Genomic DNA, 72089 nt, shown 5'->3' with positions numbered 1-72089 from the left:
TTATCCTCCTTTACATCCACTGATCCACCTACTAGACAATTATAAGCTTGAGGTTAAAGTTGCCACCATTTCTAAGACTTCGGGGAGAAGACTTTTGAAGAGTCCACCCTGTAATAATACTAAGAGGGAAATAATCTCTGTATATTTTATGGAATTATAAAATGTACTGTGAACAACCGCTTACCGCTTACTGTAGGCAGTCTTAAGATAACTTAATAAGCAGCGGAAGTGCAAACCATTCGATTTAGTAGTTCAGATGGTTTGCCACCAAGATGCAAAATCCTTCAGAAATATGGCCTTGCATATTTTCCCTAATACTGGCACTGCTTATGAGGATAAATTAATCAAGATAGGGTCCTGTCATCATGTCTTTTGGAAGGCAATGATGGCCTCATTTGAAACAAACTCTATCTATGTTGGCACATCTCGGTTGGATATAAGGTCTGCCAGATTCTGAGATAGAATGTTTGCACTGCTGGTCTTTTGACTGCTTTTTAATGGGTCCAAGGGAATTACTGCTCAATATGAAACGATAAGAAAAACAAAACTATTGTGAATAGATTGTAAGCATTTTTGGCACAGGATTCACTGGGTTGGTGATTGACGTATCAAAATGCATATTAGCTGGACTGATGGCATTTAAGGTTACATTCTTCGAGGTGGAGCCATAATTCTGTTATTGTCTTCCACTGGGGTGGAAACCTCATGGCTATTTTTCAGTGGCAAAGAAGATAGATCCTTTGACCCCCAAACTGCATCACAATTTGAACAACTAACTGTATCCCTCTGATTTTCCCATAAGAGTATGTTAACCTAGGTTTGTGTATTCTGGGGGTGACTCAAAATGAAAGATGTTGGTGCTGGCCATTCAAGTGCCTGGGATGAAAGCGGCTTGAGGGGCATAGCCATATTTCAGCTCACATCCTTTTCAATGTGGGGTCGTTGGAGCTCAAAAGAATAGATGTCACTCCAGGCTCTTAAAGGTTAGTATGATAAAATCACCAATAACAGTCTTCACAATATGACCTACCCAGGGAATTTTTCTGACCATCAACAAAGTAGATGAGTTGATGTTGTGACCTTGAATCCACGGGTTGATCCAATGTGATGATTTGTTTATCAAATGCCTAGTGCCTTCCCAAGCATTTTCCCAGAAGAATGGTGCACCCACTATTACAGACACAACTATTACTATTACACTTTACAGGCAGAAGTGAATAAGCTGCTAGTGGCAGGTCCAGCATGTGATGTTAAACGGGACATCATATCGCGCCTCCTTTATTGTATATATTGGCCTAAGCCCAGTTGCTCTACGAAGAAATCTGTGTTGCAAAGTTCCGATCTCAGATCGATTTAGCCACCATTTTAGGTTCATTCGCCATTTTGATTCTCACTCCAAAGTCACCCTGTGATCTACAATGGTGGACAGTGTTCTTCTGTTTGTAACTTGGCGTCCTGACCTCTACATGTAAGTTAATGCCTAAACTGCCCGCAGGCCAAATGTTAGGGTCATGTAATGAGACCTTGTCCTTCGTTGACCTGTAGATCGAGGATTACCTGTGCCAACGAAACTGATCCGCGAGCATATATTAAGCACAATGTTGTTTAAATACTGAATATGAACACTTGTTTAACTGCATTGTATAACACATGTATGAAGGCTTAATGTTGGATCCAAAGATACACTGTTGCCATTGTGACTTATTTGTGTATAAACTAGGAATAATCCATATGCATATAGGTGAATAAATTAGAAGCGAACGCAGCGCAAACCCCTAGCCCGAGGAATGATTAACCTGTAGATGGGCTGGACATAATCTTAGAAAATTGTATAAAAAGAGTGAGTGTTCTGATGTTCAGCCCCACTCACTTCTCACACCGAAAGGGCTGGTTTCGCTGTGATGTACTGAGGGCCAGATAGCTACCTGATGCTTTGTTCCTTTGAAAACTGTTCAGTTGTAGAATAAAGATCTGTATATCTGTGTAAGCCCATGTTTGGTGTATTTGCTTTTGGGGTACTCAGCCACGATATTCTCTTTTTGCTTTTTACAGATGGCGCCCGAATAGGGACCTCAAGATTGACGCCAGCTCGTTGATGGTTGACACGGTTATTGGAACGGGATCGGACGGTGTAAAGGGGGCCCCTTCCTTGGATGAGACGCGACACCTCAGCAGCGCTGCACGACCCGATCCCTGGGCGGTGAGCATGCAGTCCGAGTCTGCATCTTGACGAGGGTCCATATATATCGAGGTGGGCAGATTTGCCGAAATCACCAGCCACAAGGAAATCTTTGTTAGAAAACTTTGTAATCCATTCGGACCTCCTAGGATTTGATCAGGTGAGTCGTGACCCGATTCTTAAGTATCCCGATAATTTATTTTGGCACATTGCACTCGCGAGTTCAATTATTGACCAGGTAACACCAGTATTCTGATATGCCTGGGAAATTGTCTGCCTGCTTTAGGGCATTATTCCGCAAGGACAGACAATCTTTGGAATTTGGCCGACTGGCACCAATGGAGGGGTCATCAGCATGTACTATGTACTGTAAGCACACATTGGTAGTATAGTATTTAATGATATTTGGCACAGACAAACTAGACATGCTTCCGAACTTCAGTGGCCAATCAATGGTAGTTGTGAAATCCCTCGTATTGAATACTTAGAATCTATTTTATTGAAGAAAAAGGCTAGACCTGCAGCATTTGATGTATTACAGAATTGGAAGAAAGAAGCTTTGCAGCAGCTTAAGAGTAGAAAAAAGCATACGCGCTGTCATAAGACGAACACCAAAAAAGGGTTGTTGTACGACCAAAATAAACAGTCTCAGTCAGTTAGGAATATGGATAGGGCTTTCTCATTTGGTATCCAGAAAATCTATTCTTCTAAAGACTTTCATGTTTCTGATGAACTTATCGATAAACTATTAAACGAACGAAGGTCTGGTACCACTGTGCCACCTCCGTATGTTCCTCTGTCTGCTGTTATTCCTCCTCCCATAGTTCCTCCGGCTCCTCCTATCGTTCCTCCTGCTGTTCCTCTGCTTCCAGTCGGTGTTCCTCCTCTTGTCGTTGCTCCTCCACTTGTTCCTCCACCTTTGCCTGCTGTACCAGTAATAGCACATCTGTTCCCTTATGTTCAAAACTTGCCTACTCTCCCTCTTCCAAGTGATTCTACACTCCTTGTAGTAGATCGGGTTGCGGGATCGAGAGTTGTAACTCGTAATACTGTGTCCTCAGAGAAAAAACGTGAGTTAACTTGCTGGGCTAAGCATTGCATGGAGAAGGGTGAACAAGCTGATGTTTTTGCCACACTTTCTAATATAGACAATCTTCCTGAGAGAAACGTTTTTATTGAAGGATTAGGAATTCATTAATGTGTAATGTGAAACAGGCGGAATGATATAGACCTCCCACAAGGACTGAGGGATCTGAATACTTTAGCATTCTCTAGAGATACTGCGGAGAAGGTGCTAGAGCATGTTGAGAGGATTCTTGAGTATAGAAGGGAGCTGGAAAGGTTACGGAATAAAGATGAAGAAGGTGATAGCTTGGACGTTATGTTCGTACAGAAACAGTTCCTTCCTTGTCGGAAATCGATAACTGAGGAAACACAAATTTGTACGAAAGATGCGATTAGATGGATCTCAGATATGTCGATAACTCCCATAGAAGTATATGACACTTATAGTCAGTATACGCCAGAAATGCAGAGGAAAGTGATACAGGTAATGGTAGAGTACCTACAGGATGAGTGTGTAAAGAAGAAGATTTGTTGTCCCGCAGAGTTATTGAGTATTTATAAGAGGGCTTTTTCATTTGACACTTCTTCAGCTGCTTTAGCGCTCGATTTGGCTCTGTTGCTTAGTAAGCGTTCGGAGTTGCCTACTTCTCAGTTGCCTATGAGAGAGGTCCCTCTGACATTTGTCCCAAAAGTCGAGGTTCCAGCGGATGCCGGAACGGGTGCGCAGGCTTATGATATTCCTGCACATTATGTGTTACAGTTCGCTCACGTCCCGTTCTCAAGACAGGAAGTGAACACCATTAAACAATCTATTCCCGACATTAGGAAGAATCCGACACGGTTCTACAATGAAATAGAATCTGTCTTGCAATCATCGGTATTCACCTTAAGTGATATCGATTTGTTAATTCCTGTACTCCTGCCTGTCGACTTGTGGAACCAGATTAGAACTGTAGATGATGTACCAGGGCTAGGAGATACATGGACTAACATGGTTAGACTCGATGAAGAAAGGCCAGCTGGCGAAAGACTGCGTCAGGTAATACTAACTTTGCCTGACAGAATAGTTACGAAATTGAAAACTATAATTCCTGAAAAGAAAATTATTTGGGGCAAGCTTACTGCCTGTGTCCAAGGGAAGTTGAGGGTGCTACCGAGTTCTTTAATCGGTTCAAACAGGTATATACAGATTTCAGTTTACAAGACTTAGGCACAGAGTCTGGGAAAAGATTATTTGTGGACAAATTTGTGTGTGGATTCCTGCCTGACATCCAGTCGCAAATTATGCCCTCTGAGAGCGCTTGGCAAGCAAAGTCTCAGTCAGAAGTATTGCACATGGCTCAGTACTATGAGAATCGTGTCAACAATGAAAAAGAAAGAGTTGAAAAGAGAAAAGGAGACTTAAAGACGAAAGTACTATTGCAGCAAGTTGTTAAGGGCGCTCGAGGAGGTAATTCTCAATTTAGAGGTCAGTACGTTCCGCAGGGAAATGCGCCCTACGGTCCTGTAAACATTAACCAGTGTGCTTATTGTAGACAAGAGGGTCATTGGCGTGCACAATGCCAGAACCTCAAAGCAGGGGTCAAATAACACATTTGGAAATATGGGTAGACAATCCAGAGGTCGCCCAGGTGTAGGGGGTCCTGGTAGAAGTCGGTTTTCACAGGATTCACAGCAACCCTTTTCACAGGACAATCAGGCATTGAGTGTGGATAATAGAAACATCCTTCTGCTGCTTACCTCTCTGAAGAACTTCCTTTTGACGACTTTCTGTTTCGCTAGGATTGCCCGAAACAGGGTTTGGAACCAACGCCTATTCCCGTTAATTAGAAAGGTCCCTACGTTGAGATGTTAGTGGGAAATAGGAAACATCTATTTTTGATAGATACAGGGGCACAGAAGAGTTCCATTGACCATTTTGGGTTCCAAACATTCCACTGTCAGGGCAAACCAATTTTTCTGTAGGGTTTTCTGGCACACCAGTTGTCTGTCCGGTTTCTTCGCCGGTACCGATTACCCTGGGTCCATTTTCAGACCATTGTCCATTCATTTTGACTACGAATTGTGGAATTTGTTGGGGTTGAATCTGTTGAAGGAATTAAATGTGGTAATTCATTGTTCTTCTGATGGAGTGCGTTTGACGATTTCACCACAGCAACTTTCTGTCTCTCAATTCTTGACCAGACCTTTGCCACCGGAATTTAGTGATGTCCCGGAGTGTTTGTGGGCTATTGATGATAATGACGTCGGTGTCTTGCAAATTGAACCTGTTAAGATGGTCTTGAAACATGGAGTAAAGCTGCCACATATTCCCCAGTATAAGATCTCGGTCGATGGCGAGCAAGCCTTGAAATGCATTGTCTCTGATTTTGTGCACCGAGGGGTGATTGAGGAAATTGCAGGTAGTTTGTGCAATAGTCCGATTTTACCCGTGTACAAGAAAGGCGATAATGCAATTCCTTTTCATTTCATAATTGACCTACTTGACATCAATAAGCTCGTTGCTCCACAATTTCCAATTGTACCTGATGTGACGACAATATTAACTATGATCCCGGCTTCAGCTACTCATTTTAGTGTCGTGGATCTAAAGAACGCTTTCTTTAGTATTCCTATACACAAAGACAGTAGATACTTGTTTGCGTTCACCTTAGGGGGACGTTCGTTTAACTTTACCCATGCACCGCAAGGTTACACGGAAAGTCCTAGTATATATAGTAGGGCTTTGAAAGAGCAGCTCAATACCCTTGAGTTGCCCTCTACTTGTACACTGCTTCAATATGTTGATTACTTGCTTTTAGCTGCTGACTCAGAGAGTGCTTGTAAGGAGGGCACTGTGTTGTTGCTTATTCATTTGGCTAAATATGGACATAAAGCTTTGCTTAAAAAATATCAATACTGTTGTCAGGAGGTCTCCTATTTAGGCTATCTCCTGTCAAAGGAGGGAAGAAGGTTGACGTCTGAACGGATAAAACTAATTTCTAACATGTCCTTCCCAAATATGCAGAAGGAAGTTAGAGCCTTGATAGGTATGGCATCTTACTGTAGGCAGTTGATCCCCAATTTCTCACTAGTGATTAAAACAATGTTGGCTTTGACGAAGAAGGGCATTTCTTTGCCATTGCCGTGGAACTTGGAACACCAGCAAGCATTTGATCCGCTCAAGACTGCATTGTGCTCGGACCAGTTTTGGGCACACCAAACTATGAAAAGGCCTTTGTGTTGTATGTGCGTGAATGTGATGGATGTGCTTTGGCTGTATTAACGCAGGAACTTGGAGGGAAGAATAGGCCGTGCGGCTACTTTTCTTCTGCCCTTAATCCTGTAGCATGCGCTTTGCCAAGATGTTTGCAAGCTGTCGCTGCTGCTGCTGCATTCGTAAAACAGAGCGAGGGAATGGTTCTAGGCCATGCTTTAACCCTGATGGTACCTCAGATGTAGATGTTCTACTGAATAGAACACAAACGCAACACCTCACCTCTGCATGATTAACGAGATATGAATTGATTTTGTTTTCACCACACATACAAATTAAGAGGTGTTGTGTTCTTAATCCGGCTAAACTTTTACCTTTCCCGCAAGGTACTGCTTGTAGTGACGAAGAGTCACATGCCTGCCTTTACACTACCAAACAAGAGACTAAAAGCAGAATTGACCTACAGGACACCCCTTTGAATAAACTGCTAGGGGAGCTGTTTTGCGATGGCTCCTGCTTCAAACTTCCGGATGGTACATCCACAGCTGCTTATGCAATCACAACATTGAGCACGGTCGTGGAAACCAAGAGAATCACGCATAACTCTGCGCAGGCTGTAGTGATTATAGCATTGACCCGAGCTTGTGAACTTTCTGAAGGGCTTACAGTAAACATATATACTGACAGTCAGTACGCCTTTGTGGTGTGGTTCACAACTTCGGTAGACTTTGGGCAGAAAGAGGTTTCCTGACTTCACATGGTACAAAAATTCAACACAGCTCCTTGATAGTACGGTTGCTCTCAGCGCTTGCACTCCCTACTCAGCTAGCTATCATAAAATGCGCACAGCATCAGAAGATTGTAGATCATAGAGGAAATGGGAACGCTTTTGCTGACCAGATAGCCAGACTGCCACTGATCTCTCTTCAGAAATGTATACTTCAAGGGAAGCCACAAATGCCTGTACTTTGGATGAGGGTATTGATTCTGTAAGGGATATCCAAGCCGATGCCACATTAGAAGAAGCTAAAAAATGGGCTGACAGTTTGGGGAAACTGGATGATGATGGGTGTTGGGTGGACAAAGTTGAAAAGAAGTGGTTACTGCCAGACGCATATATTATGATGATGGTTGTTATGGCTCATGGTCCCACTCATATATGTGCTCACAAAATCACTAAAATTTTGCAAAATGTGTGGGTAAATGACAAAATCCCTAAAGTAGCTGAACGCTTCATTCAGGGGTGCATGATTTGTTTGCAGCATAATGTGGGAAAGGACACATCAACTCCTAGGGGTAGTTTTGCTCCACCTTCTGTCCCCATCAAGGTTATTCATTTTGATTTTATTGACATGGAGCGTTGCAATAATTTCAAGTATGTATTATTCATCATCTGTGCTTTTAGCAAATGGGTTGAAGCCTATACTGTCAAAGATGCCACAGCTATGACCACAGCATAGACTATGTTAAAGGAATATTTTCCAAGATTTGGGCTGCCGAGAGTCATCTGGTCGGACAATGGTCCACACTTTATCGCTGCTGTAATTCTGCAGATATGCGCGGGATTACAGATCAATAAGCGGTTCCATTCGGTTAGATGCGCTCAGAGTGCTGGACTAGTAGAAAGACACAACGGCATCATTAAGAATAAGCTCGCTAAGACGTGTGCCGGCACCAAACTAAAATGGCCGGACGCCTTACCGATCGTGTTGTTATCAATGAGAACGACCCCTCAAACTAAGACTGGGCTCTCTCCCTTTGAGGTGGTTATGGGTAGGCCAGCTAATATTTGGAATGTTCCGAAGTCTCGTTCTTTACGAGAGGACAAAAATGTACTTCTCTCTGACTATTGTGGCCAGTCAACTAAAAATCTGTATTTGAATTAACACCAGGTGCGAGAGGTTTTACCTGTACGGTATGAGGGTCCCGGTCACAGCATACGACCAGGGGACTGGATCCTCACGAAATCGTTTGAGCGATCTTCTTGCCTTGCATCTCGCTTGCGGGGCCTCTTCCAAGTTTTGCTGGTCACAAAGACTGCTGTGCAGGTAGCAGGCCGGAATCATTGGATACACGCGTCGCACACCAAGAGAATTCCACACCCAGTGCCACACGATACAGAAGACACAGAACCCCTCACCAATGCTGTAGCCAATGAGCACGAAGCAGCAACCAGCATCGAGAGTGCATCAGAGACTCTCCCTGAGCCCGTGAGGTCTGGGGAAACAGCCATTTTGTTAAAACTGATATAATATTGTTTTGTCCTCATTGTATATGTTTGCCTATGCCCAGTCGCTTTGCGAGGAAATCCACATCGCAAGGTCGTGACCTTAAGTTATTCAAGCCTCCATTTTAGGTTAAAGCCGCCATTTTAGTTTGTTGTGCAAAGTCACCCTGTGGCCAAAAATGGCCGACCTGTGTTCTCTTGTTCTTACTTAACCTCTTCAACCTCTGTAGGCGAGTTAATGTCCAACCTGCCTGCAGGCTACATGTTAGGGTCATGTAGACCTTGTCCTTTGTTGACCTCGGGATCAGGGGATTACTTGAATCAGCGATGTTAACCTACAAGTATACAAGAACAATAACGCTATTTAAACATGACATGCAAAACATCTGTTTGACCTGCATTGAAGCAAATGTGTAAAGAGTGTAAAGTTAAACCCAGAGAATAATAGTGCTTGTTAGTAAATGTATTAAGAAGTAAACCGCATGCACAAGATATGTAAATTAGGAACGAACCTGGCGTGAACCCTAGCCAAGTATATGATTAACTTGTAGGAGGCTGGACAACGTTATGAAGAAACTGTATAAATATGCTGATGTCCAGCTAGCAATTCCTGTTCACTGCCCACATTGAGCCTGCTGGTGGTCTCTGTGAAGTATTGACGGCCAAATAGCTATTTGTGTACTTTGTTTTGTAAACTGTTCAGTATTGCAATAAAGATTCTGGGAATCTTTACAAGCCCGTGTTGGTGTATGTCTCTTTGCATGGTGTAAAAGCCTTAATATTGTATTTTCTTATTCAACAGATGGCGCCCGAATAGGGATCCTCAAGATTGACTTTGTCTCGTTGAAGGTTGGCTCGGCTATCAGACCAGGATCGGACGGTGCCAACAAAACAGCCCCTCTGGACGAGAAGCAAATTCCTCGACAGAACAGCACAATCCGATCCCTGAACGGTGAGCTGTAGCCCGAGACGACGTCTTGACGAGGGTCCATATATCGAGGTGGGTAAATTTGCCGAAATCACCAGACACGTGGGTCCTTAGAATTGTTCTTAGTAACCCGATCGGGCCTCCCAGTCCTTTGGTCAGGTGAATCGTGACCCCATTCTTAATTTAACCCTGACAATTTGAATTTGGCGCATTGTACTCGCGAGCACAATTATTTGACCAGGTAACACCAGAATTCTGATATGCCTGGGAAATTGTCTGCCTGCTTCAGAGCATTATTCCGCAGCGACAGACAATCTTTGGAAGATAGCTGTCCCGCACCACAGGAGGGGTCGCCGGCATGTACTACGTACTGTAAGAAAGGCTTTGGTAGTATAGCATTTAATGATATTTGGCACAGACAGACCAGACATAACTCTAATCTTCAGTGGCCAACCAATGGTAGCTTTGAAATCCCTCGTATAGAATATCTAGAGTCTGTATTGGTAAAGAAAAAGGCTAGAACTGCAGCATTTGGCGGATTGCACAGTTGGAAAACAGAAGCTTTGCATCAACAAAAGAGTAGAGAGAAACATATGCGTCGACATATGACGAATGCCAAAAAGGCACTGTTATATGATCAAAATAAATAATTGAAATCAGTTAGAAACACGGACAGAGCGTTTCAATTAGGCATTCAGAAAATGTACCCTTCAAAAGATTTTCATTTGTCCGATGAATTGATGAACACACTTTTGCATGAGCGAAGGCCCGATGCCTCTGTGCCACCCCCGTATGTCCCTCCTCCTGGTGCTTTGCCCCTTCCTGTCGTTATTCCTCCTCCTATAGTTCCTCCGGTCCTTCCTATTGTTCTTCCTGTTGTTCCTCCTGCCGGTCGCTCCTTTGCCTGCCCCCTTGCCTCCACCTATTGACATTCAGAATGTGCCTACTCTTCCTCTTCCAAGTGATTCCGCATCGCTTGTAGTGGACCAGGGAACGGGATCAAGGGTTGTGACTCGTAATACTGTGTCCCCAGATAAAAAGAATTAATTAATTGCTTGGGTCAAACATTGTATGGAGAAGGGTGAACAAGCTGATGTTTTTTCCACACTCGAAAATCTGAAAAGTATTCCTGAGAAAAATGTTTTTATTGAAGGGTTAGGAATTCATTTGAGCATAATGTGGAATAGATTAAACAATGTAGATCTTCCACAAGGGTTACAGGATTTGAATACCTTAGCATTGTCTAGGGATCCTGCAGAGAAAGTACATGAGCATGTCAAGAAGATTTTTGTGTATAGGAAGGCGTTGGAAGATTACAGAATGAAGAAACTAATGGTGATAGTTTAAGTACTATATTTTTACAGAAACGGTTTTCTCCTCGCTGTGAATTGGTAGGTGAGGAAGCGCAAATTTGTACAAAGGATGTGATAAGATGGATTTCGGATATGTCGATAACTCCAGATGAAGTATATGACACGCATGGTCAGTATACGTTAGAAATGCAAAAGAAAGTGATACAGGTTATGGTAGAATACCTGCAGAATGAGTGTGTAAAAAGAAAGATTTGTTGTCCCGCAGAATTGTTGGGTGTTTATAAGAGAGCCTTTTTGATTGATACCTCTTCGACTGCCTTAGCGCTTGATTTGGCTCTGTTGCTTAGTAAGCGTTTGGAGCTACCTACTTCTCAGTTGCCCATGAGAGAGGTCCCTCCGACATTTGTCCCAAAAGTTGAGATTGCGGCCGATGCTGCACGAGGTATAGTCGCTGTGGACATTCCTGCACATTATGTATCGCAGTTTGTTCACGTCCCGTTCTCGAGACAGGAAGTGAACACCATAAAGCAATCTATTCCTGATATAAGAAAGAATCCGACGGGGTTCTATAAAGAAATAGAGTCGGTCTTACAATCATCGGTATTCACCTTAAGTGATATTGATTTATTATTTCCTGTACTCCTGCCAGTTGATTTGTGGAAACAGATTAGGACTGTAGATGATGTACCTGGGTTAGGAGATACATGGGATAACATGGTTAGTCTCGACAGAGAAAGATCAGCTGGCGAGCGACCGCCTCAAGTGATATTAACTTTGCCTGATAGGATTATTGTAAAATTAAAAACCATAGTTCCTGAAAAAAGAATTATTTGGGACAAGCTTACGGCCTGTGTCTGAGGAAAGTCTGAGGGTGCTACCGAGTTCTTCAATCGATTAGAACAGGTATTTTCAGATTTCAGTGGACAAGACTTAGGCACAGAGTCAGGGAAAAGGCTGTTTGTCGACAAATTTGTACGTGGATTGCTGCCTGATATCCAGTTACAGATTATGTCCTCCGAAAGCGCTTGGCAGGCGAAGTCTCAATCAGAAGTACTGCACATGGCTCAGTACTATGAAAATCGTGTGAATAATGAAAAGGAAAAACTTGAGAAAAGAAAGGGTGACCTAAAAACAAAACTACTATTACAACAGATCGTTAGAAGCCCTAGAGGGGGTAATCAATTTAGAGGTCAATACGTTCCACAGGGAAGTACGCCCCTGGCTCCGGTAACCATTAACCAGTGTGCCTATTGTCGACAGGAAGGTCACTGGTGCGCACGATGTCCAACCTTGCAGCAAAGGTCATTTGGGAACATGGATAGATGATCCAGAGGTCGCCCAGGTGTAGGGGGCCCTGGCAGAGGTCAGTTTGCACCAGAATCACAGCAACCTTCTTCACAGGATAAACAAATTTCGAATTTGGATAATAGAAACATTTTTGATCATCCTTCTGCCGTGTACCTCTCTGAAGAACTTCCTTTTGACGACATTCTGTTTCGTTAGGATTGCCCGAAGCAGGATTTGGAACCAACGCCTATTCCCGTTCATCAGAAAGGTCCTTACCGTTGAGATGGCGGTGAGAAATAGGAAGCATCTATTTTTAGTAGATACGGGAGCACAAAAGTGTTCCATTGACCATTCACGGGTTCCAAACATTCCCCTGTCAGGGCAGTCCAACGTTTCCGTAGGGTTTTCAGGCACAGCTGTAGTTTGTCCAGTCTCTTTGCTGGTACCGATAACAGTGGGTCCCTTCACGGAGCAGTGTCCATTTCTACTTACTACAAACTGTGGGGAGAATTTGCTGGGGTTAAATTTGTTGAAGGAATTGAATGCAGTAATACATTGCTCCTCGGACGGAGTTCGGTTAACAATTTCACCTCAGCAATCACTCGCCTCTCAGTTTTTGACTCGACCTTTACCGCCAGAATTCAGTAACATTCCGGAATGCTTATGGGCAATTGATGATAATGATGTGGGCATTCTTCAAATTGAACCTGTTACAATTATTCTGAAACATGGAGTAAAACTGCCTCACATTCCACAATATAAAATCTCAGTTGAAGGCGAACAGGCTTTGATATGCATAGTATCTGATTTTGTACATCGTGGAGTAATTGAGGAAATTACAGGTAGTTTGTGTAACAGCCCGATTTTGCTGGTGTACAAAAAAGGTGATAATGCAATTCCTTTTCGGTTTATAATTGATTTGCGTGCTATTAACAAAATTGTGGCTCTTCAATTTCCCATTGTACCTGATGTTACAACAATACTAACTATGATTCCGGCTTCTGCCACTCACTTTAGCGTTGTTGACCTCAAAAACACGTTTTTCAGTATTCCTATACATAAGGATAGTAGGTATTTGTTCGCGTTCACCCTAGGTGGATGCTCGTTCACATTCACTCGTGCACCACAAGGGTACACTGAGAGTCCAAGTATTTATAGTAGAGCATTAAAAGAGCAACTTGATACTCTCGAGTTGCCTACTACTTGCACGTTACTAGAGTATGTAGATGTCTCCTCTTGGCTGCTGATTCTGAGAATGCCTGTAAAGAAGGGACCATGTTGTTGCTTTGTCATCTAGTAAAACATGGCCACAAAGCTTCACTCAAAAAATTCCAATATTGTTGTCAGGAGGTCGCCTATTTAGGCTATCTCCTGTCAAAGGAGGGAAGAAGGTTGACACCTGAACGAATAAAAACTATTTCTGGCATGTCTGTCCCAAATACGCAGAAGGAAGTTAGAGCCCTGATAGGTATGGCTTCTTACTGTAGATTGTGGATCCCTAACTTTTCGTTAACGATTAAACCAATGCTGGCTTTGACAAAAAAGGGCATTTCTTTGCCATTGCCATGGACTTTGGAACACCAGACAGCATTTGATTTACTCAAAATCATGCTGTGTTCGGCACCGGTTTTAGGAACTCCAAATTATGAAAAGGCCTTCGTGTTGTATGTGCATGAATATGATGGATGTGCTTTGGCTGTGTTAACGCAGGAACATGGAGGGAAGAATAGGCCGTGCGGCTATTTCTCATCGTTCTTGATCCTGTTGCATGCGCTTTGCCGAGATGTTTGAGAGCTGTCGCTGCTGCTGCTGTGTCTGTAAAACAGAGCAAGGGAATGGTCCTGGGTCATGCGTTAACCCTAATGGTACCTCAATCTGTAGATGTTCTATTAAATAGAACTCAAACGCAACACCTTACTTCTGCATGATTGACAAGATACGAATTGATCTTATTTGCTCCCCACATTCAAATTCAGAGGTGTTGTATATTAAATCCGGCTGAACTTTTACCTGTCCTGCAAGATACTGTTGATGGTGACGATCACACGATTGCCTTTACACTACAGAACAAGAGACTAAAGGTAGAATCGATTTGAAAGACACGCCTTTGAATAGCCCACAAGGAGAGCTATTTTGTGATGGCTCCTGTTTCAAACTTCTGAATGGTACATCCACGGCTGCTTATGCCATCACTACCTTAAGCACGATTGTGGAAACCAAAAGAATTACGCAGAATTCCGCGCAGGCCGCAGAAATTATAGCATTAACTCGAGCTTGTGAACTTTCTGAAGGGCTTACAGTAAATATATATACCGACAGTCAGTATGTCTTTGGGGTACTTCACAACTTCGGTAGACTTTGGAAAGAATGAGGTTTCTTGACCTCACATGGCACAAAAATAAAGCACGGCACTTTAATAGTGCGATTACTTTCAGCGCTCGCACTCCCTGTTCAGTTAGCCGTTGTAAAATGTACAGCACATCAAAAGGTTACAGATGATATAGGAAAAGGGAATGCTTTCGCTGATCAGATAGCTAAACAAACTGCCACTGGTTTTAGTTCAGAAATGTATGCTGTAAGGGAAACTGTAAATGACTGCACCTTTGGTGAAAGTATTGATTCTGTAAAAGACATTCAAGCAGAAGCTACTGTAGAGGAGACCAAGAAATGGGTCGAGGGTGCAGGGAGATTGGCTGGTGATGGGTGTTGGGTGGAAAATGTTGAAGGAAAATGGTTACTCCCTGACGCCTATATTACACTGATGGTCATTATGGCTCATGGGCCGACCCATGTCTGTGCGCGTAAATTGACTAAAATGTTACACAGAGTATGGGCCAATGATAACATTTTCAAAATTGCAGAGCGCTTTGTCCAAGGGTACATGGTCTGCTTGCAGCACAATGTAGGAAAAGGTACCTCGACTCCTAGAGGAAGTTTTGCTCCACCTTCTGTTCCGTTTGAGGTCATCCACTTTGATTTTATTGAGATGGAACGTTGCAACAATCTTAAATGCGTGTTGGTTGTCATTTGTGCATTTGGCAAGTGGGTTGAGTCCTTCCCTGTTAGAGATGCAACGGCCATAACCACGGTAAAAACTCTGTTGAAAGAGTTCTTTCCTAGGTTCGGGCTGCCGAGAGTCATCTGGTCGGATAATGGCTCACACTTTATCGCTGCTGTAATACTACAAATATGCGAAGGATTGCAGATTGATAAACGGTTCCATTCGGCCAGACATGCCCAAAGTGCCGGAATAGTGGAAAGGCATAACGGCATTATAAAGAACAAGCTTGCTAAGACGTGTGCTGGCACCAAGCTAAAATGGCCGGACGCCTTACCGATCGTGTTGCTGTCGATGAGAACAACCCCTCAAACTAGGACTGGGCTCTCTCCATTTGAGGTGGTAATGGGGAGGCCTGCTAATATTTGGGGTATGCCAAAGAGTCGCTCATTGCGGGATATAGAGAATGTGCTTCTTTCAGATTACTGTAACCAGTTGACTAAAAATCTATTTTCAATTTATCACCACGTGCGAGAGGCATTACCTGTACGGTACGAGGGTCCCGGTCACAGTCTACGACCGGGGGACTGGATCCTCATGAAGGTTTTTTTGAAAGGTCTTCTTGCCTTGCACCTCGGTCTAGGGGTCCCTACCAGGTCCTGCTAGTCACCCAGACTGCGGTGTGGGTAGCAGGGCGGAAGAAACAGATACACGCAACACACACCAAACGGATCCCGCAGCCTGTGCCATACGATACAGAAGGCACAGAATCCCTTTCCAATGCTGTAACCAACGTGCCCGAAACAGCAACAACCGACAAGAGAGTATCGGAGACCGTTCCAGAGTTTGAAGGCCAGACAAAACGGCCATCTTGTCTCCGCACTCTCCAACAGTGGTACTTCCGGATCATCCATTTTCTGATCACATTTCCGTTCACTCGCCACCTCCAGTGGGAAGTGACGACATACTGTTTTCTGATCCTTCAGCACCGAAAATTGGGAAATATAATTTATGTCCTATAAGATAGACGTATGGCACGGTCTGACTGTGCGATTGAGGAAATCATTTGAGGGCTTGCCTTTTCGGCCCGACTGTACAAAAGGATTCTGTTGGCTAAGGGTTGTGGGAAAGACATTAAGAAGACGTGCGACTGGAGTCGCCAGCAAACGAACAATTGGTGTTTTTTCGATTGAAGACTACGATGCCTGCACCCGCTACCGCTCGTACCGAACTTTTAGATAAATATGTGACTAGCAGAGACAATGATCAAGCGTGTAAGGGGACCCCGAAAATGTATTGTTGCCTTTTTGTAATAATAACTGGGTTTTTAGTAACTATTGGTTTTGGGTTATGGTACCTGGAGGAAGCATATCCGCTAGAGGACTTTTTACCTGTTGAAAATGTATCTGTTATACCCACTCCTTCCGTGCAATTGCATACCTTGTCGCCTAGAGATTCTTCGCATAGATGGAACTATCAGAATAATACTCTTTTGTTAATAATGAATGCCACTCATGCAATTTTTAATAGGACCAACTGCTGGATCGGCTCGCATTTACCGCAACATGGGGATAAGGGGCTAGGTTGGTACATTCATCCTTTACCTTTGACAACTGCTTGTTATGCTTCTCTTAGAGCACTATTCTTTGGCTGTTGGAATGACAGCATCTCAGGGAACTTAGATGGTACAAATTTGAATAGTTTTGAAAAAAGTGTTTTGATGCCCCTGGGATGCTCGCTTTTTGCAAATAGGAGTAAGCCAAACGTTGCTTCTGTTAGACCCTCTGATAGATTGTCTCGTCCTTTTCAGTCTTTGATCTCTTTCAAAATGGCTCCTATAGGCAATAAGGATGCCACGCCTCCATCTTATTCTGTTAACCATAGCCCTGATTCACTTTCCTTCGGAATACAGAGGAATGGAACACGGTCTATCAGTGATTTTAGAAGATGAGCCAATGTTGCAAATTTGACTAGTGAGAACAGACCTCTGTATGTAGGTGAACCTGTCTATTTCGTTTGCGGTAATGTGGCATTTCCATAGTTGCCTAGGGATTGGCAAGGAACTTGCTATTTAGGGATTCTATTACCTGGGGTATTTATTGCCAGTACTGCAGAAATTTCAAAGACTCGTCCACAACGAGATGTGAAGGGGGATACTCCAGCACAAACTCTAGGAGACATCATGAAATCCTTTGTGCCATTTTTTGGGCAAATTATGAATTCAGAAGATATCAGGGGACTAGCGAGAGTACTGGAGAGAACCATCAACCGGTCCACTGACATACTCTATAATATGACGTTAGAACAGAAAGCGATAAGATTAGTAGCTCTTCAGAACCGGATGGCATTAGATGTCATTCTGGCAGAGCGTGGAGGAGTATGTAAATTAGTGGGGTCCGCTTGCTGCGTTTATGGCCAGACTCCTCTCCAACGATCTTTAGGGCGATCCAAAATATACATGTTCTTAGTTCGGAAGTAGATGTTCCTGAGGGAAACTGGGAACTTAGCGCCTGGTTTTGGGACCTCCTACGGTCGTGGGGATGGAAGATGTTTTCGGCCCTGCTGATTATCTTGGGTAGTTTTCTATTCCTTTGTTGTTGTATACAGTGTCTCCCTGGTATATGTTCGGTATTAGGGGGGTGTTGCGCGCAAGCAACAAGTGTATTAGGGCATAAAATATACACCCCATATAAGGTTTCCAAGGAGTACGTGTTGAAAGAAACTCTAGTGTCTGATATAATGGCAATAGATATGTCTGATAATGTTTTGGGGTGTATGGACGTTGAAATGTGGAGTTAGTCGTAAAGTGATTGGAAGTAGTTTAGCGCTTGGCATAGGCCAAAAGGAGGGTTTGTTAAAACTGATATAATATTTTTTCGTCCTCATTGTATATGTTGGCCTTTACCCAGTCGCTTTGCGAGGAAATCCGCATCGCAAGGTGTGACCTTAAGTTAATCAAGCCTCCATTTTAGGTTAAAGCCGCCATTTTAGTTTGTCGTGCAAAGTCACCCTGTGGCCTAAAATGGCTGACCTGCGTTCTCTTGTTCTTACTTAACCTCTTCAACCTCTGTAGGCGAGTTAATGTCCAACCTGCCTGCAGGCTACATGTTAGGGTCATGTAGACCTTGTCCTTTGTTGACCTCAGGATCAGGGGATTACTTGAATCGGCGATGTTAACCTACAAGTATACAAGAACAATAACGCTATTTAAACATGACATGCGAAACATCTGTTTGACCTGCATTGAAGCAAATGTGTAAAGAGTGTAAAGTTAAACCCAGAGAATAATAGTGCTTGTTGGTAAATGTATAAAGAAGTAAACCGCATGCACAAGATATGTAAATTAGGAATAAACCTGGCGCGAACCCTAGCCCAGTACATGATTAACTTGTAGGAGGCTGGACATCGTTATGAAGAAACTGTATAAATATGCTGATGTCCAGCTAGCAATTCCTGTTCACTGCTCTCTTTGAACCTGCTGGTGGTCTCTGTGAAGTACTGACGGCCAAATAGCTATTTGTGTACTTTGTTTTGTAAACTGTTCAGTATTGCAATAAAGATTCTGGGAATCTTTACAAGCCTGTGTTGGTGTATTTCTCTTTGCATGGTGTAAAAGCCTTAATATTGTATTTTCTGATTCCACAATTTCATCTCCACACTCTCCAACAGTTTTGTTTCCGGAAGTAGTTCTGGATTTTGTTTCTGATCTTGCTTCTGTTCATTCGCCACTTCCAGTGGGAAGTGACGACACGTTATTCACAGATCACTCAGTACCAGGTACCACAAAGTACGATCTGCGTCCAAGGAAATATACTTACTGCACGGTTCGGCTGTGCCATCAAGGAAAATCATCGAAGGGCTTGTCTTTTTGGCCCGATCATTTGTACATAAGGGGATTCTGTTGGCTAGGGTTTCTGGAGGGACTAAGAAAACGCTCTGCCTGGAGGTCGCCAGCAAATAACATTGGTGTTCTCATTTGAAGAATACAATGCCTGCAACTGCTCCCGCACGCACAGAACAGGTAAGAAAATGTGTGACCAGCTGCAGAAATGGACCATCCAATATTTGGGCCCCGAAAACGTATTGCTGATAATGTTAATTGTTTTCACAATAATCATTGTCTTAGGTTTCTGGTATCTAGAAGAAGTACATCCGTTTGAGAATTTGTTACCTACTGAAAATGTACCTATTGTTCCCACTCCTTTCGTGCATCTGCATACTCTTATCTCCTAGAGACTCTCAGCACAGACAGAGTTATCACAACAATACACTATTACTCATCATGAATGCTACACATGGCATTTTTAACAAATCTAATTGTTGGGTCTGTTCACATCTTAGAGCACTATTCTTTAGCCGATGGAACGATAGCATCTCAGAGAACTTCGATGGGACTAACTTGAACGAGTTCGAAAAACGTGTTCTGATGCCACTGGGATGCTCGCTTTTCGCAAATAGGAGTAAGCTTAATGTTGATTCTATTAGGCCTTCTGATAGACTGTCCCGTCCTTTTCAATCTTTGATCTCTTTCAAGATGGCTCCTATAGGCAATAGGGATGCCACGCCACCTTCTTATACTGTTAACCATAGCCCCAATTCAGTTTCTTTCTGCACACAAATGAATGGTACTCAGTTAATGGGTGATTTTAAAGGTTGTGCCAACGTTGCGAATTTGACTGGCGAGGACAGACCTTTGTATGTAGGCGAACCTGTCTACTTTGTTTGCGGTAATATAGCATTTCCATGGTTACCCAGGGATTGGCAGGGAACTTGTTATTTAGTGATTCTGTTACCCGGGGTATTCATTGCAAGTACTTTAGGGATTTCAAAAGGCCCGTCCGTGCTGAGACGAGAATGGTGACACTTCAGCACAAGTTCTGGGTAATGTAGCTAAATTCTTTGTGCCATTTTGGGGGCAAATAATGAACTCTGAGGATATCAGGAGACTTGAGAGAGTACTGGAGAGGACCATCAACCGGACCACTGACATACTCTATAATATGACGTTAGAACAGAAAGCGATAAGATTAGTAGCTCTTCAGAACCAGATGGTATTAGATGTCATTCTGACAGAGCCTGGCGGGGTATGTAAATTGGTGGGGTCCGCTTGCTGTGTTTTCGCACCAGATTCCTCCCCAACTATCTTTAAGGCAATACAGAATCTGCATGTCCTGAGTTCAGAAGTGCATGGTCCTGAGGGAAACTGGGATCTTAGCGCTTGTTTCTGGGACTTCTTGCGATCTTGGGGATGGAAATTACTTTCGGTCTTGCTGATTATTTTAGGTATTCTGTTGTTTCTTTGTTGTTGTGTACAATGTCTTCCTGGTATGTTTTCGATGTTATGAGGATGTTGTGCACAAGCGATGGGTACATTAGGGCATAAGGTATACGCCTCAGAGGAGATTTCCAACGAATATGTGCTGAAAGAAATCTTAGTATCTGATCTTATGGCAATTGATATCTCCGATAGTGATTCAGGATGTATGGACATTGAGACGTGGAGTTACTCGTAAAGTCACAAGAAGTGGTTTAGTGCTTGGCTTAGGCCAAAAGGAGGGTTTGTTAAAAGGGATATCATATCGCGCCTCCTTTATTGTATATATTGGCCTAAGCCCAGTCGCTCTGAGAAGAAATCCACGTTGCAAAGTTCCGATCTCAGATCGATTTAGCTGCCATTTTAGGTTCATTCGCCATTTTGATTCTCACTCCAAAGTCACCCTGTGTTCTAAAATGGTGGACATGTTCTTCTGTTTGTAACTTGGCCGTCCTAACCTGTACATGTAAGTTAATGTCTAAACTGGCCGCAGGCCAAATGTTAGGGTCATGTAATGAGACCTTGTCCTTCGTTGACCTGTAGATTGAGGATTACCTGTGCCAACGAAACTGATCCGCGAGCATATATTAAGCACAATTTTGTTTAAATACTGAATGTGAACACTTGTTGAACTGCATTGTATAAAACATGTACGAAGGCTTAATGTTGGATCCAAAGATACGCTGTTGCCATTGTGACTTATTTGTGTATAAACTAGGAATAATCCATATGCATATAGGTGAATAAATTAGAAGCGAACGCGGCACAAACCCCTAGCTGGAGAAATGATTAACCTGTAGATGGGCTGGACATCATGTTAGAAAATTGTATAAAAAGAGTGAGTGTTCTGATGTACAGCCCCACTCACTTCTCACACTGAAAGGGCTGGTATTCGCTGTGATGTACTGAGGGCCAGATAGCTATCTGATACTTTGTTCCTTTGAAAACTGTTCAGTTGTAGAATAAAGATCTTTGTAAGCCCTTGTTTGGTGTATTTTCTTTTGGGATACTCAGCCTTGATATTCTCTTTTTGCTTTTTACAGTGAGATCCCGGATTAAGCGAGGAAGATCAGCTACGGTTTTATGATTATTATTATCTTTGACTGGTTCAGCCAATGAATTTTGGGCACATGGCTACATAGTGCAACCGATGTACACCTGAATATTTCTTAATGGCAGGAAGATAAGTGATCATTTCAGTTGGTGGAATCAATGTAGATATTATAGTAATATGAAAGTCAGCACTTAAATGCTTTAATCAATCTGGTTTTTTTTTAGAGCTAGTTATGGTGATAGTGTCCGATTTTATTGTGCACATTCTATTGCCATTAGAAATGACTTGTTCTAAAGCAAAATCTGTTCTGATAACATAATGAATAAAACTGGATTCATTTTAGTGTTTTGAAAATCATTATATCAGCCAATAAATCCACTTTAAATATTGTTTAGATAGTTTGTGACCTAATAACTTGCAAGACCTACGTGTGTTATTGTTATTGGTGTACTTATTGAGCACAGACCTAGCTTCAGACAGCAAAAGATTGCTTGACAAGTCATAAGGAGAAGGACATGCTGTGTTATGTGATGTTATGTTATGTTATGTTAACGGATATTTATACCATGCACTATCAACACCAGAGTTGTCCCCTGGTGCTCTAGCGGATCTGAAAGGGAAAGAATGTGGGGTTGGCTAGTAGGACTGAGCGGGATAAGATCAAGAGAGCTCTGATATGCTGTTGAAAGCATCAGTTCGGTTAACACTGTTCGCTGAGCTTAAGTGTGCTTGTAGGTTAGTTGCTGTCATGTGCTGTTGTGGAAGACGATGTGTGGTTTGTTTTCTTGTTGCAGCGTATTGAAGTGTATGCAGTTTGTTGTGCTTGGAGGAATGGTTGTGTTTGGTTTGCATATGAGAGGTGTATGCAGAAGGGTAACATTTTTAGTAGGGTTGGTTAATGGCATCATTATCAAGATGTGGTGCATGCTGAACTTCCAAATTCTATCTAGATGCTACTCATGCTAATCTTCACAGTTATATCCAGATCTGATGCATGCCAATTTCCAAAATTCTATCTAGATGTGATGCATGCTAATCTCCAAAATGTTATCTAGATGCGAGTCATGCGAATGTCCACAATTCTATGTAGATGTGGCGCATGCTAAACTTCCCAATTATATCTAGATGCGACTCATGCTAATCTTCATAATTCTATCTAGATTTGACACATGCTAATTTCCAAAATTCTATCTAGATGTGACACATGCTAATTTCCAAAATGTTATCTAGATGCAAATCATGCTAATCTCCACAATTCTATCTATATGTTACACATGCTAATCTCCGAACTTCTATCTAGATGTGACACACGCTTATCTCCAAAATTCTATCTAGATCTGAGAAACGGTTATCTTCACAGTTCCATCTAGATGTGACATAAGATTATCTTCACAGTTCTATCTGAATGTGACATATGTTAATCTTCACAGTTCTATCTAGATGTGATGCATGATTATCTTCACAGTTCTATAAGCATGGTTTTCTTCACACTTCTATCTAGACGTGGTGCATGCTAGTCTCCAAAGTTCTGTCTACATATGATGCCTGCTGACGCAAGCTAATCTTCACAATTCTGTCTAAATGTAACACAAGCTAATCTTCACAATTCTGTCTAGATGTGACGCATTGCTAATCTTCACAATTCTGTCTAGGTGTGGTGCAAGGTGACATTTACAATTCTGTCTAGGTGCGGCTCAAGCTAATCTTTACAGCTCCTTCTTCTCTAGCAACGGTCTCTGTCACTTGGTTTTAGCCTAGCGAGGGGGTTTGTCTTTGGAGGTGCATGATTCATTCCATTTCTGTGGCAAAGAGCTAGGTTCTGAGTAGTTTCCTGAATTTTGGGTGGTCCTTTGTATTTCGTATGTCTTTTGGGAGGGTGTCCCAAGTTTTTGCTACAAGGTGAGAGAAGGAGGATCCCCCTGGTGTTTTCCTTGTGTACAGTTTTGGTTCTAAGCTATTGTTGTTGCTTGATCTGAATGTTCTTGTCGTTTGGTAAATCGTTATTTACTTTTGTAGGAATTCTGCTCCTTAGCTGTGGTTTTCTCTGTGCACGATGCACATTGTTTTGAACATGATTTGGTGTTTGATTGGAAGCCGGTTTAACATTTTGTAGCACTGGGGTAATAATAGTTTGAAAAGGAGTATGGCTGCTGTATTTTTGATGCGTTGCAGTTTCTTCAGTAGGTGTTCTGGCATTCCAAGGTAGAGGCTATTGGCATAGTCAATCTTGACATGATGAGGGCAATGATTGGCAGTGTCTTATGGGTGAAGGATAGGGTAGGAGTCTTTTTTACTGAGTTTAGGATAAACAAACATTCCTTCATTATTGCATTTACTTGTGGTTCTAATGTTAGCACGTTGTCTATTAGGATTCCTAGGTTTTTTACTATATTTTTGATGGTGTGGGTGTACCCCTGCAAAAGAAAGATGCGAGCCATGTCTGGAGCTATCTTCTTAAATAGTGGAGAGGTTGTGTCCCATCTAATAGAGGTGATCAGTTGTGATTTATGAAAGCAGGAATCCAAGCCCAAAGGTCCTCGCTCACACAAGCAAAAAGTTTAAAGATTTCCATAAAGTGCAAAGTGCATTTTGTAAAGGGCTATATTCCACAGCCTCACATTAAGCACACCAAGTTAATCTCCATTCTACTCTCCCCTCCATCTTATCATCACTGCAGGAAGCAGAGCTGTGGCTATTTTATTTTGCCTGGCACTTCATGCTTTTCTATTGTGTGTTATTCCCCCAGCTCATCAGTGGAGGCAATCTGCACCTCTCCACTTCTGGTCTAGAGCTAGTCAACTGAACCTCCGTCTCCTACAATTGAAACACCTGAACATGCTCCATTAGCTCTGATGCAGCTGGTGCTGTGGAATGTGAAATTAATGCTTTCAGTTTACAACACACTATCCTGGCCTACGTGGTGTCCACAACAGATGCTGTTGCTGACGTAAAAATCCCTCTGGCTGCATGTCCCCACGCCACATGATAGGTTTTGGTGTTAAAGGAATGATGGCACTTAAGATGATTGTTTCTCTTCTGACAGACCATTAGATGATGGCAGGTGTGTTGCACTCTCAGTTACAGCCACTGAATGTACTTGCCCGCCTTTGAACAATCCAGAGGAGAACATTTTTTGTCTCTGCACAAAAAGATAGCCTGCTCAGTTATATACACTGCAAATACCCTACACCTGCTTCCAAAGAATTCTAATACGTTTTATTGGAAACTAGTCGATTACAAAACGATGGCGCACTCAACTAAGAGCACAGTTTCCTTCCAGCAAGTGTTTTCTCTTTCCAGAAGGTGACAAACTCAGTCACAGGCACTGACTGTCATCTCTGCCTGCCCCCAAATAATGCCACTGACCCGGAGGCTTAAGGGCGCCAACAGGACAAACAGGAATCCTCTCCCAGAACCAAAGCCTTTTTCTTCAATGGCTCTAGCATCTTCCCACCAAAGCCTCTGCCCTCAAGACTGATCCCGAACTTGAACCGTGCATATCCCTTTTGTATTATTTTAGCCTGAAGCACCTGTCAGAACACTGGGTAAAGTCCTGGGAATTTCAATTCCACTGAAATGTCAAAGGTTCTGGTGATTCAGAATGTTGCTAAATATGTTTGCCCGTGACATCACAAATGTCATTATCGTTGGCATTGTTGAAGCAAAAGCTTCACTCTGCAATTTTGGTTGTCCAACAGGTAACAAAGTAAGGGTATTTTCATTGCAATGCAAGGAAACAACCAGACAAAGTATTCCCATCAGAAAAAGTTAACCCCAAACAAGTAATGGAGAACCTTCGTATAGCTTTTTCATTATATTACCAAACAAGGAATACTTCCTTACTTCAATGGTTCTCATGACCTTGTAAAAGTAAGATTTTATCAACAGAGTATCATTTCTAGTTTATGAGCCCCTCTAAACAACCGTCTCACCTGCTGCTTTCTAATCGCAATGCCTTGCGGTCCTTCTCAATGCCCAGTGCCAGTAGACATGTCTTCCCTTATAGCAGCTTTATTACAAGTCCCACCTTTTGTGCTTCATTCATAACCATTGATCAGAATGCATGACGTCTTTATTTCCAATATTCATTGAGTGAACTTAATTTTACTGACCCTGCCTACACGTAGTCTGCTTATATAGATGCAAGGATTTCCATCTTCAATAGTTTGAAAAATGTCTTTATTTCCATGGACCATTTTTTCCATGTCTTTCAGGCAGGCTATGAATATGTACTATTGGCAGCACATATGCCTCAAAAATATAGAAGAAGCGTTGGAATTATTATTATTAGAATGGGCCAGGGGAAATGTTGATGCTGACTTGTTGCCTTTGCATTGAAACACAGGTTATCACTTGGGACGCATAAGAAGGCGATGCTAAATACTGCCTGAAAAGCTTGTTTCTCTGTGTCATATGTTATCCATTGCATACATGGCTTCTTCAATGCATCTAAAATCTTCTCTAACTGTGGTAGAAGTACAAATACATTTTGGTAACTCTGGGGTGCAGGGGTGGTCCAATTGAAAGGCATGCCATACTTTATACTTCATTATCTGACCCTTTCTGCTGGCCAATGAACAATGTACTTTGTATCAGGTGTTTATTGTTAAGTGGATAGTGTGTGTAATTGCACCATTCACCCATATACAGCTATTTGATGCCTCAAATAGTTCATCTAGGTAAAGCCTTTACCAACTCCTTCCCAAAAACATTTTGTTACCAACTGTTACTATCTGCCCTGGACTAGGGTTACTGAGACAATGCAGCTGTGGAAGTTCCATTGCCCAGAATTCCCACTGGTTTCCTCCTCCTACTTAGACATTCAGAGCTATCTGTGAGGCATGTATGATAAACTTGATTGGTTCTTCAGAGGTCTTTATTTCCTAGACATCATGGTCTTAGGCATGGTCGTACACAATAACTTAGGCATTATGACTTGGGTCCTGGCTACGTTGGATAGGTTCTGGCCCACATTGTTTGAATGGGTCCATATGTTTGAAATTAGCATTGTGAGCACTTGCACTAATACCCAGAGTACCTCCAGAGCAGTAGCTATGGTCACAGATGAGTTGGTATTTCATAGCCATTTCTGAGAGCCTTGCCCCAAACTTGGTGACTGATGTCATTACAGATTTTCTGCAGCTGGTTATCTCAGTTCATGCTGCGTCCCACTTGATCTGTTCATCTGCAGATTTGATATTGAAAGCCAGGTTCATGAGAAGGTTCTTTGTTATCATGATCAGTGTGAATAATTGAAATCTGCTCCTCAGGAGTACAAGGATGAGTAGGGGTAGACTGGCCCTCTCAGCCCTCACACGGCTACAGCTCACAACAAAATGCAATTATAAAGTTAATACAGGGTCAGTTAAGAGATATTCCTCTGTCAACTTTTGCAGTAATGTTCGTCGAAGGAAGGCTGTGCTCTTAAGAGGCGTCTGATGGTGAACCAGTGGTGACCCAAACAACACAGCATCACAGTCCAAAATAAAGGGAATGTCCTACAAAGGTTATATAAAAACATGACCACACTATCTGCATGTAAAACAATTCGAAAATACTGTACAAAAACCCACCGCAAAGGCAGAATAGAGAAGATGCGACAGACTGGAGAAAATACCACGCATAATTCCAAGAATGGTAGGTAAATCACTAGTTACAAAAAGGATATATTGATTGAAAACAGGGGCAATTGTGACCTAACCAGTCTCTTAAGTCCAAGTGGACAGAGAGGGCAGTTTGAGTCAGCAATACCTGCTTCCAGTTCTTGGTGGACTGATGCAGTCAGACCCGGTGTTGAACATAGATGCGAGCAGATCAACCTTAGTTCGTGCACATTGGATCATTTGGGCCCTAGCAGCAAGCGAGTGTTGACTAGGGGCGAAGCCAGGTCCTCTGTGCGGTAGAAAGGCAGCTCTGAATGATGAAGGTCAGGTGGTCCCAGGTCCCAGGAATGCTTTGCAGTTTGCCAGGTGGAGTCAGGCTTTAGCTGCCGGGAGGGTTATATATCATATTTCTGCATTTAAAACCTGAACACAAAACAAAAAAAAAACAGATTTATTTGGGCTGTTTTTGTGTTGGCTTTAAAATGCAGACATATTACATGCTGCCCTCACCCTTCCCCACTCCTACCCTCTCCCACTCATTCTCTCATTTATTAGGGGGTTTAATCCCCCCGAACCACCCATTTCACGAACCACACCTCCCTCCCGGCCCAAAACATGCATCCTCCCCACACATACGCACACAATCACATGCACGCACACACACATACATACAGAAACTCACCTCTTCCTCCCGCGATGACTCCACAGGGGCTCACAGAGCCTGACAGCCCCTGCATGCACCCGTGTGTGGCAGTGGCCTGACAGTTCGATTTAGAAAGACCGCTCAGTGCGGTCACAGATTGGTCTTTCTAAATCGGTCTTTTTTCCTTTTGGAAAAAGGTCATTTGACCTTAAACGGCCGGGAGGGGTCAATGTGTGACGCTCCAGCAGTTCAAGTCTGCAGGTGAAGGTTGTTGAAGAGGTGATCTTGGTTTCTGTAAGGGCCACTCAGGGGAACTCGAGGATAGGATGGTTCTGTTCAGGGTCTGCTCTCCCAGCGCAGGAGATTCTGGTGGAGAGGGGTAGGTCCTGATCCACAGCAGAGGTCACTCCCGATGTGCCCTAGGAGAGGATAGGGAACAGATCCTTCTTCTGTGTTGGGGCTTTCTTGAATGTGCAACTTTCCTAAAGGAAGTCCAGAGAGATCTTTAGAACAACTCTGCAGCCTTAAAGGACCCGAGAGGATCTGAGTGAATCTGCTGAAGGGGTGAGGGACCTCTTCTTTTTGAGGCAAAAGCCCTCCGAGATTGGACTAAAGTTAGCCTGCTTTAATGTTCCAATCCAGGCTCTTGGTTGGAGTGGACTTTTCCCTTTTGATATCAGACCCAAACCGCTACAGAGGAAGTGGAGTGGACAGGAAACAGAGAGAGGGACAGTGATAATCAAGATGCTGGAAGTTTTCTGCCATCTACCAGAGCCTCCTGCCTATCATAATCCCGCCCCCTTCCCTTCTCTCTGAGAACAAAGACCTGTAGAGATGCAGAACCCTGGCGTGAGGCTTCTCCTTTTGAATGGGTGTGCTCCCTTGATGCCTGGGCCCAGGAAAGCTGCCTGATGTGGGGCTGTCGTGGGCGTAGGGTATTACCTGCTTTCACAAAGAGATCAAAGAGGAGCCCACCCGCCCTTCCTGGTTCCTCTCCTTCCAATTGGCGGGCTACATCCGGCTAATCAGAACACACATCGCCTTACACAGCAGAGACTGGAATGTGGCGGCCGTGATCATAAGTAATACCACGTACTGGGCCTCATTACTAGTTGGGCAGTGTGGGTTAAATACTGTGCTGTTACCGTATTCTGCTGCTAAGAGCTGGAGGTAAATCCCCCAACTTTCTCCCCAATTTCTCCAAATAGATGGGGACTTGCATCTCAACTGCCACTTGTAATCTGGAAGTAATACCACCAGAACAAGTAGCAGTAACAGTAATTCCTATTGGTAGTATCTGCCAAGATATCACCAAACTTATAATGAAGCCCATGCCTAAACTCAGGCATATATTTATTTTGGAGTTGATCCTACCACCATCATGGGCTACTTATGATCATCGTCGTTTGGGTAAAGTGGTGCATATCTTAAATGCCGCCCTGGTGTGACAGCTACTTTTCTGTCACTGACGCTGTCACATGGGCATCTGAGACCTCTGGACCTGCTCAGTACCACGGGTAGAGCCGGCGCTGCAACTCAGGATACTGATGTAGCAAGACACAGATGCAGACTATGCTTTTGGCATGGAGTTGGCGAGACAGGAATCTGATCAACAGATTACCCTTTCTGAGATGGAACTACCGGCATCGTTTTATTAATCAATATACAGTTTAGAAAAGGGGATTTGCACCCTTGCCAGATGGCAGTTCCTGAGGAGAAAAGGGGGGAAAACAGGTACACACCTAAAATGTAGAATTACTTTTGGACTTAATTTAGTAGACCAGGCAAGCTGGTTTTTAGAAAATCGAGGAGCAAGGGAGATGGCAGTCCCTCACAGTCATATCAGAGATAATATGCAATTTGGCAAGCTTCACTTCAACAAAAATAAATTGTGCCCCAGTAATGCAGCCTGTTGTCCTAATGTTCCATCATGTAGTTGGCCTTTATAGACATTCTGCACTGCAATAGAACAGTTAGCACCATCCTGTCTATGCCTGTCTTAATTTCTCCTCCTTCTTGTGAAGACTACAGCTCTCTGTAGAGCTAGACAAATAGCAGCACCATATTAACAATGGCAGCACTGGGAAAGTATCTGGAATACTGAGGGTAGGGACAATGTGACTGTACCTATTGAAGATTCAATATGGTCCATCAATGCCCCATGATATTTCCTTTGGTCGGTGGTACATAACCCAATTGCTGGGCTGCTAAAGTAGAAAGACACAAGACATTTTTTACATTCAGAATATAGGAGAGGGAGTACCAGTGCAAGTCATACCTGAAACCGACAATATTTCAAAACAGGGAGATTCTCGGGCAATTGGAACACGCGCTTTCAGTAGACATGACATTCTGCATAAGGTGGCTTTTCAGAAATAAATAAGCTCCCTATTCATCATCAGGCTCTCCATAACCAGTAATAGTTACAATGCATACTCCTCCAGAGAGAGTAGAATGAAAACCCAAACTTGCCAAGGTCAACTCTCATTTGTTAGGTCACGTACTTTTGCTCCTACATTCCCATCTGTGTGCCACTTGATCAATCACTATCAGAAGATGTTGTTTGCAACTGCCTACCTGACTCAGTCCACCATACAATTGGTACTTCTGGTGCCCTTCATACTTCTATTGTATTTCAAAAAGAAATCAAATGGCCTAGGTTCTATTACTTGAGTGATTTGATGCTATATTATACGAATACCTTACATTTTACAGACAAGAGAAGACCATCAGTTTGGGAGAGTTTAATATGCTGGGTAACTTGCCCAATAGTACATTCAGCTGCACCATGTAGAAACCCTGAAAAATACTGGACTCCACAAAAGCAGGCAACCCTGAAGGCACACCCTTACCACACAACCCTTTGCTTTCTCCGTCATGGCTAGTTCCTTGCATCCAGTGTGGTATTTGTGGTTCTGGTTTTAATAGTTCACCAAGGTCTGTTATGGTGAGTCTTTGTAACATGCACCATTGTTTGAAAGCATTTGCATGCATCAGTGATCCTCACCTGCTCCAGTTATGACTAATAATTCAAACAGAAAATTATTGCTCTGTAGGAATTATAGCATCTTTAGGGGTTTGTCTTTATTTCATTGGGCACTTGACAGACATGTTTGCTGTTAGTGAAACCTGGCTTCTAGTGTGGTACAAGTACAGCCTTCTGCTGATGTACTTTGATGTACATCTATTGTACAGGCACCAGGGAATGACAAACTTGCTTTGGTTCCTTTGGTGGTGGCTCCTTGGCCTATGGGTCGATAGAGCTTGAACATTTCTTTATTTTATTTTATTTATGGGGGGGGGGAAGGGAGGATAAAACAAAAGCGATCCTACTAGGTTTTGTGACATCTGGAACATGCAAGTGCAGTAAGAGAAATGCAACACAGAGGGGAGAGGGGGGGGTTTCTGGTCAGGGCGGAAGGGCCTGTGCCAGGGGAGACCAGGTGGACAGAGCCAGGGGAAAGCAGAGAGTGCAAGGGAAGGATGGTCCATGTGCTAAGTGTGAGGAAAGGGCTGGAAGGGCTACAAGGGTGCAAGCCCAGCCAGCTATGTGCAGAGGAAGGGTCCCAAGAAGGGCAAGTGTAGGTTGCGGAGGGGACCCGGGGAGACAAAGTGCAGGAATAGACTGGAATTAGGGGCCTGGCGCCCTGAAGACTCTGAAGGAACCAGGCAGCCAGTCAAGAAGCAAGCAGGGACATTAGCAGGGGAGGGGGAGAGGGAAGGAAGAAGAGAAAGGCAAGGTCTTGAGAAGCTTCTGGAACTTAATGAGATCTGGCTCAAGTCTGAGAGGGCCAGGGATGTAATCCCAGAGGAAGGCACCTGTGGAGAGAGCTCTACACCCCACTCTCTGCTTGGAAAAGCATCTGATCTGCATAAAGTTAGAGCTAGAAGGCCAAAGGGCTCTAGCAGGGAGGTATTCAGGGAGAGAGAGTTGGATGTAGAGGGGTCCCAAGCCGCAGACAGCCTTGTGGATGATGCAGATGGTTTTGAACTTGATCCTTACGGCAACCGGGAGCCAGTGTAGAGATTTTAGGGCTGGAGAGATGTGGTCCCTGGGCTTGAGACCAAGAATATGTCTTGCAGTCCTATTCTGGATTAGTTGAAGGGGGCGAAAGGAGGAGTTAGGCAGATTAAGGAAGAGCTATTGCCGTAGTCCAGCCTGGAGAGGACCAGAGCTCTGGAGACATTGAGTTTCTGGGTGAAGTTGAGGAAAGGGACAATGCATCTGAGGAGGTTTCGCTGAATGTGGGCCTTCTTGGCAAGGCCTGTGATTTGAGGAGAGAAGGAGAGAGAATAGTTGAAGATGAGACCAAGGTTTTTTGCCTCAAAGGACAGTGAGGGTGATGGGGTCCATGCAGGGCGGTCAGAATGTGGGAGGGAAAGAGGGAGCGCGGGTCCCGGTGAGAAGGATCTCCATTTTACTGCTGGCATAAACGCAGAGATCCTTAGCACAGCACAATGACTGAATAGCAGACAGGCAGTCAGGAATGAGAGAGGAAGTGGAGGAAGCAGAGGAGGGAAGCTTGAGGGAGAGTTGCGTGTCATCTGCATAACACTGGAAGTTAGGAGAGAAGGTGGAGATCAAGTGGGCTAGAGGAGCCAAGTAGATGTTGGACAGCCAAGGCGAGAGGATAGAGCCCTGAGGGACTCCACAGGTGAAGAGTGATATGGAGGAGAGAAAAGGGCCCAGTTGAATCGGGGAAGGTCGGTCCAAGAGGAAGGAGGTCAAGCAGTCCAGAGCCAGGTCCATGATGCCAAGGGTATCCCGGAGCCGAGTTGTCAGGGTGGATTGATTGACCATATCAAAGGCAGAGGAAAGGTCAAGAAGGATGAGAATGGAAGGAGAGCTGGACTCGAGATTAGAGAGCAGGTCTTCACAGGTGTTTGGAAGAGCAGTTTCCATGCCTCTGGTAGCTCTAAAGCCAGACTGTGGTCGTGGAGACAACCAACAAATTCAGTATGGTGGATAAGCTGGGAAATGGCCAGATTCACCAAGAGTTTGCCCTGGGAGGGGTCATTTCATTTGTGCCTTGCAATAATATTGATTCTTCAGCAAAATAAATGTTAATGTGCATTAATGTTAGCTGTGTCAGTCAGTCAGTGCAGGAAGGTGCATTGGATGAACCGTGAGTATTCTTGTGGGGTTAGACCAGTTTTCCAGTTACCATGCTTTATATGCTCAAGAGGGCTAATGGGTGGAGTGCAACTATGTGCTTTTATGTGCAAATGTTGCGGTGATGATGAGGGTGGGGATGGTGAGGATACTCACAGAGAGGCAAGGAGGAGCCAGAGTTGGCAGCACAGCCAATACGATAGGGGTCAGGGGAGAGACAATACCATAGGGGTCAAGAGGAGAACAAATTCCACAGTGATCAGGAGTGGCAAAAGAATTTAAGGAAGGCCCAGTAGTTCCTCTAAAAGGCCTGGGAACACAGTAAGTTGCCTGATGGGGTTTCCACATCAGTAGGTGAATCTGTTTAGTTTACTATGTAACCAGATTCAAAGAGTGTTAGCAGGAGGAAGATCTCTGCTATCCATTCATTAGATACCACGTCCCCTCTGAACCACCTGTAGTGCTTGCACTAGGATGTCTATGACAAGTTCACCCACCCTAAACCCATACCCATTGCGATGCTACTGCAGGAGGGACCTCCCAGAATGGCACAGGGGAATGGTGACACATTAGTCAGAAGCACAGTCGTCTCCCAGCAGTGAGAGGGGCATTATCATGCATTGACGGACTGGTACCTACACAATGAAGGGCTAGGTACATTCCATATTGCCATTCATGGGAATATGGAAGTAATTGTTAATGTACTGGGTGCCAGGTTCCTCCATGATCAGTCTCACCTGCACTGCATCTGGGCCTACTATGCACTTAGGGGCTGTACTGTTACCTACAGTCTCCTGCCTCCTTGCACTTCCCCCGAGCTGGGCTACACTGGCTGCACTTACTCATAGCAACGCTACCCTGATTGCACTTCCCCCTTCCCTCTCCCTCGGACTTCTCCCTTCCCCCTGGACTTTACGTCAGCACACTTGCACGATCTGAATGACACAAGGCCTAGCAAGATTGTTTGTCTTGTCATCCCTCTGTCTTCCCTCCCTTGTCTTGTCGCACCTAGAAACACTTGTGTACAGGCACATTATAAATGACATATCATATCATATTAGTGCCATGGACAACATTGCCCAGAAGATATTGATATTGTGCCTAGCAAGCAGGCAGAATTTCAGCTAGGAGGAATTGATGCATGAGGCAGGAATGGCCAGTGCAGAGCACAATTTTGAGAGGACCAACCCAAAGTGCATTTAAACATGCTAGGAATTTTTATATGATGGCGTAGCACAGGGACATTTTATAAATAGTTTTTGTTTTGTTTCTGGATTGGGGCTGTTTATGTTTCAGCAAATAGCAGAACATTACAAAATATCAACTTGAGAAGAATACTTTGCTCAATTTACTTTGATGTTACGTTTTTTGTGTTTAAGAATAAACATTCAATTGAGGGCAGACATTTGAAAAGTAGGTGTCCTACTTCAGGATTCAAGATGGAATTCATTTTCCTAGGATTGGGATTGTATGGCCTTTACAAAACCCTGATCTCAGCTATTTTGTATGTGGTTTATGGCACCATGGCACTCGAGGTATATGGGTTTCTGGCTATGCTTTGTTTTCCATTCAAATTGTAATAGGAAGTGCACAACTTTCTAATGTGTTCTCAGATATCTGTATTTGCCGTTTTAGCGTGATGTTGTAGTATAGCAAACATGCAAGCTGTTTCTAAATATAGTGACACTGGCAATGCCTTTGGAGTTGTACATGATCATGGTCAATTATGGAAACATTAGAGATTATTAACCCTAGCAGAATCAACCATAAATAATGTTGTTTAAGTTTCCACCCTTCTTGCTGCTCTTATGTTGCCCAAAGAAATTGCTATTGTAAAGTGTGCTGCTCCTAATCTCTTAATGTGAGGTTCAAAAGGAAATGCCTTAGTTAATACAGCAGCTAAGGAAGGGGGTCTTTTGTGCTCCAAAGCTGCACATACATTTTTACAAATTGACTAATTGTAGCAGCCACCATTTGCATCCCCGGAGGACCTTGATAAAATACATAACAATGCACCATGCATTGAGAAATGGTAATGAAATGATGCACGTTGACATTTACAACCAAATTACCTCTAGAATTCCTCAGATGGTCACTTGCTTGATTTTTCCCACATCCACCATGGGCTAGCAGACATGACAAAAGTAGGAATGGTTGCTGCTTTTAACCAAGATTAGTTAGCCCAACAGTATTGAGAACAGTGTATTATATTGGAAAAACAATTAAAGTGCATCCCATTCTGCGGGGGATGCTTTGAAAATGTTGAGATTGATTTCATACAGATGATGAATAGCTGCGAGTATGAATATGTATTAGCTCCCTGGACACTTTTCTGATAATGGATAGAATCTTACGTATTCAGGAAAGCACATAAAAAAGCAGTCGTAAAGATTCTTATTAAGGATTTTGTTGCAAGTTTTGGAATCCCTATGAGCATGAGCAGTGAAAGAGGAACGCATTTTACAGGACAGGTTATGAGTTAAAGTCAAAGCAGCATTACAAATTCAACAAAAGCTCCAATGGCCACATAATCCTTAATCAGTAAGAGTAGTGCAACAGCAGAATGGGATCTTGAAGAATATGTTGGAAATGTAAGTACTAAGCACAATCTTAAATAGCCAGATTGGCTGTGCACCTCATCCCGAGAATGCTCATAAACAGTGCCTCCCTCTCTTTTGATTTCAAGTAGGAGGACAATTGATCCATGTCCGCGGGCGCCAGATCACTATGCTCCTCCTGCACAGACTTCGCCACATCTTATTCTTCTTCCTGCATCCCTGCCATTTTTCCGAACATACAAAACGAGGTTCTCCAAAACAAAATAAAAATACATGTTATTTTTCTCTAAAAAATGAACGTTTCTCAGCTGAAATATCAAACCTTTCCCCCACAAAAACACTAGCTTCCCAAATAAACTGGCTTCAAATGAAAGAAATAACGTTTTCACAAACTTAAGTAACAAAGCTTTCAAATTCAAATCACAACAGAAAAGAAAAGATTTTCAAAACACACAAAGAAAATGGTTTGCCAAATAACCTGACACAGTGCCTGGCTCATAAAACAGGAAAACAAAAATAAAGATTCCTCAGTTTTCAAATCAGAAATAACACCCCCAATCCCCAAAGAAAAAATAAATCCGGCCTAACCCTATAAAAAATCTCTCTTTCTCCAACTTCTTGTGTGAATCAGCCCTACCTTGCCTTCCTGCATCTAAACTAAATCCACACAGGAAACAGGAAACTGATGGTTCTTTATACCTAATGCTGAACTTGTTTTCTGCCTAAGAAATCACCCAAATTCACAAGCGAATACCTGAATCAGGCGTCACTATGACAATGGGGCCAAATACAAACATGATGCCCAAATCTGCTACGGTCATAAGTTCAGGAAGCGTCTGTGTCTGCCAACCAACACAGAGGACCTTCAACTATTGTTGCAGCTTAGGCTGCAAATTGTGGGCGAAGGTGCAGCTATTGGTTCTTGCAGTGTCTCTGGGTTTATTAATGAGGTATGTTGAGCATGTGTGATGTTTATTCTGCTTAAGAGGTGGACAGGAGATTCTCCCTAATTCTATTTGCAGTTATTTATTTTCACCCTATCGGTTTTCTTGAGGCAAACCTCAGCGAATGCAGTCAGTAAATTGCTTCTCACAGTATTTGGTTGTCCACATATACCTGGGTCTGTTGCTGGCCAGATACTTCACTCAGTTAAACACTGTCCTACTTCAACTAGCAAATATACTCTCATACGCTTATTCATATCTGTCAATGATGAGTTGTAACATTGGCAAGCAGTCTGCAATTCATCTATGAATCTCTCTGGTTCTTCCCCTGCATTTGGAAAGTCTTTTTCTAAATGTATATAGTCCCCTGGGGTCCATGGGGCACACACAGTAGCTAATTTGCCCCCACCAGTCCCTGGTAAGTGTCTTCAAGGTGTTTGGCATTTGGGGCAATGCTCCATCTAGTGGATGGTGCAAATGACGGGGAGCCAGAGACTGTGGCCCCCTCTATCCCACATGGGAAATAAGCCAGAGGACTCTACGGCAGGTGCTGCTGGGAAAGCATTTACACAGACAGAGCAGGGTGGTGAAATATGGCTTTTGTGCGCAGAATGGACTGTTGGGATGGAGCGGCTTGCTGAACACTGTAAAAAAAAGTCAATGATTGACCAAGAAGGATGAGAATGGAAGGAGAGCTGGAGGTTAATCTTCCAACTTTCCTCCAAACTCAGAATTTAGTATTGCAGTAAAAGTGGCAGTACATTTGTTTAGCATCAGTAGAATTAACCCCACTTTTTTACTGCACTGCAGAAAACAAAATGAGGCCCATACTCTCCACAATGGGAATGTACCTTCTCAAAACTCTCAGGCTACTGCCAAACATGTCAAATTCTGAATGCTTAAATCCAGACTCTAAAAGTCCCTAAGGGATAATACATTTGAAGGTGGGTGTTTTGGTTAATGGCTTGTAATTGATAAAAAAGTTATATTGGAATATAAACTAAATTAAGATCTGATTTTGAAAATTCAGAACTAGACTTGATTATTTTTCCAGCTGAAGATCTAACCCTTCATCATTATTTTTGTATACTATGTTAGTGCCAAACATTGGAGAATATGATCTAAAGTTCCAACCTAGAAGCTGGCATAGCATCCAGTCAAGCCACTTTAGATTACCCACCAGTCAAGTCAGGATTTCCAGATCATCAACAACATGTGCCTGGATTCATAACAAAACTGAAATAATTATTTTTGGTTCACCAACAACAGCTAATTTCCCATTCAAATTGCGTGACTAACCATGCTGTGCCCAAACCTTCAAAGAAGGACATTATTTTTAACTGTATTTGTGGATCATGCCCTAAAAGCACAATGCACACATTATTATGACATTAATACACAAACAATAAATACAACTTTTTAAATATGTACATCCAACAATATCCGTAAATCACTTCATTTATAAATTTCATCTCAGTATCCATGCTTTGAAAAAATAAAACAGCAAAAGTCACATCTGCGGCCACAGTCCCTTTACAAAATGTGAAGGTCTCAAGCCATGTGCACACCAAGAATTTATAAAAGATTGACCTGAACCACATTTTCCTTAGATCAGCATTCGTGGACAACATTTCAAAAAATGTTTGTCGGCTTCCACCACCTGGAAGCAGACGTGGCAGAACCTAGAAATGTAAGAGTGGCCAACTACTGGTCAATTCAGCATCAGGGAAGAGAGTGAAATTAAATGTAATATATAATGTCCTCTGGAAACTTAACATTCATATCTGACACAGAGCAAAAAGTCTTTGAAGAACAAATGCCCTGGTAATCTTCTCAGGTTCCCAGTTTTGACAAGCAGCACCTTTAATGTCTCTTTGACCATACAAACTGCTGAATCCGAAATAGGTACAGTTTCATAGAGTAAGAGTGGTAAACCAATCCTACTAAGTAACATTTGATATGCCTATAACGTCTCCAGGAAGTATCTACATGAGAACGAATAACATCACACATTGCAGAATAACTCCACATTTCGCTTCCATGCAATGAAGCGGCAGCTGCTTGCGCTTTATAAGCTTTAAGGGTGGCCATAGGGGTTATCTTTCCTAATTGAACTGAGAGTTGGTGCAGCAACCCAGCATGCCACTGTAAAACCAGTTCAGGTTTTTCTTTTCTTTTTTTAATACATTTTCATTAAAGTTTTCATGAGAGGAAAATTGCATAACATCAGGAAAACAATAGACCCGGAAAAGTTACATAACTGTTCGTGTCCAATACTCTGACCCCTTTAGAACCTTGCAATCTGGAAATACCAAACAATTGTCAAAACAAAAATCGACATTGCTACCATTCCAGTCATTCTGTGCAGCTGTTCCTCACTCTTCCCGTACCTCACCCCACCCACCCTCAACTGCATGGGATGATAGATTTAAGGGGATTAACAAATTTGAGGACACAGGGATTCTACACCTGTCACCGATGGGGCCTCGGAATTTCGGTATCAATGATTACATATTTAGGTGGGCAAGTCGGCTTCCCATCCCTCAGTAGTTAGATTTGTACAAAGATGTTTGGATTACATAGTTGAAGTAAACCAAAGGGAAGGCCCCATGTATTGGGAAGGTCAGGTTAAGGGCATCAAAAATGCTGTTATACAAACAAGGAGCTGACCTCATCCCGTTAAAAATATTCTTCTTATTATAACACACACTATTTTGTCCCATGTGGTACTCTGCGAGCAGAAGGCTTAAGACTAATTCACCTATAAACCAATGAATGTTGAACCCAAATACTCTGGATATCTGATTAATTTGATATCCCAGGCTACCCCGAAGCACCCAGTGTTGCTGCCTTGGAGCGAAAGACAATACATAAAGGAAAATACTGTAATAGCTCAGTGGCTATTTATTAGTTTTACAGTTGTTGTCTAACAAATGAACATGATCAAACACAAACCATCCACAAGGTGTATAGCTGAACGAACAGTCTATCTAATGAAAAATAAAGCAAAACAAAAGACCTAGGATTGATCTCTTTGTAAACTCCCATCAGCTGATCCTCCAAGTCACCAGGAGGACCTGACCGCTGGCACTGGTTTGGAACCACGTATGCCCTGGGCTCCAAACCTTAGTACTTGACATTTGGTTTTTTGGCCATGGCCACAAACACACCAGACTCTGGTGGGGGTCGCATTTGGTTGCTTTGCCCTATCATACACAACCAGGACGTGTTGGGGTTTTTGCTTTGTTTTTCCTTTCTTTTGTTTTGCTTTATTTTTCATTAGATAGACTTTTCGTTCAGCTATACACCTTGTGGATGGTTTGTGTTTGAAAATGTTTATTTCGTGCCAACATCAGAGTATATGGTCTATACTATCTGATGTAATTTATTGTGCATTTTAATGACCACTGCTTCTTTTGGAAAGTATCATCTTTGTAAATGCTCCTTTGGGAGATCATGTTCATTTGTTAGACAACAACTGTAAAACTAATAAATAGCCATTGAGCTATTATAGTATTTTCCTTTATGTACTGTCTTTCTCTCCAAGGCAGCAACACTGGATGCTTCGGGGTAGTCTGGGATATCAAATTAATCAGATATCCAGAGTATTTGGGTTCAACATTCATTGGTTTATAGGTGAATTAGTCTTAAACCTTCTGCTCGCAGAGTACCACACGGGAAGAAATAGTGTGTGTTATAATAACAAGAATATTTTTACCGGGATGAGGTCAGCTCCTTGTTTGTATAACTGGATTACATAGTTGGCCCCGTTCGTTCCTCCTCAATCGCCTTGTGAGACCTGTAGTATTTGATCAAAGGTAACCTTTCCATGCTGTGGGCGTGTGATTCTACCAATACTGCAGTCAATCGTTCCATGTCGTACAACTTATGTGCGTTATTCAGGCTTTCTGTAACAGTCGGGGGTATGTCCTCTTCCAATAGAGAGTAAGACCCACCTTTGCAGCCAAAAGCAAGTTCCTTTGCATATAGGGCAGCAAAGAACACTCCTGCACCACAATGCTGAATATCACCAGCAGTGGAGATAGTGCTCTCTCTATGCTGTCGATGTCCCTGATACATCCCAGAACCTCCTTCCAGTAGGCCTGAGCTAGGGGGATAGTCCCACCCTGTGGGCAAGTACGTACAAATTGTGCCACCGTTTCTCCAGCAGAGGGGGCTGATGTTAGGGTACATTTTTTGAGACTCTGTATGGGTTCAAATTTCATCTAAATAAGAGCCTGGGCATTGTGTATTTTTTATTTGACTGCTATGGCTGAGGATCAGACAACCTTATAGATCTTTGTTCATACATCTATATCATCACCAAGCTGGGGGCCGTCGGTCCAGTGTTTCTGAGTGTTAGGCACATCTCTGTGACCCCTCAACAGTAATGTGGAGTATAGTTCAGAGATGAGGCCCTTTGTATATGTATTAGTGTCTAGGATCTGCTCACATTGTGTCAGGGGGTACCGAACCTCAATCGCACAGCAAGGTTTAGTCAGGACCCCTTTTAGTTGAAGATACTTTAATGGTGGTGTTTTTGTTACCCCAAGGGTGGCCTCTAGCTCAATTGCATTCTCCAAGGCTGGCCTGCCCTTCTCAGTCCCACCTCATAGTAAGGCTGAAACCGTAAGAGGTCTATTAATTTGTCACTCAATGGCGGGACTCAAATACAACTCAGTGACGATGGCCTGGATGTGATACCTTCTGTTTCTTTCGACCTCCTCCATAGAGGCCGTAATACTGACAGCACCAGAGGTGAACCAATCCTATGTGGGATGTGTCAATAAGGGACCCAGAGACTCCAGTGTAACAGGAGCGAAAAGAAGGTTTTTGTTTTCCCTGAAATGGTCGACCAGGACCCAGGGTGGGGCCACTCTATAATATTCATACAGATATGGGAATTTCGGGGTTGGGGTACTACATGCTATCCGTGGTTGCTTCCCAGTACAAAGGAAGGTAAGGAGCATTTTTCTAATCTCAGCAGGGAGCGCGGCCGGCAAGATAATGGGGAAGGCTTGATACAGAAATAATAGACATGGTAACACATTCATTTTGATGGCTATGAGGCAGGCCACCCAGGATAACATTATTTCGGACCAGGAAAAGAGGTCTTTCATAATTTTGTTTCATATCGGTGGGTAATTTGTGTCATACATGCCCTCTGGCTGCGCCGTGATGCACACCCCTAAATACTTCATGCTGTCATTTCGAAGCTGTATCCCATGGGTGGCCAAGGTCCCAGTTAATGAAGAGGTGCAGACCATCAGAGGCAGTGGCACCGTTTTAGTCAAATACATTTTGAAACCTGCCAGTCTGCCGATTCTAAGATAGATGTAATGAATGCAGCGAGAGACACATCAGGATGGGTTATGTATGCCAGGATATCATCAGCATATGGTTCCAGTTTAAATTCCCTTCTCCCTCTTGTAGACTCTGAATCTGACTATTGGATCGAATAGACACAGCCAACGGTTCTAACGTAAGGGCAAAAAGCAAGGGAGATTATGGGCACCCCTGGCAGGCTCCCTGAGATAGTTGAGACTCTGATGATGCTACACTGTTAACTACAACCCTAGCTCTCGTATTTTGGTAGAGCACCAGGGCTCCTGCGAGCCATCTGGGACCCATCCCAAATTGCCTGAAATTGAAGGATTTCTCTGTGTTGACTGTCAGAAGAAGAGTGCCTTGATCTCCATCTTCAATCCCTGCAATGATATCCAAAGTCTTGCTGTTGTCCACTGCCTGTCTGCCCCTAATGTATCCAACTTGATCATTGTGTATAAGATGCGGCAGGACTTCATACAGATGCTCCGCCAGGGTGCTTGCGTATATTTTGACATCTATGTTTAATAATGATATGGGTCTATATGACCCACAATTCAACCTTTCCCGACCTTCCTGTGAAAGGACAATGATCCACGCGTACATGAATGTTTCTGCTGCTCTCGCCCCATCTAATATGTTGTTAAACAGCCTAGTTAAATACAGCACCAATAACGGACCACGTCTCTTATAAAAAACTGGGGTCTATCCATCTTGTGCCAGTGCGGATCCTGCTTTCAATTTTGATATGGCCTTGAGGTACTCCTCACCCGTAACTGGAGCATCCAGTGCCGCCACCTCCTCAGGTGTTAAATTACTGAGGGGGAGTGTCTGGAACTAGTTGAATGCCTCTATTGCGTCACTCCTGCTTTCGGCAGTACATAGTCATGTATAGAACAAACTAAAGCGCAAGGCGATCTCCAACGGATCACTAAGAGTAAGCCCCTCCCATCTCTGATTTTATATACCAATCGTTCAGCTCTCTGAGTGCGCAGGTGAGCTGGCAATAACGTGTGGGCCTTATCTGCCTTCTCATGATATTTCTGTTTTATAAAACGCAATTGGGCAATTGTATCCCCTTTCCATATATCCCCCAGTTCCTGCCGTAGGCCCCTGATCTTGAATAATAGATCTTCGGATATCTTTTTTTTAACATGTGTTTATTAATTTTTACAATATATACATATCAGTAATACATATATCATATCAGTAATACATATGTATTACAAATACATTTTTGGGCTGCAGATTATAAACCATATTAACATGCCATAGTATCATAATATCCATACCAGTTTTGAATACATCATATAGTCTTGAACAGTGAACCCACAGCCAATAACATTATTCTCATACATAATCCAATCTAAAGATGAATATGATGAAATAACACATAGTCAATACAACACAGCGAAATCAAGACAGAGAGAAAAATAAAAATACATTTAAAAAACGATTCATACAAACTATTGAAAGTACTCCATAATGAAAGATAGACTTGTGTACAATCATTATTTTCCAATGCCACTTTCTCATATTTGGACAGCATTTGCATTTCTACTAACCAATGTTCCACCACAGGCTTTTTCCTACTTTTCCAGACTCTAAGAAACAACTTAACAGCAACCATCAAAGCTTTACTTTATCAACCCATGCATCAAACTCTCTCGCAATTGGACATCTTCCTCTACGTATTGGCAGAATCATGTTCGCAGCTGACCTAGCGATAGCTATATTCAGAGTGATATCTATTCTGTCTAAAACTTCCTTACAAAAGGTTTGCACCCTCGGACAATCCCAGAGTAAATTCAATAATGTTCATCTGTTCCTTTCACAACTCCAACACATATCATTATCCAGTAATTTAAGCTTATGCATTCTTTCTGTGGTCCAGTATAATCTTCCATTAATCTTTTGCCTCTTGAGCCTCAAGTTCATGTCCATTTTTGCTTTGGATCCCACTCTAAGTAGATCCTCCCATTCCTTTTTATATATCTGCAGATTAACATCATTCGACCATACTTCTTTCAATCTTAACCATGAATCTGCATAATCTAGTCCCATACTCAGAAATTGCATACAAGTAGACACCCCATGTTCCAATCCATCAATCAACTTGCAAATCTCTGGTCTCTCCTCTATATCTCTGTCAGTCATTTTAATTGCCTGTTTAAACTTGGTTTCGCAGTGTACTCTCTATTTTCTTTGCTGCCCCTTCGATGTTAAAAGGACCCAAAAAGTGGCTTTGGTGGCATTTCAAATAGTGTGAAGTGTTTTTTTTCCCCAGTATCATTGCATCGATAGAAATCTTTAATTTCATTATGGATGGATTTCCTGAAGACCCGGTCGCTAAATACATTTTCATTACAGATCTATCTGCTGTGTATTGGAACTCAAGGTCTCTATGTTGATACTACACATATCGTGGTCTGACCATCTGATGATCTGGATTTGCTGATTCCGAACCATATATTCCTGAGTGGCATCTACTAAGATGTAGTCAATTCTGGAAAAAATGTTGTGTGGTGTTGAGTAAAACGTGGATGCTTGGGTCTGTGGGTGGGCAGCTCTCCTTGTATTTAACAGGAAGTGCTCTTGTAAGGGAGCCCCCACTGCGTCACCATCTTGTGTGGATGGTGGGACAGCACCTACTCTGAGTGATGACCAATGTTTTAAGTGGTCAATTACTAAACTCAGATCACCTCCACATAGGCGAAGACCTGCCTTTCAAGAATTCAGAAAAGGAAGGGCTTCAGTGCAAATTGTGAGCTGTTGCTGATTAGGAGCATAACATTTCTATAACGTAATTGTTGTGTGACCTGTAGTGCCATTTACCAACAGGAAATGCCCCTCCTTGCCTCTCTTAGTCTGTGCAATTTCAAGACCCAGTGTTTTCCGTACTAATATGCCTACCCTAGACTTTTTGGATGGGCCCGGTGCCCATGGAGCCCCTCCTAACTCTCTCCTTCTTATCATGTGTTCCTCGCATGTCTTGAACTTGGTCACTTGGATAAATAGCAGATACAGCCTAGATTGCCAAAATTCATGTAACAACATTGAACGTTTCTGTGGAGAATGTAGATATTTTACATTAAATGAGCCAAATTTGATGCCACTACTCTGCATTATGATATGGTCATGCAAGTGTCATGCCCACAATCCGTCAGCTTGCTGCCCTTATCCACATTTTCCTGAACTTGGTCCAAAGGTTGCTGCATGACAATCCCTTTAACCTCTTCCCCAAGACCCCCTATCCCCAACAAAGAAATATTTCCATGTTTCCATCATTCCCCCTGTACCCTGAATTACTCTGAAGCTCCCACCATACGAACAAGTGTGTCAGTGGGGCACCCAAAACAGATGCTCTTAAATTTGAGGCGACCGATTAGACCCCTCGCCCCGTAGCAGTTGAAACATAATGATAAGAAAACCAAGAACATGCACAATAATACTTAGGAACAACAACTCAAACTTTAACTTATAAGATACAAGTGGGGCCCAGTGGCCATGATGACACTCTGTGGCTTGATCATTGTCTGCTATTGGCTTGATGGTGTTCTATTCCTCATAAGGTCTCTTGGTCATGGTGTATTGAATCGACAAAATGTTGTAGTGCCTGTGGGCTGACCCCTTCTTGGATGGGATATTGTCTTCCCAGCATTCAGGTTAGGTGCTCTATTTACGTCCCACAGTTCCGAGATATGATCTGTGGAAGATATTTGCTTCAGGACTTCTTTTGCTTCCCGAAGAGACGTGACTCTGTAGTCCTCGCTGGTACTCAAATGATAATCCAAACGGGTAGCCCCAGCGGTATCAAATGTCTCATTCCTGGAGCCATTGCGTCAGTGGATGGCATTCCCTCCTCTTAGAGTCATGGCTGAAAAGTCTTGGAAAATTCTGATCTGCAAGCCTTCAAAGAGCAGTTGCCCTTTCTGCCGCACCTTTTGCATTATGTCAGATTTTTCGTGAAGAAATTGCACTTTGCCAGTACCAAATGCAGGCCTTTGGGGGGGTCTCCTTGATGAATCCTGTCAAACGATATATCTGGACTGGAGTGATTATCAAAAAGACTGTTAATTAAGTCTTTTACACAATGTTCTTTCAGCCCCATGAATCGAATGTTGGAGCGTCACTCCCAATTCTCTGTGTCCTCGATTTTCAGCGCAATGTCCCTTTCACACTGCTCTAGGTCCATAACACTCCATCAATTTTCGTTTCCAGTAGATCTACTGAGAGTTGATTACTCTCAAAGACTTCCACTTTCTCCTCAACCTTTTCGACCCACCCAATCAGGTCCAGGAAAGCCAATCTTAAGCCATTCTTTATGCATCTTATATCGTTCAAAAGTAGGCAAATATCCACTTTCGTGGACAGCTCTTGATCAGCCCCTGCAGCAGACAGAGAATGCTCCATTTATGTTACTGTAGAGCTATCTGACTCTCTATGGAAGCTATTGGGGGCTGAAATCGTGCTGGGTCCAACTGAGGGTGTGGGCAGGTGTTCATATGGGTTTTCGGTGGCGGCACTTTGCATTGTATGGTGAGACTATTACACACAGTCTTCCACTCCTCAGGGACGCCACTCAGTGTAGGTGCAGCAATGTCATAGTTCCCACACATGAGGGGGATATTTGCTCACTTCTAGGCAAGGTGCACTTAGGTGGAGGGCCTGAGCCATGACCCTGGCAATCTATTCTGGGGCGAGAGTTGTGTTACAAAAGAGGTCTGTGAGGAGATGTCCGGTTGAGGCTCATTCTGAGTATCTGGGTACTGTCACATAGGTTATGAAAAGATTGGAGGGGCCAAGTAGTACCAGCCGAGCTTACTGGCCACAAAAATATCATGCAATTGACACAGCACGCAACACCTATGGTCAGACCTGAATCCTGCTGCCACGTTAGTAAGAAAGGCTGTGGTCTAACGTGATGATCGCCATGCTGTAGACCCACCCAGCCCATGGTTCAGCATATAGCCCGGCCCTCCGTTGCTGAATGCCTACAGTATGAGGGGAAAGTCCAGAAGCATATCTTTTTATGGAATCGTATTCCTAAGTGATCAAATACATTAACTTCCATCATATTGTGTCTGTCAATGGGGAAATGTATTTAAACAAATGCTGTAGAATGACAGGCCATGGCCATTGCTTTAGAGACATTGGGCCTCATTACAAGTTTGCTGGTCCGGGCACTACGGTACCGGTGAGCTTGCTGGTACCGTCGTTCCCGGACGGTAAACTGCGAGTTGTGCTTGCGGGTGCCTTTCTGCCCTCCATGTCAAACCTACCCCATGTAGATCCATTGTAAATGCTGCCTGCCACGCTTGCATGGCAGGCAGCGTTTACAATTACAAATGAACACTGTCTGACATGTATTTTTCATTGTGAACACTTCTTACCGCGCGCGTATGGTAAGCAATGTTCAAAACTGAAAATGAAACACAATCGTTTAATTGAAATTGGAAGCACCACTTGCAATGAAAACATGGCAAGCAGTGCTCACAATCAAAAGTAAACAGTGCCCTTCATGCCAGTCAGTGTTTACTTCCTTTAAACTGCACAGTGCAAAAGTGACGGGCAAAAGGCAGTGTACATTCTTGTACACTGGCTTTTGCCCTTCACATTTTCAAGCTGTAGTGCAAATTACCAAAATTTGGCAGCAGGGACTCGCTTATGTTACAGTGTAAACGTAATGGGTCCCGCCAATGGGGAACTCAAAATGCGCCCCTCTCTGTTTCATGCTTGGTACACATGAATACCCTCGGTCTGTACTGTGATTGTTTTTTGCCCAACCCCTGGCCATACCATCCTCCACTGTTCTTTGCCTGCCCCCATCCCCCTCATTTCCTATGACGGGTGTTTTGAAGTGGCAGTGCTGCAATAAGGCACCTCACAAAACAAAATAAATTTATAAATAATCTTTTATTGAGCATGGACCACATCTTCACGTCATCTTTCATTTGTGAAAAAAGGCGGCCCGCCGCATATTCTTTTCTCTAAATACAGCATATAGCAAGCAACGGCAAAGAACAAGAGTCACATAAAATTCTTCAATTTGAAGAGACATAGGGCCTCATTACGAGTAAAACCGCCTGGTTACCGCCGGACTCGTATTATCATTCGCCTCTGTGATTCCCGGAATTACCAGGGCATCACAACCCCGGTGACCCGGAAATTCCGGAGGCGGAATGGTGGTAATCCCCATTCCCATTGAGTCCTAACGGACTCAATGGGAACGGGGATCATGGAAACACCGGCACCATCTCGGGTTTGACGCCTCCGCCTGCAGGAGTTGTAATCACCCGGCATGGAAACAACGGTGGCAGGGGGTTTAACGCCACCGTTGTTTCCATACCGGGTCAGTTGTAATGAGGCCCATTAACTGGTAAGTGACGCGCGCAAAGGGGCAGCTTTGAAGTTGGACTCTGAATTTGAAAAGGCGGTGCTTGCGAGAAAAGCAGTGGGGGACTGCGGCTCAAAGGAAAGAGACTGCTTAATGTGAAGACAGGAAGGTAATGGCCGACGGGCTCCAGGGACTTCCAGGGGGGCGGTGGGGGACTGCGTAGGTGGCTGGTGTCGGATAAACGAATGCAGCACTAGCCTAGCTGTGAGCTGTGATCTCGGGCCCTTGGACATGGAGGAAGGAGTCGAATCACATCCCTGTTTTTCTCTGCCAGAGAGCGCTATAATGCATGATTGCGTGCACATACAAACACCCGTGTTTACCTTTCAACACTTCCGATGTGAAGGGCAGCTGCACCCTAAATCATCTTTTTTTCAGGCAGTGATGAAGACTAGGTGATTTTCGTTTTACACAACCAATTTTAGGAAGTGCAATGGAATAGCATGTTTTTTTGTATAGAATCACTCAAATTAAGTGCATTTCAAACAAATGTTATTGCACCTTCGGCAGTATATCCTCGTTTTTTATTAAATTTTGCTAACTCAAAAACATGATTTAAGACTTGTTTCACTATACCCTTTTTGCAGGTCATACAGGAATTGCATAAGATTGCCCCACCAACCATTAGAATAAATGGTTTACTGACAGCACTACTTATGTTTTTTTGACAAGTATGTGCTATTGTTCCTTGATGGGAAATACCTTCTGCCTTGCAATGTATTTCTTAGAGTGTGGAGGTCTGTTTCTTGACTGGGTGCTGGGAATAAGGGCAGCGATCCGCAGAAGCACAATATCTATCAACTGTGTAATTGCAGCGCGGCTGCCCACGGTGTGAACGCTCTGTTTTCCAGTCAGCATGGTTTATCCTGGCAGTCAGTACCATTAGCATGCTGGGTGTTCTGATGCATGCTTTAACTCGGCGGAAATCATTGCTAATGCCCTGCGTTAGAAACAGCACAATCCGATTATCAACTGGCACCAACCCAGAGTAGAGTGTTGGGCAGAGGAGAGAGAGATATAGAAGGGAACACAACATTTCGGGTACGATTCTAAAGAATCGCAGAAGTAAAATAAATGCAGAGGACACTGTGACGATTTAGATTCTGCCTCGGAGGAGTACAAGTATGAGTAGGGGTAAAATGGGCCACACAGCCCTCTCACTCCTACCCACTAAAACACAACACAATCATAAAGGGAAAACAGGGACGAACAAGAGATATACCTCCGACTTTTGTGGTAACGCGAACCAAGGGAAAGCTATACTCTTAAGAGGGGTGCGAAGGTGAATCAGTAGTGACCCAAACAACAGGGGATCACAGTCCAAAATAAAGGGAATGTCCTACCAAGGGTTCTACAAAAATATGAATACTTTAATAAAACACACCATCTGCACATTGAACAGAAATAGATTTCTATATCTATACAAACTCCCACCCCAAACGAAAGAACAGAGAAGGTGCAACAGACTCGAGAAAGTAGCACTCTGAGTGTAGTTCCAGGGGTGGTAGGTAAGGCACTACCATAAAAAGGACTTGAAAAAGTTTTGCGTTTTTTGTTACCAACCCAGATTTAACCATGCGCCTGATTTAAACTTGAGTTCTCAAAATGGTGTCGCTGGTGCATGAAGCAGAAAGAGGCAAAGACCCCAACCTCTTAACATAACCAAGTGAAGTGTTTGGCCACACACATTAAAAGACTGTGCCACACTTGATAGGTGAAAAATTATCCTTTTTCGTTTTTAGGGTCATGTTCAATAGAAAATAATGAATGAAAACAAACAATGCCCTATCAGATTACACGTGTTTCAACACATCAGTGTCTTTTTCAAATCAGAGCAAATTAAATCTAAATTTCACAAATGAGTTCAAATCCAAAGAGCAAAGTATTCACGGGACAAATCCCTCCTTCAAAGTGTGCGTTCTCTCTCCACGCGTCGTGTTTGTTTTCATTCCTTATTTTCTATTGAACATGACCCTAAAAACTAAAAAGGATCATTTTTCACCTATCAAGTATGGTGCAGTCTTTTAATGTGTGTGGCCAATCACTTTACCATAAAAAGGATATAGGTTTGAAAATATGGGCGATCATGACCTATCAATTATCTAGGGTCCCAATTGACCAAGAGGGCAGTTCAGTGTCACAGTACATGGATTCCGTTTTTGGTGGGCTGACACATCAAACCCAGTGTCGAACGATGATGCAAGCTGATCAGGCTCAGTTTGGGCGTGTAGGATCGGTAGGCCCTGGCATGAAGCATGTGTCAAGTAGGGTCAAATGCGGGTGCTCTGTGCAGTCGAACGGCAGCGGTTCAATGATGCATGTCAGTGCATTCCGAAGAACACTTCACAGTTGACCAAGCTGAGTCTGGTTTTGGCCACAGGGATCGGTCGGTGAGTGACACTCCAGTGGTTCGAGTCAGTGGATAATGGTCCTTCAAGTGATGATCAAGGGTGCAACGATATGCACTTAATGAGGCAGCTGTTTTGGGGCTAGCTGGGCCGAGCCATGGTTGCAACCCTGGGTTAGAGTCGGCCAGTGACCCTACAGAGATTCAGGCTGGTGTCCAGTGTTGAGCAGTCGTGCCGGGCCTAACAAGTGACGTGCTTCGCTAGGACATGATACAGTGTTGAGCTGGTTTAGATGCAGTCAAATAGTTCACCTGGTTGGAGGAAAGCAGACACCAGCACCTTCCCTACTTTTCAGGATGTGGGGAACATGGAGCAACCAGTTCGGTGTAGTAGAACAGGGAGCTTTGGTTGGTCTGGGTTGCTGTAAGGCCTTCACAAAGGACTCAATGGCAGGATACCCCAATTCAGGGTCTGCTCTTCTGGCACAGACGATTGTTGCAGAATGGTTGTGGTCCACAGTCGGGTCACTCCCAAAGTTCCCTGGCAATGTCTTGAAGGGCTCCTTCACCTCCAGCAGAGGGCTTTGGACAGTGCAACTGTCCCAAAAGAAGTCCAGGTGAGAATGTTCAGAGTGTCTCTTCTGCCTTCAGGGATCCCCGAGGATCGCATTTCTGTTGAGAATATTTGTGATTTATTTGAAGTGTGATGCTGACAAGTGCTGATAATGTGAATGTTAATATTGAGGAAGATTACATATTTTGTCTAGAATAGTTATTCAGACTTGCTTTTACACAAATGAGTGTTTGCGTGGATTGTTAACATCAAATATTAGTGCAATAACAGAAGGCAGGTTGTGTTTCTTTTCAGTAAGCAAGCTACCTGTATGGAAAATGGTAGTGTCCTGCCCAGAACTCAAAGTTAGGGGATCACCATTTATTATTTTGATTTATTATTTTAAATAAAACAGGATATTCTGATTAAAAACTCCTTCTTTAACGTCCCAGAATTTTGAGGTGTGGTTGTATGGGGGGTGTTAAGTCAGGAGACATTTCTCCATAAAACAAATCTTCAAAACTGAGATATATTCTATAGAGTCATTAAAGAAATGGTGGCTCTTTGCTGGGGTGTGGAAATTATGATGTCACAGAGGACAATGCATGAATGAATTGTGCAACATAGATTGTGACCAAGATCACAGATATATGTGAAGTTTAATTGCTGTGTTGCATTGGATGGTCACTGCTAGACAATCTCATAATGCATCCAGGCTGTTTTTGGAATAAAACAGAGATAACCGAAAAGAAACAAAATTGAGTTATATTTTCGGGCATTTGTGCTTTCATAAAATATTGAATTTGAAAAGTGAAAAACATTATTCAGGTGGATAATTTATTTGATTACAGATTAATATTCAATATTGATTGTGAATTGTGATCATAAATCCAGTCGAAAGATGCCATGAGAATTCAAGGATTTGAAAGCCGCCCAGGATTATTCTCTGTTAAGATATTTACTGAATTGGCTGTCAGTGTTTCAAGCTCTAAAGACATAGAAAGAGAAAATGAGGGCAAGAGTGGGTAAAGTAGGAGTAAACATTTGGTAAGATGTAGTGCCCACTAGACCCTCCCTTGCAGAAGCTGTACATGACTTCCACTAAGAGAGAAGAAAGGCATATGCTTATCAATCATTAATCTCATCTCTGTTATCACCTCAAGTTGATGAAGGACAGATTAGCTGAAAGGGAAACTTTCATAACACAATCATGAAAACTGCTCAATAGAAATCCTCAGAATTAACACTCATTCAACACGTTAGTGATCTTCAAGATCAGGAAATAAAACAAATGAATGAGACCCTGGATAACAATCAGGTGTCACTACCGAAACAGCACAGTCTCTTCGTGGCAATACAAGACAAAGTGAAAGTGTGCAGAAACCAAACAGTAATTAGAAAGAGGAAGTTCTAATATTGATAACACTCATATCCAAGGTTTACAGACATGCAGTAAATTAAAGAATGAATTCACTGATCATATCATGTACAGCAAGGCATTACTAGATGGCATTGTGGACATAAAAATGTAACTCAATGAAAGTCAGGAAACAGCTGCAAGACTCATCATAAATGATGTGGCTTCACAAGTTGAAATGTATCAATAAAAACAGAATATAACAATAATAAAATAGCAAAGAACCCAGTCATCCTAAGACAGAGATGCTGCTGTTCAACAAATATACCAACTCACCTTACAAATAACACAAGCACATGCACAAAATGATCAGAATCAGGTGCCTTCGCAAGAGCGAGTGAGAAGTGGAGCAGAGAATGCACACTGTGAGAGACGTCAAAAATGGAATGAAGGATCGTGGTACTGCACTGTTGCAGATTGAACAATTGAAGAATGAGTTGGCTAGCCGGCAGTGTATGAAGCAAGAATCTGTCATTTAAATACCTGCCTGTCAGCAAGAACAAGAACCCTTAGGGAAGAAGTTACAAAACACAAGAAATGCTGGCCTCCAAAACTACTGCATTCAAGTCTAGTCAAGCCACTCTGATTGAATCGAGGGAACAAATAGTGCAATATGAACTAAAAATGATAATTAAAGTGGACAATAATGCTAACTAAAGACAAAGCATTAAAGGGAATACATTGGATTCCGAATCAGTAGCTATATATCAAAGAAAAATAAGTTTCATGGAAGAAGGGAGATTCTCTCCTATTCCCGAGACTACCTCCCAGATTCCCAGATCGTCCCAGAAAAACTGCTAGTGGATCTGCTATAGTCAAGACTACAGTCAAGGCTATAGTCAAGACAAAGGGGTTGCCAGATAGTCCCCTTCCCGAACAAACCCAGGTAGACAAGAAGATCGTAGCTCCCTACGAGGTACAGAGTAACCTCTAGAACGTCTGGTGTGAGGAGTGGGAGCAGCGCATGTAGTATGTCAGGAGTGCACAGGAGAGGAAATGAGATTTCTCCCAAACAGAGAATCACTGAAGTAATGTATCAAACTCAGTTAAGAGTACAAGAACTACAATGTATCATCCAACAGATAGACCACTTAGCCCGTCTACGTAGCCTTGAGAAACAAGGAATGCAACAAATAAAGGGCATTCTAAAAACCCATTTCTACATCAGGGCTATGAGGACATCTCAGAACTCCTAGATAGATGGGTAAACACTTATTCTAAGCTGCGTTGGGAAGAAATACCATATTCTACAGGCTCTCAGAAAAGATTTCAGGCCCATAGCCCAGAAGATCAATGGAGGCAAGTGAAAAAAGAGGGCCCCATGTACCATGCACATATGGCACATTCCTACAATCATTAAGACAGGGAAAGTAAAGACGACATCTGTGCCTAGAAACACTTGTGTACAGGCACGTTATAAATAACTTATCTTCTCATATCATATCATGCAATCAGAGAGGGGGGTTCAAATAGTGACTCTGATTCTGATGAGGGATGTTGAACCCAAGTAAGTAGAAATAAGAGAAGAAAACCACAATTAGATTTCATGAAAAACTCAGTGAAACAGAAGAAAGCCATAAAAAGCTGTTTGGCCCCTTATCATAAAAATGCACCGTATTCTGTTTGAGGACAACTAGAATTTTAAGAACAGATGATGGCCACATTTGGATTGAAAAGAGAAAAAACAACATTTAATATATAAAACAGACTTGTCCTCCAGAGTTTTCTAGTTTCTTTGAATTACTGGAAGACCAAAATCATTGGACATGGTCCACTTAAAGGGCGCCCATTTTGAAATATTTTTCAACTCATAGAAACCCAAATGAAGCCTGCAAAGCAGCGTATTATTTTATGTGTGCTACGTATGACTCTCCTAGGGAGTTTTTTCAAGAACTCAAGGGTGCATTGTCTCAAATTTCTCAACATGCAATATTGAAAGTCAGGAATTTAAAGCTTCTTTTTCCAAATATATTGTGACCCATTTAGTCCATGATTTTAATGATTCAAGGTCGCTTGAATGGAATATCATCCAAGCTACAAGGATGTATGAAGTACACAGACCAAAAACTCCCAAAGATAAAGAAAAGACCCCAAACAGATACCTGCACCAGCCGCCATGAAGGTATCTGAGGAGACAAGCACTCTTCTCTCTCTGTTGAACTTAGAGACTGTGGGGACAAAGGCTTCTTTCTCTGCTGTCAAATCTACTAACTGGTAAATAAGACCCTCTGTTCGAAGCCAACTTATTAGTCCTCCATCTTGCTGAGAAAATACTGATCTGACAAAACCAGAGACTTACATTAGTCCTAGGTGCTTAGGTTCAAGGTCTATCCTGGGCTATAAATATATTTTCCATTAGAGAGAAATAATCAGAAACTAGAATCAGGTTCCCATGAAAGTCCAAATCAGAATTTCTCCAAGGAAATAAAACAATCACCTCTTCCTAAAACCAATCACTAAGTCAACAATTTCTTTTGATTGATCACTAAAGGCTCAGTCCCGTGTCTTGTTGTTTTGGTGCTGGCCCTGTCATCGTCTCCTAGTAGCTGTTTGGTTTCAGACTTGATGTATGCCAAAAGGACGGCTGCTGCTCCGTCTCTCGGCCCCAGCATACAATCTGGTGGTACAGAGGCGAATCGGACAGGTACGGGTGGCTCCAATAGTGCCTCTAGGAGCAAAGTGCTCACGTCCCCTCGTCCAAACATAGCAAGTCCTTCTCAGATCTTCCCGGGAAAAATCACAGGTTAGGAGAAAACTCAATTCTTGCAGTGAGGGGTGATCTAACCCTGCCTGGACTCTGATCTTGGGGGGCCGACCTTGTGGGGGCTCATGGGGCCATGAATGACAATGAATCAAAGCTTTCTGCTTCTAATCCTTCAGTCGAGGGGGGATTTGGTGAGTCCTCTTTACGCCTGAGTTCCAGCCCTACCTTGTATGAGCTTGACATTTTATTTACAAGGTCACCCTCCTGTTTATACATTTTGGAACATTTGAAGCCTTTGAACCCTCGCATTTTTCCTGTCAGCCGTCTCCAGCACCTATCGACTCAACCTCATACCATCGAGCCTTCCACTATGTTTGCGCTGAATTTTGTACTAAACTCATTGGTAAAGCGATACGAAATATCAGCAACAACTTAGAAGAGCATAAACGTATTCTAAACTCTGTGAATTTGCTTAAGAGGACTTTCGCTATTGGTCAGTAGATAGGGAGGCCTTAATGTGACTTTGTCATCGAAAGCCAAAGGTGGATTGTTTTTTTACGAAAAACGCCATTATTCACGTGTCATTATGATGAGACAAAACCATAATAAAAGCAGTGCTTCACAGAGCTCACAATAGCGGCTGGTTTAGGAAATTATGCTAAAAAGATGTAACCTGATTAAACAGAGTGAACTTTTACCCTTTCTCTAGCAGTGCCGCAGGTTGCTCTGTTGATTGACGGGCCCAAATTGACATAGGTAGTTAGGTGTTTCTGCCCTTTTAAACTCTGGTCTTCTTTGCCATTGAAAGTGCTAATTACTGCTAATTAGAGCCAATTGCGATGGAGCAATTGTGTCTTTTGTGTGATTTAAACTGCTAAGGGGCTGTGAGAGTAATTTAATAAAGCTCACTAAATAGTCACAGGATGCTAATGGCTTTGGACCCTGCTCACCCGGCCCCTATTTTGCATGGCACGGAGGCAGTTCGGCAGAGAAGCGCTCTGCGCTCGCGTGCCAATTCACTGAGCCGCAATATCCCCCCATCCCCCCACCCCCCTTGAGCCATGCGCGGATGGGCCCCGTTAAGCCTCCTGCCAATCTGCTTGTATTGACTGGCGTGTGCGTAAAAGTGAACAGTTTGAATTCTTGGGCTCGCGAGGCAGGTGCCTGTTCGGTTGCTAAGCAGCTGTGAAAAGAGCAAGGAGGTTGCTGGCCGTTAGCGAGAACAAGATGCAAGAAAGAAAAGAGTGGCCCACGTTCAAATAATAAACACACGAAAGGTCAATTCATTGTTGATCAAATCCATTAGTGACCGCTGCAAGTAACACAGACATTATTCATAACGTTTTAAGTTATACTCATAAGAAGTACATGGATATTATCAAATTAGCACGTGGACACGGAACTATATTCCTTTTTCTTAGCGTGTATTCGATATTCCATCATTTTGCGTGTTCTTGTGTATCAGGGGCAGACTCTATTTTGCAAGGTTTTGATCAGATACATCAATAAATCATCACTAGCTCATGGCATTTACTGGCAATTTTTTTTATCACATTCCTGCCCCAAATCAAAGAACATCCATATCCCCCGACATGCGCCCCCCTAACACCCCTCCTCCCCCCACGGCGCACATTTCTATATGATCAAATTAAATGATACAGTTTAGCAAGTAGCAGAACAGACATAAAATACATTTGAGAAAAAGGATTAAAGGAAAAGAGTGGGAAAACCACCAAAGGCAGCGGAAGCTGAAGCCATAAAACTGCTGGGACAAGACGTTTACTAGACTCCCACCCTCGCTTCCTCTTACGGTCACACACATGGGGAGGTCAAACCCAAAAGTGAGGAGTTATGTCAAAAGCCACAGAGCAGCTGGAAGGACATCTTAAGACCAATAGTCAAGCCTTTCTAGCTAAGGATGGAGAGCAGTGCTGGAAATCACCAGTGTCTGGGCAAAGGCGCAGATAACCAGTCTCTGGTGGGCAAGAGGGGCCCACTGGGACCTGACAACAGAGAGAAATGCTACCTCTATACTTTCAGGTAGCTCCTCTGATGGCAGGAGCAGAGTTGATGTCGCAGTAGTAATGCGAGGATAGGTGTTGAGTTCGCACTATGCACATAGAAGCCAAGTCGCAGGCCGTTCACCAGCTGCTGGAAATAGAACAAGGTGGTGTTGCTGGGTTGTTCATTGTTTTTTCTGGCTGTGGCACAAAGATGAGCTGCAAGGTGGCGGTGACTGAGTATGCACCTCAAAGAAATGTTCAGAGAACCATGGGGTGGCGCAAAGGTGAGCCACTGGGTGGACTGAGGCACAGGATTGCCCGATTGATGGCTAAGGGTGAGAGAGTTACCTATATCTTGGCCCCATGGTGGTTAACTACAGAGGTGCGTGACTTGTTTCCAGGTAGCATGATGTGCGTCGCATGTTGGTGTGAGGTTTTCAGTAAGATTTGTCCTGTGGGTTATCGTGGCGGTTTGAAACTGGATGCCATCATGCTTTCCAAAAGGATGGTGTTCCATCTGACACTTTGTAAACGATTTGTTTCAGGTTGGTTGTGTTGTTGCACTCAGAATGCTGGGCAGCTTCTTGTTAATGTCAGGCCCACAGTTTGGCATCTAGTGCAAGGATATGTTGCAGTCTACTATGTTCTTTAACTCTATGTCTGCTCTTAGGATCATATCCTATAAATATAAAATTCTCCAAGGATGTCTGTGCATTCTTGGAGCATGTAGGCATATGCATGTATTGCTGTGTGCCTGCCCACAGCAGTATTGTCTGATCGGACCGAAAAAAAGGCCCGACCGTACAATACGACTGAAAAATGCTACCATCAAAGGTTCAAACACCAAAAGTTCGAACGTTTGGTGGTAGAATTGCAGTTAAGTAAAACAAAAAAAAAGACTGCAGGGGTGTCCCCCGCAACACCCCTGAAGAGGGAAAATCGAGACCAAACCCATGCCCCCTCACCCCAAGCGCATATATAGAAGAACAGCAGGAAGAACAAGGAGCGCACTTATCATTTGAACCAGGCCCCAGCGCACCCATGGGTGACAAATATGCTGAAACACACCCACTTCACCAACAGTGCAACTTCCATGCTACATTAGAATCAATGCTGCAATATCAGAATCTACAAACACAAAAATCCCTGTTTAAAGGCTTGCAAATGCCTATATGAATTAACATTGTCTAAATGCACAGACAGTTCATTTCACTCACTGAACACTGGCTGCGGGAGCCTTCATCAATGTTCCTCGCAAAACATCCGACCTGCCAAGGCCGCAAATTCAAGATAAAATTGCTTTCTGCAGACAGACATTTTTTAATTATCCACAAATGCGAATAAATCACGGCAACCCAGTGTGCTTTTTTTTTTCTTTCCGGGAAAGAAAGACATTTTCTCAAGGACTCGCACAACATGTAAAACATAACTTGTAACAAGAATGGCGCAGCCCAGCCAATCTGCGCCCAGAGCCCAGGTGCGAAATGGTTGTTCAGCTAAAAAGTTATGGGAACAAAGTCACATTGCAACAAGTTAGAATTAAGTAATGGGGGCTGGCACAGCTAAATCAACCCACTGACGCAAGAGGTTAATATCCAATTATCAGGCTCTCTATAAGGGCTACATAGGTAACCTACCACTTTGCAGCCAATAGCAGGAGGAGATAGGTTTCTAGGAGCTGATCCAATTCTGTGAGGTCAGCCTGCAGTGTGATTATAAAGCTGGCTTGCAAGCCAGCCCCGGGGGAGACGGCGCCTGAATTCGCGGTGTGCACTATGCTTTGTGTTTTTTTTTCTTTTTTCTTTGCCTAGAAATAAATGCAGTTTGAAACATGCTGCTGCCTGCTTGGGACTCTGTTGCATTTCTGGGGGCCATATGGGAGGTGTTGGGGCCTCCCATAGCTGGTGAGGGTATGGCTGCTGGCCCCCCACTGCCCTGGGGGGGGGGGATCCAGCTTCTCCCCAACAAGTTGGTGCCCTCTGTGAGGCTCATTGCTCATTGTAACATGGGTGAATGAGCACTGCCTGCGCAAGCCCTGCGGTGGACTGAGCTCCCTGCCGCCGACTCAAGGAAGCTGTGGGACCCTCGCCTGCACCTGAAGACCACAGGAAAACGCGTAACCGGCTAAAGGCTTCGGGGGCCACTTGGAAATACCCCGCTTGAGGGCAGGTGAGAGCCCTGCAGGAGAAGGGGTCCGGTGAAGCGCATTGAGGGGGTGTCCAGCAGCGGTGCAACTGCCAGTGCAGCATAGGAAAATGTAAGTCAACCAGCAACATGGGCTTTGAGGGGGGGAAATGTTTAAAGTATTATGATGCATTGTTGATCAGTATGTTGCAGAAATGTTAAGTTCTTTTGTTTGGGTAGAAACTGAAGGAGGGATTGTAAATTGGGTGGTGGGTGATTGTACATTGTCGCAAAATTCAGCGCATTGGTGGTGATCGGCACGTGAATTGTAGTTGGGACTGGGGTGGTGGCAGTGGTCCCTTCTTGTGTTTTTGAGCATATTGGGTGGGGTAGTGACTCCCTACATATAGAACAGGAGTGCCGCACTGATTGGTCTGGATGGTGATTTCATGTACGGGGGTCTGGATTTCCTATGAATTGACGTTATAGATCAATGAGTAGATGAGGTTCCCTGCTAATTGAGCGTTTAGTTCAGTGAGTGGATGATAGTTGGCTGGTTAAGGTCCCCTGGTGAGGAGCGTATCACACGCTAGGCGACACAGCGTGTGCAGTCCAATTATAAGAGTTTTATTGTGGTTTACCTTGTTCCAGTTGAGACAGGAAGACAGCTGTAGGGATTGTGGGGTTTTATTTTGGGATTTTTGTGGGGTTGGGAGAAATGGGTTATTGTTCTGTGTATGCACATTTGTCTGTTCATTTGCATTGTGTTTTTAGTTTGGTGACGTCACCCTCAGATGGATGCATAGGACACAAAGTTTTGATGGTAAGGAGATAGTGGTGTGGTTTTGGATTTGGAGAATAGGTGACCCAGAGGCGGTGTGTGGAAGACACATGCGCAAGATTGTGGGGGTGTGCCGGAGAAGGCAATGGTTTGGTGAAGATGGGCTGCACGTGGAGTGCACTGGCTAAGGTGCGGAGCCAAGAAGGTTCACAGAAGTTGAAAAATGTTCAATTATCTTCTAACTTTTGCTCCCTGAACAGCGGACTATCGAAATTTTCGAATTGAATAGAGGTAAAATGTATCACACAATACAGAAATGACTCCCCTTCACCTGTTGTGTAGCACACAGCTTCCATGCCGAAATAAGTCAGTAAAACATAGTGTGCAAAGATTCAAAAGTACTGAAGGTAAATTAAAAAGACCATGGCTGCTCATAGGCGGCTTCTCCAGAAGCGTGCAGCAATCGCTAAGGACACACATACACAGCACTTACACGGGAATAGCTTTAAAAGCACATGGCTACAGTTGAACTGTGTGCACGAAGGAAAGGGAAGATGCGAGGGGTCAGCTGATGTTGAACAAACACGAGCAGAGGGAAGAGGGGACTCACCCTTCTGAACCTCCGGGAGTGTAATATTTGATGACACAGGGGCAGAGAAAGGGAGATGAGGACAAGTAGGCACAAAATAAATCATTAAAGTATGCAATGGGAGGGGCAGTTAAAAACAGCTTCAACACACACGCACAAGAATGACAATAGCAGTGTCAACAATCACCACAATATGCACCGCCCATGTGGGGAGGATACATGGGGCAGGATGGGATCATTTCAGCAGACACCACAAGCACCAACGCAGGTACTGTCACCACTACATGTACAGACACAACAAATGACAGCACCACTACCCCAGGACTGACTAGAATCACAACACAGGGGCACTGCACAGCAGCCAGCACCCATACAGAACACTGACACAATAGCAATGGTACCGGTTACATGACTGGGAGGGGTCTTCCTGATGGGGAACAAACTTTTCAAAGGACATAGATTGACATTATACCGCTAATAGGACAGCCCAAGACAACCTTGATTTGACTCACTCTGCCACACACACTCATGCTCCACCTCCCCGACAGAGCGGGCGAGACGCGCGCCGACACACACACTCACGCACACTTAATAATGCAGAGGACAATTGCATAGGGGTGGTGATAGGTATCAAAACATTTTCTTTTCTGGGTGACAGTGGGGCGACTAGGCCATGCATTAGGGAAGAGAGATTTGTGACATCATGAGCAATGTGGATATGACCACCTTATTAACAGAGACATCCATAACTTGTTAAACACCAGACATACACATGTTGAAAGTAAGGAAGATTGTTTAAGCATAATGGGGGTGCACGGTACAGAGGGGGGTGCATAATGATAGCGCATCACAAGAGAGTACATTTAGCTACATTTTGAGCACACATCTTTCAGTGAGGAGACTGGGCTCATGAATACACGATTAACACAGAACAATTAAATGAGACACACAAGGTGGAAGAAGGTGCACTTGAGGGGGGAGGCCTATATTTCATTGACAGTTCACCACAGGAGGAGAGAAATAGGGGTAAAGGGTGGATGATCCATGTTCCCAACAGAATTAATTTGGCGACACAATAACAGTGCAAGTGGTACTGCCACTAGCGCTTTTGAAAATAACACTGGCACAAATGCATTAGCCAACACAAATAGGGAAAGAGGTAATTGCTGCACGAACTGGAGAATGATGGTTGTATTAAAATTTGAGTGCAGATATTGGGGGGAGAAATATATATTGTTTAAATGTAACAGTAATTACAGTAGTGGAGTAATAAAATACTAGACTAAATGAGTAATTAACAGAGTAGGTAGGCTTTAAAAAGTGGACATGGGGTGGGATAGAGAGAATGGGAGTAAATTGGTAGCGGATTTCATTAGTACCAGCTTAAAGTGCCTGCAGTTCACTGCGAGGCACGCCCTGAGAAGTGAGAGAGGAGCCATAGAAAAAAAAAAAAAAAAAGATTTAAAAACCCTGCGATTATCTTAACTAAGTAACATGGTGCACTTAATTTAGAAACACAGCCACCCTATATGACAAATTTACCACCCTGATGTTTCCCTATTTAGCTTGTCAGTGCCTGATGCCCCACGGGACAAAGGCACGCACTATAAATAGCTTACAACAAAAGCACAGTAAATATAAAGATCCAAAGGCCCATTTGTACACTAGCACCCAAATTGCATATATATGATCCAAGTGTGTAATGAGTATCTTCACATAAATTAAGTGCCTACCCATTTTCTGGGTACATTTCGAATTGTGTAATAATTTACAGTCAGACCGCCATTGAACGCCACCAGGTGGTGACAGTATGGTGCATAGGTGTACCATTGGCTCCTCCCACTAGGACACTGTATAGTGTGAGAGTAGTGCAGAGAGGTTAGGTCAAGAAATTGAAGAATATGTAAATTCTCAGGTCTCAAGCGCTTCCATTTCATTTCTCGCCAGATATAAAGGACCCAGGGCAGGCCTGAAGACAACGGACAACCAACACCCAATGGCTATGGACTACAGTGGGACATTTTCCCCTCCTGACAGACTTTGTTAGAAGTGTAAGGCGTCAAGCCCTACAAAGCGGTGGCCACCCTGGCAACGAGGGAGCAACGATCAACAGGGCCAACGCAAGAGATTTTCATGAACTGCAAAATAGCACGAACTCTCCCGAGTTAGGGAAACATGGCCATCCTATGGTCCAACGCACACTAGCAACTAGAATAGGGACTGACACACGCATTTCCAAAGTTTAATTGAGTTTCATATTACATTTTTTGCACCTACAGCTGTAACACTGTTTTGTTTCTTCTCTTTTCCCCGCACATGCAGGTTGTTGCGTATGTATGCTGTTAGAAATGTGTAGGAAATTTCCTTAATGTTATCTTCCATTAGAAACTGTGAGGCCTACTGATTAAAACATTGTGTAGCATTCCCCACTCAATTGCCCACCCTATCAAGAACCTCAGACCCCTTAGAGCATGTTTCCCTGAAGTATATTTCCTTGCTTCCATTGAATAAACAGCCCAAGATTTTCCCTACCCATATTGAGAAATTTTGAAAACACGAAATGTCCAGGGGGAGGTTTGATTTTTGCCCTTAGTGATTGTTTAGTTCGCGGAGCTTGAGGTTACTAACAAGTACTAACGTATTAACGCTTTTCTTGCGATTTTCAGGCGGGCAACTTTATCATCTCATCAGCTGCAAGGACCCAGCAGCGTAAGTGGTTATGGGCACGCAAATAAGGACTTTTACCTTCACGATGGGACTATTAATGATGAACGAAATAATGGGGGTGGTACTTTGAAAATTATATGTAATAGTGAGCATTAGCGCTGTATCCCCTGCTAACATTCCCTAACCTAAGCAGGAAGAGTTACGGCGTCAGTGGGTAAGGAAAAGCTGCTGCTAAAGTAAAGAGAGTTAAGGGCAGACACAAAGGGAGTAAAACATACACATAACACACATATCAGAAGTGACCAACAACATGCACACATGTACAAAATTGGTAGGGACACCACTGGAGAGAGCTGTCCTGACTGTTCTTTAACATATGCCGGAAGAGAATTGATTACAACAGAAATTACTACAGCAGAGCACGACGCCCATGTATGACAAGGTGCGAAGAAGATTGCAAGGGAAGACAGCAACATTGAGATTGAAAAAAATAAAAAAATAAATAAATAAAAAAAATAAATAAATAATAAAAGAAGAAAGAAAAACAAAAAGAGAGAAGAAAAAATAAAATAAAAGAGACAAAAATATGATAAGTGCCTAACGGAGTGAGAGAAAGGAGCAAAGATGGTCACTGAAGAAGGACGTATAATGTTAAGGTACCAACGTTATGTTACCAGCACAACAGTGACAAGAAGTGGACAATCATTCTGGATGCGAGAAGGTTGAGAGAAGTTGCGAGATGAGAGCAGGAACATCACTGCTTATGGACTACTATTGAGCACATGCATCCAAAGATCAAGAGAAACTACCACTGAATTGGGGAGGAGAGTGTTCATTGGTGCGCATCAGCATGCCCTTGTTGGTGATGACCAAGGAAGATGTGAAGAGTGACACATTAACAAAGATGGAAAACAACGGAAGAAGAGGAACAGACAGAGGAGTAAAAAGAGGGGGGAATTACTTCTCGAGCGAGACAGAAGAATGATTGGGTGAAGTACCAGCATACCAAAGAATGATCAGCAAAAAATGCATCTGAAAAGAGAAAGCAAAGAACTAGCTAGTGCTTGCATGGTAATGGATGACATCATGACTGCCTGGTTGATTGAAGGTGATAACGGAAGGACGAGTACCGAGCACAGCACCATTGTGCAAGATAGAGATACATTGCAAGAGAACAACAGAAGAAGTTATCGGAATGCAAATAAGAGACATGGTGAAAGGAAGAGCCGGACTAAGGCAGAAGATAGCGGTGTGCAACATGGTTCCAGCAGTAATAAAGGTGGCCACTCCCTGTGATCAGATGAAGTACGAAGGGAAGCGAGTGTGGTGGAACACAGAAGGAGAACACTCCTATATGTACTGTTCATCAACAACAATGCAGAAAATTATTGACACTTCAAGGAATTGACAAAGATATGCTCACAATACTGTGTGGTATAGTGAGTGGGGTGCTGCGGGGGACACTCACGCAGCACACCCGCAAGAAAAAAAACGGGGGCTGCAGAGGTTTCCCCCGCAACCCCCGCTCACTATACTTTATAGTATAGTGAGCGGGGGTTGCGGGGGAAACCCCTGCAGCCCCCGTAGTATGTAAGTGTGTTCACATGAGAAAGGTGCAAACTTTTGGTAGTTCGCACCTTTCTCATGCAAACTTTCCGGCCGCGGCAAAATCAGCCACGGTCGGATCACTTAGAATCGCCCACAGCCATAGAAGCATAGACATCCTTACCCAGCGAACAAAATCCTTCCTACTCTAAAATTCTGCAAAACATTCTTTAAATGGGAGAGGAAAGATTGTCTCCAAAAACAATATTAATAACTTCCTTGAGACCTCAAAAGAGTGACAGAAGTCACAGTCATGACTCTGCGGAGTGCAGCGAGTGTGTTGCCGTGTGTTGGACCCTTGAGACAAGTGATTCTTACTGAGTCTTTTTTCAACCTCTTTTGCTGAAGGAGGTGGCCAAAACAACAAAAATGTACTGCTACAGCGTAGCGCAGCGGAAGGCTGCGAGTGTGTTGCCGTGTGCTGGACCCTCGAGACAAGCGTTTCTTACTGAGTCTTTTTTCAACCTCTATTGCTGAAGGAGGTGGCTAAAACAACAAAAAACATACTGCTACAATGTAGTGCAACGGAGTGCGGCAAGTGTGTTGGCGTGTTCCTGTGCTTTGCTGCGTCGCAGCATCACTGTGTCGCTGCTAAGGCTGCCTCTGGACGCTCGACGCGCGGTTTGATTGGAGGAAGATTTTGGAAGGCTCGAGGAGGACCGGAACATGAACAGGTTAAAAATGGTAAGCGATTGAAAAGTAACGCGAGCTGTGCCCCAAGAGGAGCTGAGCCGTACGATCGCAGTATTCTTGTACTACTTGTATTTTCGTAAACCCATTTACTGAATGATCTATTGTCTCAAGATTTATTGGTTCTCTGACAGTTAGCGGGCCATTCAAATCAATTATTTAAAAAAAAGAGAGCTTGCGGCTCTCCAACTGATTTACGCTGCAGTACGATTAGAACTCTGTGAATTAGTGCAGCGGACCACTGATTAGAACGGAACAGAGGGGACAGAGGGGGTGATTACTGTGAGCCTGCCACAGGGACATGCTCACTATTTAAATCAGTAGAACGGAATAAAGAGCGGTTCCATCACAAAACTTTAAAACGTATAAATCATTATTGCAATCCATCGTACATTGTTAAAGTGCAAGTTCCGTTCTACTAACTTCCATCAAGATTTTGAAAGCTGTCCATACGACCCCGAAGAATATTGTGAACTATCCTTGTGAATATTTTGTGGGGGTTGTGAGACTTTGGGAGGATAACCATTTTGGTCTTTTTGAAGTTGTGCGCCCGTGCAGGTACATTTTCTTTGACTTAGCAAACTGGGTAAAGTAGTCCAGAACCCAATGATCAGTAGTCCTCGCTAAGTGACTGAATTGGTGGACAAGAACTACAAGCCAGCGAGGAGATTCTGGGGGTAATTCATAGATTCAGCGCACAAGTGGCGCACGTGGCTGGCGCACAGTGTGCGCGTGCGAATCCCTGTGGCAGCCGCGTGCGCTAAAATACATTTCCGCGCACAGCGTATTCATGGATTCCAGCCACCAAAACCAGCCGTGGCGCACAGTGGCGCAGCGACCCCGCAGCAGCGCCAGTTACGCCCCCAAGAACGCCCCTTGCGCAGGGAAAAGCCATCAAAATCTCCAATCCAGCGCAAAGGGCTGCGCTAACCCTGTACCAGCACGGCAAGTGGGGAACGTGTATCACTGGGGATCGCGGGACGTTTCACACGCGATTGGCCCTGTGGGAGCGGGGTACGTGTATTACTGGGGTGCGCGGGAAGTTTCACACGCGATTTCAGCAGGGTACGTGTATTACATGGGTGCGCGGGAAGTTTCACACACAATTTCAGCTGGGTACGTGTATTACTGGGGTGCGCGGGAAGTTCCACACGCAATTTCAGCAGGGTACGTGTATTACTGGGGTGCACGGGAAATTTCACACGCGATTTCAGCTGGGTACGTGTATTACTGGGGTGCGCGGGAAGTTTCACATGCGATTGGCCCTGTGCGAGCAGGGTACGTGTATTACTGAGGTGCGCGGGAAGTTTCACACGCAATTTCAGCTGGGTACGTGTATTACTGGGGTGCGCGGGAAGTTCCACACACGGTTGGCTCTGTGCGAGCGCCGTACGTGTATTACTGGGGTGCACGGCAAGTTTCACACGCGATTTCAGCAAGGTAGGTGTATTACTGGGGTGCGCAGGAAGTTTCACACACGATTTCAGCTGGGTACGTGTATTACTGGGGTGCGCGGGAAGTTTCACACGCAATTTCAGCTGGGTACGTGTATTACTGGGGTGCGCGGGAAGTTCCACACGTGATTGGCCCTGTGCGAGCGTGGTACGTGTATTACTGGGGTGCACGGCAAGTTTCACACGCGATTTCAGCAGGGTACGTGTATTACTGGGGTGCGCGGGAAGTTTCACACGCGATTTCAGCTGGGTACGTGTATTACTGGGGTGCCGGGGAGTCCCACACGTGATTTGGCAGTGTGGGTCCTCCCAGGTGTTCCCTGTACACCCTCCACGGCCCCTGCAGGCAGCCCACACCACAGGGGACTACCCTGCATCCCTGGTCATGTCCCGCAGACAGCCCACCCAACATGGCCATGCCCCCCAGCAAAGGCACATGTCTCCTTGCACTACTGAACACCAACTCATGTCCCCTTGCACCCCCACCCCCCAGCATTGCGAGGCATCTGCCAGCAGGCCCCAACTCATGTCCCACTCATGTCCCTCTGCACCCCCACCCCCAGCATTGCAAGGCACCTGCCAGCAGGCCCCCACTCATGTCCCACTCATGTCCCCCTGCACCCCCACCCCCCAGCATTGCGAGGCACCTGCCAGCAGGCCCCCACTCATGTCCCACTCATGTCCCCCTGCACCCCCACCCCACAGCATTGCGAGGCACCTGCCAGCAGGCCCCCACTCATGTCCCACTCATGTCCCCCTGCACCCCCACCCCCCAGCATTGCAAGGCACCTGCCAGCAGGCCCCCACTCATGTCCCACTCATGTCCACCTGCACCCCCACCCCCCAGCATTGCGAGGCACCTGCCAGCAGGCCCCCACTCATGTCCCACTCCTGTCCCCCTGCACCCCCACCCCCCCAGCATTGTGGGGCACCTGCCAGCAGGCCCTGACACATGTCCCCCAGCCAACACGTCATCACAATCTAGATCCCTGGCCCTTATGGGCAGCCTCCACATGCCAAACACCCACCCAAGTGTTGCATCCACCCACTCAGAAATGTCAATTACATGATACAACCCCAATGTCAAGTTTGTAAATGAACACATGTCCCTCACATACACACAATGGGTTTAAGTGAATGTCAAAACCCATATCATGATATGCATGAAACCAATGAGATGATACTACACATTGAAGTTTGTCGAAAAAAATGTATTAAAAGCAACATAAATGGGATTAAAAATAAACAAACGACAATGGGAATTAAAAACAAAAAGCAGCATGTCCGTAAAATAATGAAAAACCACAAATCATAATCCAAAGGAAAGGTGTCCAAAGTCACAGTTCAAAAAAGTACATCCAAGGTAAAAACCAAACCGAAAACCATTGCTCCATGGGTAAATCCCAAAAAAAACATAATCCAACAGTCAACTATATACAGATAAACAATCCAGGGTCCATGATCCCAACTGAAGAAATGAAACCTATCTAAAAATACTACCTAATAAAAAAACTATATAGAAAAATGTGGTCCATTGTCCAAAAGGTCCAAAATCAAGAAAAAAGCAAAGGAAACCTAACACTAACTACATAACTATTTACAAGGGCAGCGGGCTAGTCCAACGGCTCACTGGATGTTGTCATGGGCCAGGGCATCATTGAACTCCTGTTCAATGGCTTGGAGGCGGGCATGTTCCCTGGCCCCGAGGTCTCGCAGGGATAATGCAGTGTCCAGCTCCAACTCCCTGCGAAGACCCTCGAGGCACTCAGCCCGCCTCAGCGCCCTCCGCATGGAGTTCTCCGCCCTGACCATTGTGTGCCGTTCCTCCTCTGCCCGCTGCCGCTCCGCACATATCTGCTGGCCCGACCGCTCCCACACGGAAGCCACTCCATTCCAGGGTTCTCCTGCCCTCCGGCCGATGCCTGCACCCCTGATGTTCATGGCCCCGAGCCATGATGCCTCCCACGTCGAGCCTGCGGCTGCCTCCGACGCAACTGCCTGTGCCAGCACGACGGCATCCAGGCTGATGGAATCCACCGACGTCGTCGTGCACGTGCCCTGCCCGATGATGCCGTCACATCCTCCATCTGCTGGGGTCCAGTTGCTGGTGTGTCCACCCCTGCTGGACCTCCGACTCCCGACTGTGGCAGGGATGGGATCCCCACCGAGTTGGCTGCATTGGTCGGGGCAGGTCCACAGGGGTCCCTGGTGGCATCTGGGCCGGAAGACGGCATGGAGAACGACTGGCGCATAGCCTCCACAGAGGAAGAGAGGGTCGCCAGAGTGCCCGACACATGTACGAGACCTCCGACCACGACCGCTCCCAACTGGGCCACGTTGGCACGTTGCTCTTCGTGATTACGTGCATGCTCCCCCCGAGAAGCACGCACCTCATCACGAATGACACCCATGCGCAACGCGACACCAATCAGGACCTTCTCCATACGGCCAGGGGTCCCCTCGTCCGCAGGTGGAGGGGAGTCAGATGACATGGACATCCCCCCTACCTGCGGACGGGCCTGGGATGGGGCATCCCTGCTGGTGCATGGTGGTGCAGTCACAGTGTCAGGGTCAGTGACATGCACAGGCACCTCCACGGCAAACTGTGCTGCCTCCTGCCCCTGGACTGCACCACTTGCACCAGCAGGGATGCCCCCACCAGGCCCCATGTGCGGCTCAGTAGCGGCCTCCTCCTCCTCTGTGGAAACCACCAACCTGGATGGCTCCACACCGTCTTCCGCCGTTGCAAGCCCCTGTGGGGGCTCACCCACCCCTTCCGCTGTAGCCGTGGGGCATCCCCGCCACTGTGCTCCACAGCGCCGTCTCCGCCCTCTTCTTCACTTTGCGCTGTGTAGAGGGAGACATAGAACACAAGCATCAGGGTACTGTACAATGGTCCCCTAGACAGGAAGCAATAGCAGATGAGTGGCACTGTCAAAGATCACTTCCATCATGTCCCTCCACAACGCATGGGTCAGTGCAGGCAAAACACATGCAGTAACAGGCATGGCACATGCTATGAACATAAGCAAACATGTCCAAGGGACTCTTGAAACATACAATGTTGTTTTTGAACTCACATGCATCATGGGTCATGCCTATCACATTCACACACTTCACCATACTTTCATCCATCTGGACTCGTACACCCCAGAAACAGTGGATGCAAGGATAGCTAGGCTGCATCAGTGAATCTGAACATTGACACAGACATGTGTCATGCATCCATGGCATTCACAAGTCACAGACACGCAGGTCAGACACACAGACATGGACACCATACATGTACATGGCATCATCACCCATCCCTCACTCCCACCCATGTCCAGGAACAGAGACTGGCATGCTCCCATGTGTCCATTCCGCATAGGGATCCCCATGTAGCATTTAAACACATACACCAACCGTGTGCTTCACACATTACTGGTCTCACATGCATGGCCATGATGTCCCTGCACACACACACGCATACATGGCCTATGTCACACATACAGGCAAGTATCAGAGAACCAGCACACTGCAACATGCCCTGTCTCACACAGCAATGCTTGGCCACTTACTGCTCGACTCCAGACGGGTCTGCCTCTCAAGGACCTGGACGTGGAGCGCTGGGGATATGCATTCCAGGACCCTCATCTGATCTTCCGACAAGTGGCCCCGGCGCCCCTTAGCATCCGCTGCCTTCAAGAGGCACCGGGCCTTGTTGAGGGTCCTGGACCTAAAGTCCTCCCAGCGCTTCTTGACAGATGGAATAGTCGGACTGCCACCCCCTCCGCGTTGATGGCAGTCACGATGTCCGTCCAGATCCTGTCCCGTCCTTCCTTGTCGGCGCGTGATGATCCGAAGAGGGCATCATAATGCCCCAGGACATGCTCCACCAGGACACCAACTTCCTTCTGACTGAAGCTGGTGGCCCTCTGCCCCTCTGGCTGGGGGTCGCCAGTGGTCTCGGATGGTGTTTGCCCCGACATGGCGACCCCCGAGACAGGCGTGGGTGGGCAACTGGGTCCTGGGGCTGGGCTGTGGAGTGATGTATCCCAGTCGGGAGTCTTCTGTTCCAGCAGGGGTGGACACAGCAACTGGTCCCCTGCAGATGGCTGATGTGCAGGCACCAAATGGCAGGGCACGGTGGCAGCAGGCGCCTAGGCAGGCAGGAAGCAGCAGATGGCTCGTGGGAGGCTGCTCAGGGCTCTGGGGGGCAGTAATTCGGCCTTTTGGGCAGGAGCGTGGTCTTCCGTGTGCTTACGCGTGGCCAGCTTGATACGGAGTGATTTGGCTTGTGAAAATTCTGCATGTCAGCGTGTAATTCGAGGAAAGGCCCTTAGCGCGTAAATGCGTCTGCACGCATACGCGATTTCATTGGACCGAAGGCCCTTCAAGCGCAAGTACCTCTGTGATGTGATGTGCGTGGGCATGCACGGGCGTTTCAGCGCGTGTGAAAAACTGCACGTCCGCGTGGGAATGCGTGTAATCCGAGGAAAGGGCCCATGCGCCTAAGTGACGTGACGCGCGCGGGCGTTTCCCTCAGCACGGGTTAAAGGTGAGCGGGGGCAGCAGTTCGTTGTACGTGCCTTTTGTGGAGACCGACGTGTGTTGCTGCTTCCTGTTGTTTCGCGCGCCATCACAACTTCACAGCTATCAAGGACGTATCTCTTCTTTTGGCGGGGGTATTGGCTACGTGTGTTTTTCTGCATCGCGCTAGTCAGACGGTGAGTCGCACACGCTATTTTTCCCACTGCGGGTGCCCCTGTGTATCGCACCCATTTCCAAGGTCATAGTAGCCTGCGTGTCCCACGCGTAAGCGTTATTCGTGTTACTGGGTGCCACTGCGTACTGCGGGAGGTTGATTCCACGCACGAGGCTGCAGGGTTGCGTGCACGGTTCTACTGCAGTTTTGGGGTGCCTGAGCATTGCGTGACCCGTCACTGCATCACCGGGGTCACACACAGCCTTGCAGGTGCAGGGGGGCTGTTAACATCTTGCTTCCCACCCCCTTCACCCCAATTGCCCA

Source organism: Ambystoma mexicanum, chromosome 2q, assembly GCF_040938575.1.
Source record: "Ambystoma mexicanum isolate Mex_15411 chromosome 2q, UKY_AmexF1_1, whole genome shotgun sequence".
NCBI lineage: Eukaryota > Metazoa > Chordata > Amphibia > Caudata > Ambystomatidae > Ambystoma > Ambystoma mexicanum.
This window is presented reverse-complemented; position numbering follows the sequence as displayed.